The sequence below is a fragment of the Adiantum capillus-veneris genome, chromosome 17 (assembly GCF_014529385.1).
Source record: "Adiantum capillus-veneris isolate H3 chromosome 17, ASM1452938v2, whole genome shotgun sequence".
NCBI classification, from domain to species: domain Eukaryota; kingdom Viridiplantae; phylum Streptophyta; class Polypodiopsida; order Polypodiales; family Pteridaceae; genus Adiantum; species Adiantum capillus-veneris.
This window is the reverse complement of record NC_140947.1, coordinates 23755255-23827343: the sequence shown is the minus strand read 5'-3', so window position 1 is coordinate 23827343 and position 72089 is coordinate 23755255. Positions and strand designations below refer to the sequence as shown.

Sequence of the window (72089 nt, the reverse complement as noted above, 5' to 3'; positions counted from 1 at the left end):
TGAATGAATAATGGGTATTTTTTACCAATTATGATGATTAATTTGGCCAAATAGTTGATGTGTGTGTTGCAAAAGTGGCGTGATGATTGAGATAGATCACACAATTGGTACTTAATTGTGTAGATTTTAGTGTATTTTCATGCTAATGATGAATCAATTTGATGAACATGAAAAAAATGCACTAATGTGTGTGCCTACTCAATGGCATTGGATATTCAAATTAAGGATGAATAATTGGTAGCAATTATCAATTATGATGATTAATAGACCTAAAAAGATAATGTGTATGTAATTGATTGACTTGGGATGATTCAATTGGTACTCAATTGAAGGTGATTTATGTGCATTACCTTTGTAATCATTGTGCCAATTTGATTGATAAAAGTGAAAATTTCAATGATTTTGCATGTGCAAATACCATAATTTAAATGATTACTACCTAATGAGAGGGGTAAATAAATATGGGCATCAATGGTGCATGCATACCTTGTCCGATCAAAGAGTATAAGTCCAATTGGGTTTAAGTTGTAACAATGTCATATTGAAAATTGAGCCAATACGGATGTGTATCCATGAGGTTGTGTCCACTCGATGAATTTGCCATAAAAATTTGCATATATTGAGGCATTTTTCTAATTAAGTGTGTGCCAAAATCTCATAAAAATGAAGCTAATTTTCAATTGAAAATCAACATTCTGTGCTCGCGTTTGTTTCATTTCAATATGTATGCTCAACAAATTATCAATGAGGGGGTTTAGATGCCAAAAGAGTCTAATAAATGGATTTTTCATCACAAAGAGCATCTAATTGAATGTGAATCATTTCAATTTTATTTAAGCGAATATGGTCATTCACGTTTTTTTTAATATGTGTGACTCCAGTTGCATGTATGAATATTGTTGTTGTGAAAAGTTTTAAACTTTTATAGTAAATGACACCACAATTTGAGGCTTGATCTCACTTCTCTCTCAAATGGCCTTACATGCTCTTATCCATGCGAACAAACCCCAACGGAGAATGGCTTTATTCACACAGCTTGCAAGTAGATGGCGCACAGACACACCCAATTTAAGAAAAAGAAAAAAAGAAAAATCACCAAACTCGGCCATTTTCTCTCCCTAGCTTGGCGCATGCCATATATTTGTCGTGCTCTGTAGCGCCTTGGGCCCCCGATGCTACATATGTGCCCACTTCATGCGGCCTGCCAGGTTGGCTCACCATGGCCGCTTACCCTCCTATCCTCTCGATCGTAGGCCGCTGGCCCTAGCTGCATGTCTACCGGATTGATAAACTCACACACACACACACACACACACACACACACACCCCTTTGCCTCTACTTTCACACATTACTCGCCACTTGACTGGCTTGGTGCAACACAACACATACAGATCAACGTTGTTACGGATCTACTTTGCTGGCCACATCACACCAAGACTCACACACACACGTGCCAGTCCCCACACAGTGAACACGCACACACTCGCTCTATGCCACTCTTTTCGCTGCTCTAGTCCCACACCTCAACCTCAGGCTCACACTGGCCAGCCAGGCCTTACTACCCACGCTTGTCCCAGCCTCTTCCTGTCCTCTTGTCATAAACACACACACACGCTAACGACATGCTCGCCTGGATTGGCGCTCGCAACACATACACACTCCCTGCTCTTGACTTGCTGATCTCATCCACGACGACATTGAGGTCACCTACCCTGCTTGCCTGGCTTCACACCGTTGCCATAGCACTGATGTTGGCCGCATCACCCTCCTGCTCGGGCAGCCGCAGCGCGCTCATTTAGGCTCCTGCTCACTGAAGCCACGCAGAGCCCTCGAGGGTGCATCCTGTCTTCCCTCAGAACTCACACACGCACCCACCATTTCCTCCCACACTGTCTCCTCCACAGCCTGTCGCCAGCAAAAAAAGCAAAAAAACAAAAAAAGAACTCAAATTTTAAGCTTAGCACTTTTGACATTAAAGAGAGTTCCCACCCAACGTGACCCAAAAATTCTTGAAAAAACAAAGGCCCTGTTGAGCCAATCGAGAAATCAGAAGGCGAGTAAGGGGACTAGGAAATTAACAAAAAAATGGTGATTGATCAGTTCTTGTGTTGATAGGTCTCTTTTTAGGACTGAAGAAAAATGCGACTTTAAACGGATTTAAAAGGATTTAGTGATCAATATAATTCTCTCTCCCTTTCTCTCTCTCTCTTTTGCTTCATATGTAAAAGGATACTAGAAGGGAGCACGAACATATTTTCATTGAAGTCATTTGCAAATGTTGCACTAAATTGTGGGGCTTGTGATGATTCTTGACATTTTTTAAGGGTTTTTGATCTATGGTGATCGAGAATCAATTAGCCAACCGAGGGAGCTAGCATTTTACTTACACTCTCTTTTTCATTGCTATAAATGCCATATGAAAGCAAGAACGTGGGTACTAATTGCGTTCATTGTGATTATTTGGCCCATGCATTCGTCTAGTGCTTGGCTTGCTTGCAAAGGCTCATTGCCAAAATAAAAAATTCTTCTTCATTGCGTGGCTCCATCTTGAGCTACGTACATTGACAGTAAATTGATGCTTGGTTGAGAGCGTGCATTAAAAGGGCTTGGTACTGCTTGTTTCATTTTAGTGCTTGATATTAATGTAAAACTCCTACATCGCACTAAAATTTGGTCTTCTTGAATGATCATGGGAGTAAAATTTCGAGCTTGTGGTTGATAGTGCATTTTTACTAGTGTTGAAATTCCAAATGCCTAAAAGTAGAGTTTTGTTTTGAAGGGATGTGGCATGAGTGTGAATTCATTGATCCAAGAAGGGGTCATCATTGCAAAATATTGCAAAATTTGGCTAATTAGAGTCATTCCAAGTCTTTGGATTAAAAATTGTATACATGCTAGCTCATAGCTTGGTCTGAAGTGAAAATGTTTTCAATCGAGCTAGTGCAGACAATTTTTTGAGAGCTTTCAAGTAAAAATTTGGCTATTGAGAGCCACTCACTTTCATTTCATCAAGTTGCAGTCATCTCTAGCTCATAGGTTTCTCTTGAAATTGAAAATTTCATGTGAGCCCTCTTCCTTTTGGTTGAGCTAGTCACATCTCACTAATTGGATGAAATAGAGGACATCTCCCCACATGCAATCAATTTTGCCAATGTCCAACACATAAAGTCACTTAGTTCATTTTGCACCTAGCAACAAGAACCGCCAAACAAACAACAAAAATTTATAATAGAGAGGCTCATCTTAAGTCTCAAGGTGGATAGAAACATCCCCGACAAAGCTACCAATTTTCCACCTTTATCTACACAGCAATGCTTCAGAGACTCGATAGTCGATATGGGGCGGTACATAACAATCCCTCCATAGGTAGCAGGCACTTCTAGCAGGCGGATGGGGAAGAGTTCTTGGGGCAAATGGAATGGAGAGTGCCATGCATTGTTTGATAAGGTGAGCATAGAGAAAAGGAGAATAATTATGGCCCATGACTAAGACTCCGTTGAAAATCTCAGTGGACGAGGACGAGACACCGTTAGGACAAGTCCACATTCTAGGCCCACGAGATGGTGGGCAATACGTGCATACGTGGCCAATCTGCAAGGTGAAACGTAGGCAAAATGCGGTTTTAACAAATAGGACACGGCCACGTGCCGGGCAGTCATGTCAGGGCCGGCGGTTGTCACTTTCCGGGGCTCATGGCTTTGGTTCCACGCCCATCAAAACACTGATCTTTCTTCGCGGGGAGCACGGCTCAGGAGTCAGGGCTTTCTCTCGCATATGCACACGCCCACACTCTCTCTCTCTCTCTCTCTCTCTCTCTCTCTCGCACACACAGGCGGCGCGCGCGCAGACCACTTCGCTGCAGGTGCTTGGCTTCCATGGCGTGGCTGCGCCGCCTTGTCTCCCCATTGCTGCGGATCTGGAGCATCTCGATCGGCCGCCTCAGAGGCGAGCGACGCGGTAAATACTCTCTCTCTCTCTCTCTCTCTCTCTCTCTCTCTCTCGCACAATATATACACACATGCATGTCTGCTTCTAGATCGGCCGCAACATCGATCATCTCTCTCTCTCTCTCTCTCTCTCTCTCTCTCTCTCTCTCTCTCTCTGTGACGCTGGCGGCGTGGTGTGCAGGATGTGCAGGTGAAAGCAGAAGTCTAATGGGCGCGAAGCAGCTGTATCACCAGGTTCAATCATGCAAATACGAGGACGTGCATGTGATGTGGTCCATGCTGGCGCAGCAGCCGGATCGGCTGCGAAGCTAAGCTCCTTCCCTCCTAATTATATTTGGGAAGCCATAACCATAATAGTATTCGATACAGTAAATGTAAAATGGGCAATCCCCCTCCTTGATCACCACTATAGTACTTAGCACCTTAATTAGCAAAAGGAGGAGTGCGATTGGGAGTTTGCTTTGCTACAGTATAATGCTTGGTGTAAAGGTTTTTGGGTGATATCATAAGATCCAATCTTTAACAGTTTGAGCTATTATGCTCTTGCTTTTGAGCTTATTCCATAGTGTCACTATGCTTTGTGTAAACGTTTTTTTTTCTTTTGGGGGATAGTTAAGTTTCAATCTTACAAATTTGGCCTCATAAATCACAAGAAGATTTAGAAATTTTGTCATGCAATGTTTTTCATACAATGCACAACATCATGAGCTTCAGCTCAAGAGGCACCGCATACCTAGCTAGGTACGATTGGGGGTAGGGGACCGCTGGCCGTCCCACCGGGCCGGAGGTTCCCTGGATGTTGAGGTAAGTCACAATGTGGGAATTATTGTCTTCTGATACTTGTGGTTTTGAGCTTAACATCATAACCAACGTAGACAAGGAGCAAAACTACACAAGGCTTGGAGGGCTTCCCCATAGACCCTCTAAATTAGAGGGCCTTCTAAAGTAGGGGGGCACTCTTATGATGGTAAAGGAGGCATACCCAACCTGCAAGAAGGCATACCCAACCGGTAGCATTTTCAAATCTCAAGCTTGGAGCCAAAAGCAATACTTGTTATAGAAGGTCAAAAGTAAAGGTCCCATGCCCCCAATCGTACCTAGCTAGGTATGCGGTGCCTCCCTCACAGAAGCTCATGATGTTGACGTAAGTCACAATGTCAGAATCATTGTGAGAATTTGTCCAAAACTTCTTGTGGGGGAGCCCTCTTACCATAGGTTGGACCAAGGACCTTCAATAGAATTGAGTATTTTCTATGCTGACCAAATGGGGGCTGAACTTCTATTTACCAAGAAAATTACTTTAAAAAGCGTCCATTTGCCCAAAATTGGCAAATCTCATGTAATGGGCTAAGTTTTAAGCTTGAAAAGGGCGGCCAAGACTCCCATTTGCCCAATAGCCATTAGAAAAGATTTAAACCATCTCACATGCTTCCCACCATTGCATTTAGCCCGTTCCCTTGTTGCATATCCAATCCTTGCATAGATCATTCTTTGCTAATGAGTAAAGCTACAAAAACTTGATTCGCTATTGAAATTACCTCCATATTAATTAGATTTAAGGTTGAAGTATCATGTTTCTAGTTGATGTCTAGTGGTGTGGTAATAGACTGTGACAAGGCCAACCCTAGCATGGATTTTAAGGTTGTCTATTTAAATTTCTCAATGATTGTGTCTTTAATTTGGTTTAGATGCAACAATTGTTATGTGACTATAAATTGTAGTACCCGTCATTAAAACAACAATAAGAGAACGCCTTTGAAATGGTACAATTTTGTGTAGAATTTGGTGTCAAAATGGTCATGAAAGATATTTTCCTTTGTAACATCCAAACGCAATGCTTTGTAACATCCACACGCAATGCTTACCTATAGTTTCTCGAGGATTTAAAAATGTTAAAAATCTTAAGAAAATCTTTATGTAAGATGAGCACATGTACAACCTAATCTTGGTGAAACACCACATAGATCACCATGTTGGATTTACGTAAGTGAGGATCCATTAAAAGATAAATATACTTTTCTAACAAAAGTTTTAACTATTTCCTTTGTTTGAAGGCTCCTATGTTTTAGCTGACGACATGTTTGCATTGTAAGGGACAAGCCATATCATTAATATCACTTGGGCATGATGTTTGTTCATATGCATTTATGATTAAAACCATCGCATAAGGTTGTGGTTAGTTACATAGAGAAAAGAGAGAGGTTCTTGAAGAATCTATACTATTCCCTTTAACTTTCCTAGGGCAATCCATGGCGAAGTGCCCAAATTTGCTGCACTCAAACCATACCCCAAAGTATGTCTCGAAGTTAAGTGGAACCGTGACCAGCTCTGCTCCAACATTGATGATCATGCTCTTAGGTGGTGTCTTAGCAACGTTCCAGTCTATGTACACCTGATTGGAGTCCCTACCAAGTTGTCTTTTGTTAGGAACAAACAAAGGGCTGCCTAGTTGACTTGCCAGCATCTTAATATTATCCAACAACCAACTTGGTAGCCTCGTGAACTCAACCCAAACTGTATATAACCCTTGGATGACCGGGCAATGCAACACTCCAGGATGACAGAAATTGTAGAAATGTGTGAGAAAAACATGTAAAGGATAACAAAGAGTCAGGAGAAGGTGAAGGAAAAGAGGCTATGATCTGTAACAAAGAAGTAACCAAACAGCAGGGTAAGTCGGTGGAGAAGCAGTGCGTCACTATGCACATCCCTAATGGACTAAGAAGTGAGATTATCATGGCACCTAAGTTTATAACAATGACAACTAAGTCAGCGATGCAAGTCCCAGGCCTAAAGAGGGCAAAAAGGGTGAAGGCAGCTGCAAGGGGTTCCAACGCATCATAGAATAGTAATGTTTGGAAAGCGAGAAGCCTTGCCCAATCTCCCGCCCTGCCAAAAGGGTCGACATTTCTTGGTCCTCTTCACAATCCTTTTGTAGTTTGCAAGAGAAGAAAGGACCTGATCCGGATCCCTCGAGAAACTTCATGTTTTATGGGGGGAATGGAAAAGGTCCAATGGAGGAGGACATTAGGAAAGAGAGCCTCATAGGAGAGTCTCAAGATGAGGAGGAGTTCATTCCCCTTTCTTAGTAATGGAGGAGCTGATCATGATTGAGATATGGAATGTTAAGGGGATCAAGACCAAGAAGAAGAGCTCCCTCTTCTGGAAGGAAGTTAAAAAAGGGAAAGGAAGTTAACTTTTGGGTTGTGCAAGAACATCACCTTGATGCCGCAAGTAAAAGAAAACAAGCACTGGGAAAAAAACTTATTTTCTATGGAGAGGGTGGGGATGGGTACAATGGTGTAATGACGGTTGTGGACAGGGACCTGGAACCTAAGGTGGTGCTAAAGCATCCATCTGGGAGAGCTTTGGGAGTCAAGGTCAAGTGGGGGGACAAACATTTCACAATTGTCATCTATGGTCCCTGCACAACGAAGAAAAGAGCAAGGCTCTAGGATGGATTGAAGGAAGTACAGGTGGAAGGGGAATGGCTTATGGTGGGAGACTTCAATATGGTGGAGAAGAGAAAGGATAAAATAGGCTCCTTGAGCATACTTGCGGGTGCAGAGTGCCAAATGGCGAAGATTGTGTGAGAAGTGGGCTTTAATGGACTTGTGGGAGATGGGTCCATGGAATAGCACACCAGGATTCACGTATACCAACCTGTAGTATGCTAGCTCATCATCTCTTCTATATAGATGTTATTGTTCCCATCAAGTCGACTGGCTGCCGCCATTGCTTGATCTGAAGGTGGTAACGTCACAATGCCTATCGGATCACCTGTCATTAAGCATGAAGTTGCAACAAACCAAGATAGAAGGTCACTACCCTTAAGGCTCAAAGAAGCTATTGATAACAGGAGCTCATCTATTCAGAGACCCTCTCTTTAGAATCCTAGTAATAAAGGCTATAAGAAAACTCTCTAAAGATGTGGATTTGATAAGCCCTAAGGCCTGGGATATATTCACCAAGAATATACAAAAAGAAATCAAGACAGGAGGCCCCATGTCAGGACACCGGCAAGGCCGAACTAGACAAGGGCAGGGCCGGGCTAGGCAGTGTGGAAAGGGGGTCCAACTAGAGCAAAGGGCCAGGGGCTTTGCTATATAATGGATGGTTGGGTGGTAGACTCTCAGGCTCTAGCTTCCCTTGTCTTACAGTGGTATCAGAGCTAAGTTCCTATTTTGGGAAAGGGGAAGGCGTGGTGCTTTCTAGCCACACAAAGCCTTGCATGTCGTGGTCTAAGACTGTGGGTATCACCCCTTGCTAAGGAAAACGATGAGGAGGAATCACCGTGGGCAAGTGGGCTTGGCAAGGAGAGCCGCCGGGTGCAGGAGCACTTAAACGGCGGCGCTCGGGCTCAGTCGATGCACGCGGACCTGCTGGTCACTTGACACAGGGCCGAAGCCCGCCTTGCAACACATCGCCCACCCCTGACTTCCCAAGCCTCTGCGCGCTACCTGCTTACGGAGATGGTTTTTTGAAGCTTGAATTTCACACTTAAACGCCTAAGGCCAAGGGCCTTAGGACTTTAAGTTAAAGCTTAGGGGTGATACACACCCCCGCAAGGGATACACACCCCCGCCACGAGCAATAAACCCGAGCACATCCGAGTGGAATCGAGACAGGGCCAGCAAGTACATGGATTTCACAAATTCCCTGTGTGCTGACTGCAAAAATTCAGCATGCCGATAAAAGCTTTATAAGCGGATTCATTGGCGACAGTAGTTCTCAAGTTGATTGCGGTAGAAAGCAATACCACTCACACTCGATTTTGCTGCAACGTGTTCAAGACAAGTAACTTCACGATTGAAATTTTGGATTGTTTTCGATTTGGACAATCAACGTAATTAGCAAGGCTAATTGATCTTAAATAGCCTTGGCGGTGCATCCTACATGTACATGTATTTTTTCTTGCTATTCTTTCCACTACACTGTGTTGCCATGGATTCGGATATCAATATGAAATTCGATTTTGAGTAAAGTACGCTTGATCCTGCCAATGATGGCTCGTGGCCGGATCCTCTCAAGGAGAGTACCCGCGACGCTACGACAGGTGAGGATACTTACGAATTGCTTGATATTCAAGAATTTTGTGCACTTCAGACACGCATGACAGTCATGGATGAAAATTTTAAAGTTTTAAATGAAAATGTTACTAAACTATCCACATTAGTAATTCAATTAATGCATCAACAGTCCAAGAGTCCTACTGACACACATGCATGAGCACGTTGGTACACAAGGGCATGCCACTTCTAATCTAGGGCAAGGCCCACATCCTGATACATTGCATACTCTCACTGCAAAAGAGGTGGATGAATTATTGAAAAACACCAAACCATCAATTTTTAAGGGAGAAAATCGAGACCGCAATAAGGATGCAGTGAATATCTTTCTCAGCAAGTGGGATGGAACTTACACCTTACGACGTACTCCGGACGCAGTCAGAGCTCTGCAAACGAGCTTAACTCTGGAAGGCAAGGCCTACAAATGGTGGATGTCTCTCAAGTAGAATAACATCATACCACAGAGTTGGGCAGCTTTTGAAGCAAGGTTTAGAGAGGAATTTTTGCCTACAAATGAGGCCGATCGGAATTGGACAGCTTGGGACACATGTTCCATGCGTCAATACCCATCACTACTTGAATATATCTCTCACTATCGGGATGTTATCCTCAAGTTGGAAGGATTAGATACCTTTCAATAAGTACGGGAGTTCATACGAGATCTGACACCCGAGCTTAAGAAGTATGTCAAGACCCAAGACCCTAAAACACTTGAGGAAGCCATAGTGAAAGCACATATTCATGATGATCCAGAGAAAAAGAAAACACATAATAGTCACGTGCCTGCTAATATACATGGTAATACACGCACTCAGTATGGGCACAATAAAAGAAAATTTCTAGTTGTCAATTCAGATGCATCTAAAAAACCCAAGGGGTCCAGGGGTCCTCTCTCCTGAGGACTTTGATAAAGCCAAGAAAGAAAAATTATGTTTTCAATGTTTAGGAAGAGGTCATGGAAAAAAGGATTGTCCCAAGAGGAAATCTGCTGCTCAGGATAAGGAGAAAGCTATGCACACAGTGCAACTGCTGCCTCTTGAGTCTTCCTCACGATTCTCTACAGTGGAAGTAACACACACTGAGGTGGTGCATGAATGTTGTCTCACAGCTTCCATGTGGCAACCAACCTTTGGACCACATGAGTTAGTACGTATGCACGGATATCTGGAAGGGCATAAGGTGCGCATCTTGGTAGATTACGATGCTACTCACAATTTCATCAATTACGGATTGGTGAAAAACCTCAAATTGCCTCAAACTCCGAGTACCCACGGCTACAAGGTAGCAATGATAAATGGACATGCTACTGAAATCTGGGATACTCAATGTTGAGTTGTTCCATTGGAAGTACAAGGGTACCCCACATGTTTGGATTTTCAGGTTATGAACATGGAAAGGGCTGATGTGGTTCTTGGTAGGGACTGGTTGTATAGCCTAGGACCATCACTGAAGTGTAGCTATGAGCACAACAGCTTGATGTTTGAATCCCATGGCGCACATGTGTTGTTTTTAGGAGAAAAAGATATACCTTCATCACCACTATTTGTACCGCTGAGCTTATGCAGCTCGTTTCTGATAATGAAATAGATCAGGTTTTCTTGTGTTACTCACTGTCTCATTTTCTTTCTAACATTGAGTCTGTTGAACATTCCTCAACGCCGCATGCTTCTCTCTCCTCTATTCCACCAATTGCTAATTCTAAACAAGCAAACATTGCTAGTCAATTACAGAAATTATTAAAGGAATTTCAAGATGGATTTCCTAATGATTGGCCATCAAGATTACCGCTGACATGATCAGTACAACATAGCATTGACGTGGCTGCAGGCCGTAAACCTGTTAGTAAACCACCTTATCGTGTGGGTTATTCAGAAGCGGCTGAGGTGAAACGTCAGCTTGCTGACTGCCTTAGCAGAGGGTTTATACAACCCAGTTCTTCACCATGGGCATCGCCTATCCTCTTAGTGAAGAAAAAAGATGGCAGTATGTGCATGTGCGTAGACTACCGTGGCTTAAATGCGGTTACAGTTAAGAACAAATATCCATTGCCTAGAGTAGATGAGTTGTTTGATAAGCTCACTCATGCTCGCATTTTTGTGAAAATAGACTTGTGGTCAGGATATCACCAAGTCCGTATTCGACTTGCCAATATATCCAAAACTGCATTCCGAACATGGTTTGGACACTACGAGTTCAGTTTTAATTTTTTAGATGATGTGGAGTGTGGATGTTGATGTCATTGAAGAAAGTTTGTACACCAATTTTGAAGCTCATCTGCATCCACACTTGCATGCATATACTTCCTTGAAGTAGCGAGAAATCTACCATTGGGAATGCGAAATTTCCTAAATTACAACCTAAATGCATCTGAAGCGCATTTCAACCTAACGCAACACATGGTGTCCCCATAGCCCCTTGGTCTCCCGCCCACCACCCGCATCATCTCCAACTCGTTTTTGTTTGCGCTCGTGCCCCTCTCCCCTTTCTTTCATTTCTTTTCACAAAGTGAGGAATCTTAATTGATTCCCCTTAATGAGACATGGGTGCTCCTTTTCAATTTCATGAACAAAAGAAATTGCATCCTATTAATACAAAGATATAGGAATATTCAACTTAGTTTGGATACCTTCTTGAATGTTGGATTTATATGTTTCTCGAAGCATATCGTCGAGAAATTCAAACATTTATGTCTTCTACAAAATTTGCCAAATAATAAAATGCAACCAAAATCTTCGAAGCAGGTCTCATTAAAGCGAATATGGAGAGATGCTGTTTGGGAAACTAAAGGCAAAAGGAAGGGAGGAGAGGAAAAGTTAAATGTTTAAGTTCCCACAAAAAAAATTAAAAAAATTCATCTAGTATTTTGGAAGCTAAGTGGCAGCCACAAGCGACAGGGACGCTGGATTTGGATTACCAAAATACCCCTCTAATTAGTATGAGTATGAGTATGAAATATGTGCCTGTGATTTTGCAAGCATGTCAAATTATAGGGTATCTCATGGGATACCGTTGAAAACCTGAAGCAAAAGGAGATTGAAAGTGACATGTGGGGAGAGAGAGAGAGAAAGAGGGAGGCCACGTGTGAGTAGGTGCTTGCAAGGGAGTGATTTTTTTTGTACCGCCTGAGGAGAGAACATTGTGAGGTCGCTGTAGGTGTATAGACGCGAGAATTTTTGCGGCCAGATAGAATCACGATGCAAGGAAGGGTTGAGTGATAGTGCATTGAGAATTTTATCAACAAGTGTATTGTATTAGTAGGAAAGTGAATTCTTTTTGTTCCAAGTAGAGTAGGAATGACAAAGCTTGCATTGGACATAAGGTATATCTTTAGGACCACCAACGTAGTGGTAGGTGTAGATTATTTTTATGCTCTATGCTAGGATTAACTTTCTTGTCCGCCGGGGATTTATATTTAGTTGGTTTGTTATAAACACTATGATGGATACACAATCTTCTTTTGGCACCATATCCAAGGATGGAAGAAGAACATTGTTTGGATTCATAGAAGTGATTTTTTCCTCATTAGATTAGTGTTACATTAAACATTATCTTAATTAGAGATCACTTTTTGAAGTTGGGGGAGGCTCCAAACCCTTCCCACACCTCTTGTGCTTGAGAAACTCTTTTATCAATTAGGTTAAGAGCCTCCTACTAAAAAATGCAAAGCCACATCCATCCCGTGCTCAAGATCTTGCTTTTATGCGCCTTTTGAATGTTTTTTATTGCTTACTATGTAATTGAAGGAAGTCAATCTGAGGGGTTTCGATGCATCTTTATCATGTACTCCATAACCTTTTCCATGCCCATAACCTCAATTGGAAGAGATTTTGACTCAAGAGGTAAGATCATATATGGTATTCGTGTCTTAACTTGGAGAAAGTTTCTTTTGGACACTCTCAAACTATTTTCAAGTAGACTTTGAGATGCTCCCACCCCACACTTCAACTCCATAAAGAAGTACCAATGTCATCGATGTGTCAAAAAGGTACTTCTTGAGAACCCAACATTTGATATCCTCTGCATTAGACATGTTCTTAAATTCATAGTACGCTCTCTTCCAAGCTTCCAATGGTGCAAAGCATATTCATGCCACTTGTGATTGGATGGAACCTCAAGGCCAAGGTATATAAAGCTCTCAACAACGTGAAGTGTCTCATTGTTGTACAAAATTCATAGCTTCTCCTTACGGTTGGTTTTCACAAGCATAATTTTTGTTTTGAATTCATTCATAATCAGCCCACTATGCAAGCAACTATTCTCAAGGACAACCATAGGATTTCATGCATCCTCCATAGTGTGTAATAGAAGCAGTACATCATTTTCGTACAACAAAAGCATGATTACCACATTGAAAATAGTAACCTCTTCAATTTGCATAAATTCAAGTACCATTTGTTCCCATTGATCAATGCAGAGAAGACCAAAGATAAGTTGTGACGATGAAAATCCTTGTTTAATCCCAATAGTGCTTGCAAAAAATTCTAAAATTCCTCTTTCCACGTGCATTTGACTTATCACCTTCTCATAGATTCAAGAAACCACAAGCATAAACTCACTTGGCACTTGAAGTTTTTCTATCCTTCTCCACAAAGTATTGCTTGAAATCATATCAAAGGCTTTCTTGAAATCAACAAAGCAACAATACAATTGCATGACTTTCAATTGATTTTCGTCCATGAGAATATAACTAGAGTGCTTCGTTAGCTACATTGACACAATTTGACGACCATTTGATTTAAGAACATGAAAGAACATAAGTGAATTGAGAATGGGACTATATATATTAGTGAAATTGTTTGATGTTTATAATACAGATACTGATATAGAATGAGTAAAAGAATTAATGAAATTTAAAAGCCAAGGACAAATTTAAACATGTTGTTCTCTAATCTGTTTAGCTTGTTGTCAATACGACACAAATGCAATTAACGAGGCAATCTAGTTGTTGTTTGAGAGAAACAATAGATTATATCGGACAGATGGTTAGTAGTTTGCTTTCTCAGGAAAGAGAGAGAGAGAGAGAGAGAGAGAGAGAGAGAGAGAGAGTAGGAAAGAGAAAAAGAGAAAGTTTGTTACCGCTCATTAAAGCATGCTTCCATGGTTTTTAATTGGTATCCCCTCTAGTACGCTATGATCGCGACGCCCATTTTTTATCCGCGTACCTCGGATCATTTGAAATATATTTGCTTTAAGATGTTGTTTCCTTTTTATGTTTGGAAAAAAAAAGAAAACATGCAAGTCTCCTTGCATGGGGAAGTTTGCATAGTCCTTCCCAATTCTTATAATACGAGGGAATGTGCCTTCATTTCATAGCGTTCGCAGCAATCAAGAGTAAAATGGTTCTTACTTACTGTACACTCAAATATCTCATGTTTGTAAATGTACAAGAGTTTTGTCGAGGCTTCTTTATACATTGACTGCAATGAAACATCATAACATCATGAAGGTCTCATAAGTAGGATGCATGAAACATTTTTCCAACTTTGAATATTTTACAATTAAATAAAAATGAAAACAATTTGTGAGTATTTGTACCAATCCAAATACAATGCTATTTCACAACAAAGCTTTGGCATTTTCCATAACGATTGAAGTGTCAACAGAAAAACTCTAACTCTTTATCAGAGCTTGCTTGAAATCATGGAGTTGGATATATCTTGGAATTTTGGTTTTCTAGCTTTGAGTCTAGCACTACTCACTTGCAATAGCCATGGAGAAGTTGTGGGATACCGTGTAGGCGTTTGGGATGCATGAGGCCCATCGTATAGGTGATTTCATCTTTAATGATACCCTTGCTTTGTATTTTGAGGGCTTGCTAGCCCTGCCACATTTGTCATACATGTCGACTAAGGCAATGTCAAGCATAAAGATTTTTTTGACAGTTCTTGACTAACAGTACGACGTAAGTTCTTTTGCATATCTTAGCGTCTTCCAAATTTCCACATGGCTTTGAAATGCAAGCATAGGTAATTGCATATATAGAGACTCGTTTCACATTACCTGAAAAGTGTCTAGAGCTTCCTTGCCTCGCTCATGTACAGCACATCCAGCAATCAGTGAAATCCGAAAGAGCTATGCAAGTGAACGGTTGCGAGATGTATGTTTTGAGCTAGAGAACTCTTGATTACGCATATACCACATGCCTCCAAGATGCAAGCATATGTGATTGCATATAGAGAGATGTGCTCACTTCGCATCAGTTGAAAATAGTCTAGAGCTTCTTGGTCCTACCCCTGTTCGGTACATCTCGCTATCAATGCAATCTGAGAAAGGGATACATGTAAAGGATTGTGGGATGTATGTTTTGAGCTAGAGAGCTCTTGATTATGCATCTTCTTGTATTCTGAGCCATAGCCGGCTCTGCAAGTTGAAGCTTGGTGTTCCTCCCTTGCTCATCCTACTAGGTGGATCGCACTTGTGGGCCATTTTGATAGATGCACCCCAATCTCATCAGAACGAGAGCAGGTATTCTCTTTGTTTTCGATGACTACTCGATAAGCAGCAATCCATGGTGTTCTCCTTTTATGTAAAGGGTTGAAGGATGTCATAATAATCAATATCTAATTCTCCTAAATGATTTTCTCATATTAAACTGATCATTTACTGTGGGGAAGTGCCAGGGGAGAAAAGGCTAGAATATTGGTTAAGCTAGCAGACCGGCCTCAGTAGGGATCCAAAGGATGGAAAATAGGGATCCAAAGGGGGGGCCATCTGCAAAAGAGCCATGTGCAACAATGGGCTAAAAAGACCCTAAGGTTCAGCCCATTAAGACTTCCAAAATGCTAAGGTTCCAAAATTCAAAGGTTGTGTCCAAAGGTCAACCCTAGGGGAAATTGGATGCTTTGTGTGTACCAAAAAAATTCTTTGCAATCCCTACATGGGAGGGGGCGAGCCCTTCTTCTAGGGGATGAGAGAGAAAGTCAAACACACAAACACACACACACACACACACACAGGCTCCCTTTACACAAAGGGAATTAGGGACACATGTCAGCTCCCTAGCCCAGATGCCCACAAGGTGTGCCCAATTCCTATTGGATGGCCTTGGAGGTGGACCAAAGAAATTTAAGCTAGAGTAAATCTAGTGTAATTAATTCAAAAAACACTTAATAAAAGAATAAATGAGAATTAAGTCTCCTAGATGACTATTGGGCAGTCTCCCAAGGGGTCCAATGAGCCTTCAGGAGCCCAATGTCTTGCCTGATTCCTATTGGCCAGGAGGCAAAGGGGTCCAATGAGAGTTTAATTGAATTATTAATTAACCTAAATCTCTCACAAAAGGGGAAAGGGGGACACATGTCAAAAGGCTATCACTTATGCTGCTTAATGGTGATAGGCTAGCCCTGGGGAGGTCCAATGGGATGAGAGCAAGAGAAATTAGCAAGAGGGCTCTCCCAAGAGAGAGGGGGGGCTGATTTTTGCAAGGCATTATCACACACACACTCACACAATCTCATGTGTGAAGAAAGAGAAGACTATCTCTTCCCAAGCTTTAATGGAGAGCTCATCACCTACTCCAAGCTTGTGAGATAGAAGCCTACATCAACACACTCTTGGCATGTGGATGCAAATCCAACCAAGAGCCAAGATTCAATGCATGCTCATCTCCTCTACCAAGCTAATTACTAAGCTAAGCTATGCTAATATGAGTGATTATGTGAGGAGATGTACATCTTTCTCGTAAGATACTCCTTCTTCCTCTCAATCTACTCTCATACCCTGCTAGCTCTCACCATCTTCGAAGGTGTGTGAGGTCTTGGGTTTGAGAACGGGGATAATTCAAGTTGTGTTTGCTAAGTGTTTTGCTTAGTGCATGAAGCTTTCATCTTCATTGCACTAGCTAGTCTTGAAGGAACACAAAGAATTGTATTGTACAATGTCTCTCTTGATGGGAGAAACCATAATACAAAGCCTTTTGGAGGGGGGATCGGCTCCATGCAAATCTGGTCCTCAACTGTTGTCATCACCTTAATTTCTCTCTCTTTTGAAAGTATTGTCGATGCTATCTAACTAGGTGTTATGCTTTTTGTTGCTCTCTCCACCCAATCACTCTTGTAATTCTCATTAGGAATCTATTCTAATGAAATGCCGACTATGTTCATGCCCATTTCCGCTACACACAAGTTATTAGGCCATTAAATGTTACATTGGTATCAGAGCACAAGGTTTCTCTTTTCTTGGTCAAGAAGGGAGGTCCTCAAGCTAGCTATAAATGGTTGGTATTATTAATTGCCTGTGAGTAAGTAGAATAGGGATTTTTCAGCCTTGCAGTGCGCTTGCCTTCGTGCAGTTAACGGGGCATCACCGTCGAGAGCTATGGTCTTAATAGTGGAGTCCTACGGGGCTTGCCTACGGCTTAACCACTTTTGAGCTATTAGAAGCTTGACAGGAGCCGGTGTTGTTTTGGTGTCAAAAGACCCTCTCTTCTATTCCTTGCAATTAATGGTATTCGAGCCGCGGGTACAGTAGCTTGAGTGCTTTTTCTAAAGGGGTAAAGAGGAGTAGCAACTAGGGCTTGAAGTGCCAAAGTACACCTAAAAGTTGTTAGAACGGCTGACAATAGTAAAGAGAGTGAAATTAATGTTGATAACTTTGATTTTGCTCATGAGCAAGCATCCAATTTCCCCCTAAGCTTTAACCCTTTGGACACAACCTTTGAATTTTGGAACCTTAGCATTTTGGAAGTCTTAATGGGCTGAACCTTAGGGTCTTTTTATCCCATTTTTGCACATGGCTCTTTTGCAGATGGCCCCCCCCTTTGGATCCTTATTTTCCCTCCTTTGGATCCCTACTGTGGCCGGTCTGCTAGCTTAACCAATATTCTAGCCTTTTCTCCCTTGGCACTTCCCCAGATTAAATGATCAGTTTAATATGAGAAAATCATTTAGGAGAATTAGATATTGATTATTATGACATTACCTCTGTCTTGTGCAGACATGCTTGCGGCAGCCTCAGGCTCTCAAGCGTCAAATGGACTAGTCATCCATTGTGGAATGATGTCGTAGGGTAACATAGGGATATCTATTTCTCCTAAATGATTTTCTCATATTAAACTGATCATTTAATGTGGGGAAGTGCCAGGGGAGAAAAAGCTAGAATATTGGTTAAGCCAGCAGACCGGCCTCAGTAAGGATCCAAAGGAGGGAAAATAGGGATACAAAGGGGGGGCCATCTGCAAAAGATCCATGTGCAACAATGGGCTAAAAAGACCCTAAGGTTCAACCCATTAAGACTTCCAAAATGCTAAGCTTCCAAAATTCAAAGCTTGTGTCCAAAGGTCAACCCTAGGGGAAATTGGATGCTTTGTGTGTACCAAAAAAAGTCTTTGCAATCCCTACATGGGAGGGGGCGAGCCCTTCTTCTAGGGGATGAGAGAGAAAGCCACACACACACACACAAAGGCTCCCTTTACACAAAGGGAATTAGGGACACATGTCATCTCCCTAGCCCAGATGCCCACAAGGTGTGCCCAATTCCTATTGGATGGCCTTGGAGGTGGACCAAAGAAATTTAAGCTAGAGAAAATCTAGTTTAATTAATTCAAAAAACACTTAATAAAAGAATAAATGAGAATTAAGTCTCCTAGATGACCATTGGGCAGTCTCCCAAGGGGTCCAATGAGCCTTCAGGAGCCCAATGTCTTGCCTGATTCCTATTGGCCAGGAGGCAAAGGGGTCCAATGAGAGTTTAATTGAATTATTAATTAACCTAAAGCTCTCACAAAAGGGGAAATGGGGACACATGTCAAAAGGCTATCACTTATGTTGCTTAATGGTGATAGGCTAGCCCTGGGGAGGTCCAATGGGATGAGAGCAAGAGCAATTAGCAAGAGGGCTCGCCCAAGAGAGAGGGGGGGCTGATTTTTGCAAGGCATTATCACACACACACTCACACAATCTCATGTGTGAAGAAAGAGAAGACTATCTCTTCCCAAACTTTAATGGAGATCTCATCACCTACTCCAAGCTTGTGAGATAGAAGCCTACATCAACACACTCTTGGCATGTGGATGCAAATCCAACCAAGAGCCAAGCTTCAATGCATGCTCATCTCCTCTACCAAGCTAATTACTAAGCTAAGCTATGCTAATATGAGTGATTATGTGAGGAGATGTACATCTTTCTCGTAAGATACTCCTTCTTCCTCTCAATCTACTCTCATACCCTGCTAGCTCTCACCATCTTCGAAGGTGTGTGAGGTCTTGGGTTTGAGAACGGGGATAATTCAAGTTGTGTTTGCTAAGTGTTTTGCTTAGTGCATGAAGCTTTCATCTTCATTGCACTAGCTAGTCTTGAAGGAACACAAAGAATTGTATTGTACAATGTCTCTCTTGATGGGAGAAACCATAATACAAAGCCTTTTGGAGGGGGGACCGGCTCCATGCAAGTCCGGTCCTCAATTGTTGTCATTAGCTTAATTTCTCTCTCTTTTGAAAGTATTGTCGATGCTATCTAACTAGGTGTTATGCTTTTTGTTGCTCTCTCCATCCAAGCACTCTTGTAATTCTCATTAGGAATCTATTCTAATGAAATGCCCACTATGTTCATGCTCATTTCCGCTACACACAAGTTATTAGGCCATTAAATGTTACAAAGGAAATATGTTTTGAGCTTTTTGTGTTGAGCATATCCCGTGATCAATGTGTTCCAAGAGACCACATTCCAGACAGAAAGATGCTCAAGCATGTTCTATGCTTTCTCAAGAGCCCCACATCTCGTATATGTGATTGTTTCTCCTATGTAGTGCCACATGCTCTCAAGATGCAAGCATAGGTGATTACATCAGGAGAAATATCCTTGCTTCTCATGTTGGATACAGCCAGCCAAAGCTTCGTCATTGTCGAGCATATTTTGCAATCAATGCACTTGAGGAGACGATATTCCGGACATGAATGCAGTGCCACATGCATTCAAGACGAAATCATAGGTGATTGCATCTGGAGAGATGCCTTGGCTTTGCATTTGTTGAAAACATACCAAGGCTTTTGCCCATCTCAACATCTTCCAAATTTCCAGATACCACTGTTATACATGTACAAGCCTTCAAGGCAATTGAAATTAGAGAGAGCAAGCATTGAACAAGAGTATAGATCCGTAAAGAAGATTGTAGAAATGGAAGGTGAGAGAGAGAGAGAGAGAGCATTTATTATTTGTTTTGCACAAATCTTCTTACGTCAAGTGAGTGTAAGTGACTGAAACGATTTGATGAAAATATTATGCCAAAAAGTTGAGGAATTAAGAACGGAACTTTGAATGTAGCATGCAATGATTTCTTTACAATGAAATGGACAAATCTTCTATGGAGAAGAGGAGGAGGACTATATCGGTAAGATGCTCTTCAGAGGTGCACGTGGTTGACAGAAAAATAGCGCGAAACCAATTGTTTAGTTGACTGAAGGTGGCAGGGGACCACGTTAGAGTAATTTAATTCTATAGTCTCGAGTATAGTCTTGAGTAGGCCGAGCACGTCCGCAATCTGAACGAACAACATACAATGGTGTTTTGTAGAGCAACCAGCTAGCACGGCGATGTCGATGGTGATTTGTCAACCGAGTGTATTCCAAGTGATGTAATGTGGATGCCATGGGGTAGGTGGTTGAACTGGCCATGGAATGAACTCACTCCATTTATGCATGTAGTGTCTGAGCACCCGCTCTTGCAAATGTGGGTAAAGACAGTATTGCAACATGTACATTGCAGTCTGAAATTCTGACTGCTGCTCAATCAGATCAACTGGAATCGGCCTACCCATTCTAAACTGAAAAGAAAAAGCATTTCAATCCAAGAAGTTGATAAGTTGTCATGTTTTCCATAGTTTGAATGAAAAAAAATAAGACATTGTTGTAGCCAATGACCAACATTATGTGACAAAGACAGTGTGAACAAAAAAATGAAATGAAGATGGCAGAAGTTCAAAGCTATACCTTCTTGTTTTTTTCCAAAAAAATAATATTTTCTCAACCTTGGTGGATGTCCAGAACAAACGTTATAACCTACTGCAGTTGTTGTCTTGTGTTGTTTAATATAGAAATGTTCTAAGTTTCTAGATTTATGTATCTTGGTACTGGTTGCTAAAGTGGTAATTTCAAAATTGTCCTTGAAAGGACTGTGTGCCTACATGTCCGCTTGCATTCTCCTCGGAGGATTGCGCTTGTGCTGGCCAACGCGTTTATGGACGTTATTTGTAAGTCCGATATATCTCCTATCGTTTTTCGTGCAACGTATATTATAGACTATGTATTCTTGCCGCGACGCTGCTTTTTCTCCGGTGGAAGGCCGATGCTTGTCTCTGGTTGTTGATGAGTGTCTAAATCTGCAGTCCATGCAGATTGGTTAGGTAAATAAAAAAAATGACGGTGCTACGGATAAATGAATGGAAGTGCCTTGTGTTTACTATAGTGCCATGCTACCTTCTAGATTGTGATAGGTGGGTTAGTTGCATCGTGCATGTGGTTTGCCGAAGTAATGAAATTTGTCAAGATAGCGGCACAATTTTCTTGAGTAGCTTTTGAAAGTTCAGCCAAATCAATGTTGTAACCAAACCGCAGCTGCTCCATCATGTACAGTGTAACTCCTTCGGTTTTTGTGTCGAGTAGTTGTTGTGCTTCAACATTACGCAACATACTCTCATCATCCTCGTACTGGATGTCAAGCTCTTCAAGTATTTGCTTCATGAGACCTGCAGGATGTAGAAGCAAGCTGGTTAGCACGATAGATAGAAGGCATTATATTTTTCTTTTCTAATAGTACTTGTTGTCATTCTGTCTGTGCTTGGTGTGGCCATCGTTTGGTCTAGAGCTTTATATCTTGGGTCGCACTTATTCATGAAGTTGAGATGCTCTTGAAAAGTATGGAACCCCTCAATATACGCATGGGGTTTCTTGCCTGTTGAGTTTGCCAATCTCATCTGCTTAGTCGTGAGGTAAAATCTCTTAGGTTGTATTGCTGGTTGCGTCTCCTTTGCGTTGTTCGTGTATTGCTTGAAGAGCTGCACAATAAGATGAGTGATTGATTTTCATGTGTATACACAGGCAGATGCAAGATCAGAGAAGCGTGCAAAATGTACCGTGTTGTGATCCATTGTTTGATTCAGTTTCCTGCACGTAAAAAAATTTATTTTGATGACCTCCTGCAGTATTTCTGAAGCATAAGATCCGACAAACGTTTAAACACAAATGAATGAAACGTCTCAGCAGTGCAACATATTGAACATGAGAAGTCCACAGAAGAGAAGACAAGCAGTTAAACAAAAATTCATGCTTTATATAGAAGGAAGTTACAAGGAGATTTCATCTGTTTAATAGAAAGAGGAACTAATACTGAAGAGGGCGTAGGAAACATTCCCGGCTAGACGTTCAAAAATATAGATGGTGTGAACATCTCTGGCGTAGGTAGCTCTAGTAAACGTAGCCGGGTTCGCTCAGTGATGCGTGATAGCATCACGTATAGAAGTCTAGGGGAGAAAATTTCTTTTACAATGAGCAAGACGTTGGAGTTGATTGTTGCGCCTTGGGACTTGTGTCCAGTCATAGCTTTTAGGCGAGAGCTAGTGGGAATGTGGATTTATGGTACCAGTGCCCATTGAATGTCCGTCTGCTATGCTTTGACCGTCGAAGTGTAAGTTCCTGTTTGGATGTGTCGAGTGTGACTTTGATTGCTTTGACGCCTCCTTCTTCATCTTGGAGGATTTCGTCTACGCGACATAGTGATCCATTGGCTGCTCCAATTGTTAAGTCTATGTTCTCTGTTATTAGCGCCTTTTCTCCTTCTGCTATTCTGTCAATTGCGTGGAAGTCGGGATCTTCAAGCCATGCTTGGAGCTCAGGGACGTTGTGTGCATTTGTCTTGAGGCCGATTTGGATGATGTGACTATGCCGATGGAAGCGTTCCAAGAGAAGGTTATTATAATATCGAGCGTCACTCTTGTGTGTGCAAATGATTGTCATATTCCTATCCATGTGTTGCTCTATTTGATACTGCGTTATGATGCGGTCATCGAGCGCATCGTGGATCTCTTTCTTTGTGGGGAGCCTGACTCTTATTGTATTGAGGAACTCTATGAAAGAGATATCTTTTGCATGGCGCACTGAGCAAGACATAATGTACGTAGTAGCAGTGGACCAATAAGTGGAGCTTGTGATGTGGCATGAGTAGCAATGATCACTTTCATGCCTGCATACCGGCGGCAACTGTGCCAAATCACCGAACAAGAAGAGCTTTTTATCTTTGAATGGGTCTAGCAGTGTGCCGTTGGTGACATCCACAATTTGTCGTACTATGAGATCAAAGGTTTGCTTTGTCAACATAGAAATCTCGTCTATGATAATCGTGTCTGCTTCTTTGATACTGACGTATCTACCATCAGTTTCGGAGATTGACAGGGGATACTACTGTGTGCGCACTGGTATCTTGAATTGGTAATGGACAGTTGTTGCGATGCTGCTTAACCTCATGGCCGCTGCACCGGTCGACGCAGCGAGTGTGACAATTTTCCCTTGCATTATGAGTTGGCTTGTGATATATCTTATGAGGAAGCTTTTGCCACTGCCAGGAATGCCTGTGATCACATGCAGACCACCCTTTGCTGTTGTGAGCTTCTTGTAGATCTCTACTTGTTCAGATGTCAGTGACACGTTCTGGACGTTTTGAAGCTCGTTTAGAAGGGCAGAGATACGAGAAGTCGTGTCCTGTTGCTCGTAGTCTGTTTGCACATCTGGACATTGAAATGAGGCAGCCTTTGTTGAGGATGTCTTCTGTAGTATCATGTTGTGAAATTGGTGTGTTTGATCTGTCGTGAGCATATTTCGTTGTGTATACTCTATGATGTACATCTCAAGGTCCTCATCTGTCAGTATCAAATTTCTAAGTTTGCACTCAAGATAGTATGACCTGGACGTGTTCTCCGGTGAGAGCAGCTAGGATTCGTTTCTGAAGGTGATGCTCCTTAGCAGCACATTGTAAAAGAAAGCCTCCGAATGATGCCCTGGGTGGAAGTCTGTGAAACGGACCGGTCGGTGTTGCCGCTCCAGTGATTGGCCGTAGGTGTTCGCCTCTGAAATACTTTTTTTCCCTTTTTTTCCCTTCGTCACTGTGTAATTCTTGTGGAAGTCGTAGAACGTAAGATTCTCCAGACTTTGTGGTCGTGCGCAGTACAGATCAACAGGGTGCAGCACGACATCATTGTTGTGAGAAATGATTCGTTGTCGTAGTGCCGGGGGTGATGAGTCGACGTAGTGGACGGTGTCACTCTTTGAAATGATTGGGATTTGCAAACAATTTAATGCCACTTCTGTTGCTGAGATAGGCTTCGATAGTAAAGAGGCTGAGATCAGCTTCAATTTCACAGTGTCAAGGCCACCTAGGCCTAAGCGCTCTGCATCTTCTGAGCGGATGTTGAGATGGCCCATTGGTTCAGTTTTGAGTGCATACTTCAGGAGGTAGTAGGACAACGATGAATTGGTGACCCGCTGTATATTCATATGTGCACCCCATAGCAGAAGCAGTGTAGGGTGGTACGGTACGACATTTCTGTCTTCATGTCGGGGCCTGAAGTATTGCCATCTGTGATTTTTTTCGTTGAAGCCTGGGTTTGGATTTGGCTGTGCATGAAATGGAAAACCATGTTTACATACTCCATCTCTTTGATCGTGGTAACAACTTGTACGGCACTTGTGAAGTTGTTTCCTAAGCACGAGTTGTCGGAGGCGGCTCACTTATGGCAAAACCACAGTGCTAGTTTCTGGCGGGATGTATGCAGTTATCTCAGCAGATAGTTGCTCTTTGTCTTCTTCATGCATCCACAGTATGACATGAGCATGTAGTGATCCTCTATTTGGGACCTCATATCTAACCAAGTGGTGTTGCACACGGCCCAACACACCTTTCGCAAGTATATATTTGGACATAATCATTTGGAATTTAGTGTGGAAGGTGAGGGCGCATTCGACTGGGCAGTCTGTCCAAGTGAAGGAGGCGTTCAAATGACGTGCCATTAGCTCGATCATGTCAATCTCAGGCCATCTTGTGTCTGTGACCTCATCGACAGTGAAAGTCATGAAGAAATCAGGCATGCCCCATTCGTCCACCATTGCTATCAATTCCTTTAGGTTCTTGCGGTGCCACGAGTAGGAGCCTAGCATGCTGGAAGGGGTGCTGTACCGAAGCACATGTCTCACAGTATCCTCGTCAGTTGCTGTACGATTGGCCTTCTTGTAGTTGTCAATGTCCCTTTGCAACGCTCCTGTGTGTATTGTTAGCCAACATAAGAGCCTACTTTAGTTGGTACATTATGAGCAGGTATGGCTTGTACAGGGTGTAAACGGAGAACAGAGTCGATGCACGTATCTTTACATATATACTGAAGTTGATTTTACCATCGTATTGGCCTTTCCCGAAAGGGAACATGAATGGAAACGCTGCCATCTCTATTGTGATGTCGTTCATGGAGCTTGATGTGGCAGGCATGTCGTTGGGCTTGAAAGTCACTGTTCTCTTAAGCAATTGTTGATGGCCGCCGAGCTGCAGAGAAGCAAATTTGTAAGTATCGCTAGCGGTGAATGCTCTTCTCCTTGCTGATTCAACGATGTTTTCGATGATACCAAACATCAAACTCGTGTTAAGTTGCGCCATCAGTGCAAACGGTGCATTGTCTTGTTGGTGCTCAATGATCTTGCTTACACTATCTTGACTTAGTATGCAGAGGCAAAGCTTCTTATTCGATCGTTCAGCCATCAACATGTACTTCTGTAGTACGAAGTTGTTCTCAAGATTGAATGCAAGTATGTCTGCCACTTGTGATGTAGCTAGGTCTTGCTCTGTGAAGGTTGTTCTATGCTCTTTACTCCATGATAGTAGAGGGTTATCTAATATTGAATGTCTATCTAGTGTACCACGTGCAATTGTTGTCATTGTTGAGATGGCGTTGATAGATATGTCAATGGCGCTCAATAGCTATATGTGAAGCTGATTTCCGTTTAGTATTCTTCTTGTGTAGTCTAGAAGTAACGACACACAAATCTGCGACGTGCACTTGAGTTCTCACAAGCGGAGAACTGCACCCATTGTGTTTCTATTTGTGTAGCCCTAAGCTAGATACCAGTAGACTGCTAGCAAACATTGCAACCGATGTCTCGTCTGTAGCTCGAGTACAATGAAAAGAGGCACTTCTTTGGATGAAAACTACACCACAAACAAAGCATATTCTTAAAGGTCTGAATGTCGTTGCTATCTCTGAACTCCATCGGTGTACTAAATTGACGATATCAATCCATGATTGTGAGCATGGTAGAAATCTAGCCTTCTTCTTGATTGAAGTGCGATGTCTCGCTTTCGATCTGCTTAGGTGTATCCTACGCTTTCAGTGATGGTCCATTGAAGGCTTCAGTCGGACTCAATCTTAATGGTTCAATGCGATCAGAACCTTGTGATATTTAGTTACTAGTCATGGCTAAGCAACGGACAGTTCAAGCATTTGAAACAACTATGTACCTGGTGCTGGATTGCACTGTTGTGGGGTTTCGGACTGAGAAGAGGCAAGCGGTAGCTGATTTCTTGAATGTCCCTTGCAAAGAATAAGTATGAAGCATTAGAAAAGTAATAGCACAATGTTTAAGGTTCTGAGAGTAATCTCATTATTTGTATGTGTTCTTTATCTCTTATGTAGTTGAAGGTGGACACACACACATAGCTGCTGCAATTGCTAGTGAGACCCCTTTATCCTCAGCATGGACACCCCCTACCCGTGCATAATAACTCTCCCCTCTAGACGTTGCACAAGGTGGACATGGTCTCAAAACATCAAATTAGTTATCCATGCAAGATGCACTAGCAAGTAATGAAGATCTACAGGACAATTGGCAGCATTGTGAAACGAGGAATCACCAAGTAAACAATTAGAGCTGATAAGAGGGATTTGCTAGTAGTGTTGTGCGCTGTGACTAGCCTTGGTCTACTAACGCCATCTGTGTATCCATGGCCCTCAAGGTCCTCCAACTACTCCTATCGACAACATGCAGTAGATCGTATTGCACCAATGCTACTACCACACCCTGCATCATCGCCACAAACCTTGGAGCATTGAATTTTTGAGAGATAAATAGTGCAAAGGGGGACAACAATTTGCGCAAGATCTGATTGGAAAAGCGAGCAATGCATTATCACCCAGTTGAGCCCCTTAGAGCTCCTATGTATTCACAACGATAATCACCTACACTTGCATGTTCACGGCTACTCTAGAATAGGAGCTCAAGAAGTAGATTTCGAGAGTATTGCTCTTTGTCGAGTTGCAGGCCCGAACTCAAGAACGCAAGAAGCAAATTTCGAGAGTATTGCTCTTTGTCGAGTTGCAGGCCCGAACTAGCTCTGGGACACCTTGATTTGTAGAGCCTCTTTGTCATCCCAATCCCCTTACCCGCTTTTGAGCATCTTGACATTGTTTATGAAACGAAATCTAACTCTGTGGCACCTTGATGAGACGTGTGTTTTATTTCAGGCCCGGACTAGCTCTGTGACACCTTGATTTGTAGAGCCTCTTTGTCATCCCAATCCCCTTACCAGCTTTTGAGCATCTTGACATTGCTTACGAAACCAAATCTAGCTCTCCAGTGTGCTTACCGTGCAGAACCATGAACGGCTCTCAGCTGTCACAGAAGCTTGAAAAAGTATGGCACTATGCAAACTGGGTGCAAAAACTGCTAGACGGAAAACTCCAAAATGCACATGCCTCGGGGAAGAGGCATCAGGTATTGCCATAAGTCTGCAAGCTGTGAAGCAAACTCTCATTCCCTTTCTATGGCCTTCTACACAGTCACAGTCTTAATAACGAGCTCGACGCTGCAGTCGCCGAGCTAAACTCTCTTGTAAATCGTATCACACTTATTTTTTCCTCCCTTGCCAAGCTCCCCTCTGATGTTACATTCACTAATGAAGCTCCGATCACCAAAATAGGCTTAGAGCGAGGTGGCGAGGTTTTGCAATTTATCACAGGAGCCAGTTTTAGGGCACCACAGCTCTGTCTAGTGGGTATAGTGGGCCAAGGTGGGCTCGGCAAAGAGACGCTCTTGGCTCACATTTTAGAAGAGCTGCAACAATCGCAATGTGCATTCAATCATGTGGCACATGTGGAAGTTTTGAATGAAAGCCCTAATAGTATGGGGATCAGAGAGACGCAATCATCCCTGCTGTGGCAATTAGGAGGTCAAGACACATACTTCCAAAGTGTGTTGGCGGGGAAAGGAAAGTTGAAAGAAAGGTTGGAAACTCTACAAACATCAAGAGCATCTGTATGCATCGCCATCGACAATGTCTGGAGAGCACAAGACTTGGAAGATTTGCTTCCTGCAAGATTTGCAACTCTTCTACCATCACTCCATATTTGCATCATAATCACATCATGAGCGATGATTACAGTGGACATGCTGAGTTCTCACTGAGGGGAAATCCTCAGGTTCTGACATTCAATCACCATATCTGCAGAGCCACGTGCACTCAAAAAAGAGTCGATTCGCTAACATTGGCAAATTATGTCAAGATGCAGGAAACCCTCTGACTACATCGTATCAATAGAGGTATTTTCCATGTACGTGGCAACGAGATCAGCAAACATCTTGCATTTGATATATGATGATTGCCTCAGACAAACAATTTACCCATAGCTGCTGAGAAAATCAATCTCGCAAATACACAACAGTCCACTGGGAGTTCATGTTAAGGCCTATCAGAGTCACCCACGAGCATAAGTGAAGTGGTGTGACTTAACTTTCCACATTTGAGCAACAGAGACCAACATTAAATCTCAGAAAAGCAACACACATACATACTTTGGAACTTGCATACATATACGTTATTGTATGCACAAAGACTCACAAGCATCCAGCCATATCCAAACTTATCAAAAACGACGACGTCTCGTGATGAATCAGATGTATCCAATGCAAAATTGCTCGAGAGATTTTACAACAGACTTGTAGGCAGTCAATTTCGCTGCCAGATTTGCTTTTGATGCAGATCCTTACAACCTTACAAAATTATGACTAAAACCAAGAAAAGAGGCCTTATCATCCATGTCAACGTCTTGTGGAAGGGTATAGGCCTTCAAGGTGCAAGATACATCTGAAGACTTGCCTTCGCATCCGGTTGCGTAGACCTTCAAGATGGATGCATAGGTGATTGCATCTGTAGAGAGGACTGAAAACACAATAGAGCTGCCCATGAGGATGTAGGAGGAGTTTCTTGCTCATCAAATGCTAGTGCTGCATCGTTATTGCTTCCACTAGAGAGAGGTTCTTGGATTAAGGGAGGCGCTGTTTAGCACGCTGTGAGTACGAAAAGCGTTTGACACGGTGTGAGCTATATTAAACGATTAAATGAATCTTGGAATTTCAAAAGCTCTGCCAAGTGGCATGGGTGAACCCATCTGGAAGAAGACGTTTCCTTTGAAAAGCTCTTGATGCACATGAGAGTCGTTTTTGCTGGCAAGCAAAAAGGCATGGATTGCGGCTACACATCAGCTGAAAATAGTGTAGCTCCCTCTCCCCGCTGATGTTAAGCACATCCCACAATCATTGCGTTTGAAGAGGTGGAATTCCATACAAGAAGCTCCTCAAGCGCTTTCCGTGCGTTCTGAAGAGCATCATATTTGGCGTATACATCCTCCAAGGCGAAGTCAAGCACAACTTCTTTCTTGTATTGCTCATTGGCCTTGCTCTTGTTGCACACATCCCACAATGAGTGCATTCCCAAGATACAACATTCCGCGTAGAAAGCTGAAAACAGCCTAGAGCTTTCTGGCCCTGCTCCTGCGATGCGTATCCCACGATCAATGCATTGAACGAGATGCCATTCCCATTGTTGAATGCATTCGACAATGAAGAACATGGTCATGAATAACATGCCCATGTTGTATTGCATCTTAGAAAAATAATTCAAAGCTTCCTCACCTACCCTTGCTGCGTATATCTGGATATAAAAGCACTCCAAGGGACTTCGTCCGGAGAGAGGCCCTCGCTTCGCATCTGTTGAAAATAGACTAGATCTTTCTCCTATGGGGCGAATCCTGCAATCAATGCATTCCAAGAGTCCACACTTTGGATAGCCTCGCTTTGCATCTGTTCAAAAAATCTGAGGGCTTTTGCCCATCTCTGCATCTTCCAAAATGTGACATGCCTTCAAGATGCAAGCTTAGGTGATTGCAGCTAGAGAGACGTGCTCGTTTCATATACAAAGAAGTACTCGCTTCGCATCAGTTGAAAATACTCTAGAGCTTGCTTTCTTCGCCGATGGTCAGCGTATCCCACAACCAGTGCATTCCAAGAGTCAACATTCCTGTTAGGAAGCTGAAAACGGCCTGAATCTTTCGCATCAATTGAAAATATTCTAGAGCTCGCTCGCTTCCCTCATGTTCTGCACATCTCACAACCAGTGCCTTCCAAGAGTCAACACTCCGGATAGGAAGCTGAAAACAGCACAAGGCTTTCTCGCCCTACTCTTGTGGTGTATATCCCATGACTAGTGTCTTCCAAGCGACGCCATTCCCATCAGTCAATGCACCATATTTGGCATATACATATTCCGAGGCAAAGTCAAGCACAACTTCTTTCCTGTATTGCTCATTGGCCTTGCTCTTGTTGCACACATCCCACAATGAGTGCATTCCCAAGATTCAACATAAGAAAATAGACTAGATCTTTCTCCTGTGGGGCAAATCCTGCAATCAATGCATTCCAAGAGTGCACACGTTGGATAGCCTCACTTTGCATCTGTTCAAAAAAGCCGAGGGCTTTTGCCCATCTCTGCATCTTCCAAAATGCGACATGCCTTCAAGATGCAAGCTTAGGTGATTGCAGCTAGAGAGACATGCTCGTTTCATATACAAAGAAGTGCTCGCTTCGCATCAGCTGAAAATACTCTAGAGCTTGCTTGCTTTGCTGATGGTCACTGCATCCCACAACCAGTGCATTCCAAGAGTCAACATTCCTGTTAGGAAGCTGAAAACGGCCTGAAGCTTTCGCATCAATTGAAAATATTCTAGAGCTCGCTCGCTTCCCTCATGTTCTGCACATCCCGCAACCAGTGCCTTCCAAGGAAGCTGAAAACAGCACAAGGCTTTCTCGCCCTACTCTTGCGGTGTATATCCCATGACCAGTGTATTTCAAGCGACGCCATTTTCCCATCAGTCTGTTCTTTTCTATTGGCACGTGGGTGCGCGTCTTGTGACAGTGAGGGGGGATTTTTCCCATCTTAGCATCCTCCAAATTGCCACATGCCTTCAAGATGCAAGCAGAGGTGATTGCATCTACAGAGATGCGCTTGCAGAACACCATGGAGAAATCATCACTTTTTTGAAACGCAGCACATTTGACAAGAATATCGACCAAGATTGTGCCAAGCATGACATGTTTTTCATCAGACTCTGGCCAACAATAATAGGCTGATTCTATGTGCTCGTATCAACCTGTTGTGTAGAGAAACATGTCTTCAAGATGCATGCGTAGGTGATTGCATCCAAAGACGGGTCCTCGCTTCGCATCTACCAAAAACAGACTAGAGATTTTCCTTGTTGGGGGAATCCTGCAATCAGCGCATTCCAAGAGTCCACACTCCGGTTAGCCTTGCTTTGCATGTGTTCAAAACAGCCCAAGTATTTTGCCCATCTTTGCATCTTCAAAATTGCAACATGCCTTCAAGATGCAAGCATAGGTGATTGCATCTGGAGAGACGTGCTCGTTTCATATACAAAGATGTGCTCATTTTGCATCAACTGAAAATACTCCATAGCTTGCTAGCTTCCCTGATGTTCGATGCATGCCACAACCATTGCATTCCAAGAGTCAATACTCTTGATAGGAAGCTGAAAATAGCCTAAAGCTTCGCATCAGCTGCAAAATTCTAGAGCTTGCTCGCTTCCCTGATATTCGGCAAAAGAAGGCCGATTCGAATATGCCGATGAGGCAAATAGTGACATTGTCGACCTTCTACTGGTGGAATGAATAGGGAGGAGCTTGGCCTACAGACTCTACGCTACTGAAGAATGCTCTTGCCATGTCGACGAGGTAGGTTGCTTTCATGTGAACATGTATAAGGTGCCAGAACAATAGCTAGATGGGCGTTGCCACTTTGAACACCATAGATGGGTGTTGCCACTCCCAACACCATAGATCAGAGGATGAGTCGAAGGCTGTAGCGTCCGCATTTGATGGTTTCATTAAAGCTTGCGCGAGCAAGTACTTTTAACTTTTGGCTCCATTGCTTTCTGTTATATGACTTCATATGTGAGTAGAAGCTGCTAATTAACCTCCTAATAAGTTGCTTAAGTGTAGGGTAAATGCGAGCTATTTTGGAGCACAGAAGAAAAGCATGGAAAGAGAAGGGTAATCTGTGGACCCACATCCAGCAATGCTTGTTACCTCCTAATAAGTTTCTTTAGCGTAGCGTAAATGCGAGCTATTTTGGAGCACAGAAGAAAAGCATGGAAAGAGAAGGGTAATCTGTAGACCCACATCCAGCAATGCTTGTAACTTCCTGCAGTACTAGCTAGAAAGAAGTCACAGCCTCCTGTAGCAATTACTCCTGTGAGTATGTGTGTGCAGAAATTATAACGTGCTGCGATGAGTTTTGGTGATTCGACTATACAGATCAGACCAACTGATCCTCGATTGAAATCTGATATCTTCTGCTTCAGTAGCACTAGTAGAACATACCTCTACCATGGGTTGATCGCACAAACTATCTGAGCTTTGGGAGTGCTCATCACGTCGGCAAGCATCCGAAGTACTCTCCAGCTTCATGATATGCGAAATATTACTAGAGTTTGAAAGATCTTCGATACTCCTTTCCTGTTCTTTCCAATTTGCTGCTACGCGGGCATATTGCAGGGAAAAGAACTGGTGTGAATCTTGAGAATTAGGCATGGAACCTGCTGTATATCATTTCCATAAACATTGAAGGATGGTCGAGGGCACATGGTTGTTGAATTTGCATGAGCTATACTTGGAGCGGTACAATGTTGGTCATAACTAGTAGCGCCTGCAGAAACGAACTAAGTAAGGTAGTTGAAGCTGGACATACTGTTCAACTAGCCACTGGGTCTTGTTGCACACAAAGTTGCTATGATTGCTACGCGGGGAAGGTGCAGAGGCCTCACTCTGCAAAAGAAGATTGATTCCAATATGCGGATGAGGCAAACAGTGACATTGTCGACCTTCTACTGCTGGAATGAATAGGGAGGAGCTTGGCCTACAGTCTCTATGCTACTGAAGAATGCTCTCTCTCTCTCTCTCTCTCTCTCTCTCTCTCTCTCTCTCTCTCTCTCTCTCTCTCTCTCTCTCTCTCTCTCTCTCTCTCTCTCTCTCAAATAGTGGCCAGAGACAAACCTACAGACAAAGCTCCGAGCTGCTTCTGGAACTTGCGAATTTCTTGTGGAGAAGATCGAATTGCTGCTGAGAGACTTCTCTCTCTCTCTCTCTCTCTCTCTCTCTCTCTCTCTCTCTCTCTCTCTCTCTCTCTCTCTCTCTCAAACAGTGGCCAGAGACAAACCTACAGACAAAGCTCCGAGCTGCTTCTGGAACTTGCGAATTTCTTGTGGAGAAGATCGAATTGCTGCTGAGAGACTTCTCTCTCTCTCTCTCTCTCTCTCTCTCTCTCTCTCTCTCTCTCTCTCTCTCTCTCTCTCTCTCTCTCTCTCAAACAGTGGCCAGAGACAAAAAACCTGCAGACAAAGCTCCGAGCTGCTTCTGAAAACCTGCGAACTACTCATGGAGAAGACCGAATTGCTGCTAAGAGTTGGCAGTTGGTAGCTTTTGACGACGTAGTTCTTTTTAGAGCTTTTCATCGCAGTGGTGTTTTTTAATAAAGAGCATCCACGTGGGTTACTGAGAGGCCAGGGATCTAAAATTGCTTCCTACGCTAACGAAGTAATGAGTGACAAGATGGTTAATGGTACTCTCATATTGATATTGGTGGAACCCCGCTTGTCCTTTGTACACTTGCCATTCTTTTCAACCCAATCACTCAATTTTATCTCCATTATGCACCCAAAAAGTTTTCCATAAAAGACCCAATCATTATAGTCTGGAAATTATTTACACTCTTTACATCACCTCCTTTATACAAAGGCTTGACCACCCAATTAGTGCTCCAATCACAAGTCATACCATGTTGAAGTCAAAGGTTGAATGCATCACACATACAATCATGTGATAAATCTGTCATCCATTTAATCATGTAAGGATTGATACCCTGAAGATCTCTCGCTTTGCGAGTAGCCAACTTTTCAAGACCACCAAACACATCCTCAATACTATTAAAAGAGAGAGTATATATGGGAGTCTAGCTTTATCAAGGACTTTTGAGCATCTTGACACTCTTTCTCAAACCACTTTCTACGTGATCTACATTTTGTTAATACCATGGACATGATTTATGGCAAAGCATTCTTCAACACAAGAAAAAAAATCTTGAAAGGTTACCATTTAATTTTCAATCAATAAGCTTTGTTATCCATAACTTTTGCTCAACCATTTCAATATACATTGGTGCTCGTTTGAAATCTACACAAAGAGATAACTTTTTTTCAATTTGGATGAGATTTTGTCATAAAATCTAATATCTACCTATCCCAAATGATTTTCTCATATTTAATTGATCGTTTAATGTGGGGGAATGAATAGGAACAAGAGTTAGAATATAGATATGTGCTTTTAGAACTATCTCAGCATGGGACCAAAGGGAGACAAGGCTACATATCATGAAAGGTCCAAAAGGGAGATGGTCTACCAAAGAGAAATGAGCACGTAATGGAGCTTGAAAGACCTTAGTGTTAGCTTCATTAAAGACCTCCAAACTTTAGTGTTAAAAGTCCTTAGACCTAGGACCTATAGGTACTTTAGACCTTAGGCAAGCTAGGCATGTGCTTGAGGTGCTTGTCGTGCTTGATGATCAAGGTGCTTGAGGTGCTTGTCATGCTTGATAACCAAGGTGCTTGTGGTGTTTAAGTAAAAGATGATGCCTACAAAGGAGAGGGAAAGCCCTAAAGGTAGGGGCATGAGAAAAAACAGACACACATGCACTCAAGGCAGTCCCAAGACTCAAGAGGCATTAAGGACACATGTCAAGCCCCTACTCATATTGCCCTCATGGTGTGCCTAAATCCTATTGGATGGCCTTTAGGTAGGTCCAATGAGAATTTAGATGCATGTAAATTAATTAATTAAGCTCTCTCTCTCTCTCTCTCTCTCTCTCTCTCTCTCTCTCTCTCTCTCTCAAAGGGGAAAAGAAGGAAACTTGTCCAAACGCTGCCCCTATTGCTTGATTTGACCTTAGCTTGTGATTGGCCAACCTTGGTATGATCCAATGGGGTGGAAGCTAGTGCTAGGCGAGAGAGAGGTCAACCAAGGTATGCTAGGGATCTCCTTTTTTCTCATTCTCACTCTCACACTCACACATTCTCTCATGTGTTAAGCAAGAACTCCATATCCTTCTCCAAGCTTGAGAAGTAGAGAGCCTACACCAACACCTCTTGGTTAGGGAATGCAAATCCAACCAAGAGTCAAGCTTCAATGGAATGCTCATCTTCTCTGCCATCTATATTACTATGGTAAGCTAAGCTCAAATAGTAATCTATGGTGAGGAAAGTACTTCTTTCTCGTATGCTACATCTTCTTCCTCTTCCTCTTCCCTTTCCTCACTCCATGCTAGCTCTCTCCACCTTTGAAGGTTCTTGAGGTCTTGGGATTGAGACTAAGGACAAGTTAATGTTTTTCAAGTTAGTTACGGGAATAATATTGGTGCATGAAGCTTACCATTTGCATGGCATTAGCAAGGTATCAAGAAACACAAATATGTATTGTATCAAGTCTCTCTTCAAGGGAGAATCTATAATACAAAAGCATTTTTGAGAGGGTACCAGCTCCAAGTAAATCCAATCCTGAGTTGTTGCCAATTTCTCTAGTTCTTACTCTCTCTCTCTCTCTCTCTCTCTCTCTCTCTCTCTCTCTCTCTCTCTCTCTTGCAAGTATTGTTGTGCCAGGATAACTAGGTACAATGTTTATTTTGTTACCTTCAATCAAGTACTCTCCTTATATTCATTAAGAATGCTCTCAATAAATGCTCACTAAAACCACTTTAATTCCGTTATAGTCAATTTTATTAGCCATATATCCATTACATTGGTATCAGAGCTATTGGTTTTTTTTTTCTTGCCTAATAAGAGAGGTCCTTAAGTTATCCGTGAAAGGTTGGAGATGTTCATTGCAAGAGGGTAAGTGGGACAGGCATTTATTATCCTGGTTGGAATGAACTATGTTTGAGGTACACCGTTGGGAACTATAGACTTAATAATGGAGTCTTTGGGGGCTTGCCTTTGGCTTAACCGATGGTACTAAGATTAACCAATGGTATCTTATTAAGTTAAAATTATCCTTTTGAAGATGCTAGATGGATGCAAGGAATACAGCTTAAGGATAGTATGAGCCTTGTCAATGCTTACAATGCTACACTAGATTAAGCAAACTAAATACTTTTTAAATAAACGATGTTTTTGTCTTATAAGACTAGCTCTCTTTTTATTGTGCACAAATGTAAGTATTATGCATACTTGGAATAATTTTTGTGATGACGTCTCCCAAACACCAAGTAGAATTTTTCACTCTACTCTGGGAGTATGATATGGATTAAAGAGAAGACACGGAAACTAAGTCTTGCAAGCACCAAATGGATTAGTCATCCATTGTGAAATAATGTCATAGGATAAAAAGGGATGACTAAGACTTTATCTTCTCTACCTCATAGTCGAGGACCACTATGGTTTCAAGAGAGAGGTCATGTCATAAAATCTAATATCTACCTATCCCAAATGATTTTGTCATATTGAATTGATCATTTAATGTGGGGGAATTAGGAAAAGTTTGGACTCAAAAAAGGACTTTTTGGCGTTAGAGAGAGAATGCTGTTCGACCAATAGAGTTTGAGTCACCACAACGGTAGCTCCAATTTATTTGATTTTTATCTCAAATTTTTGTGGTTTCAAAAAAGAGTTTTTTTCTGTTAAAAAGATCTGAATAAGAAGATACGACGCGATTTGTGCAAATTATTCCCCTGCCATGGCCGACGAACGCCGAATGTGCCATAACTCACATTCAATGAGGCACACCTTTTGATGAACACTTTTCAAGCTACTACTTCTTGTGTAAACTAGTGAGCCTCTTTTCTTCTATCGTTTTTGTGTAGTGTCACTTCGCAGCTAATAGAAGTAGAGATGGAAGGAAGATGACCATGAAGACCATCCGCCTCTGTTAAATCTGTGGAACTATTCAACAGCTTTGACTTAGACCATGGTCGTTGGATATCTACCACAATCACCATTGGTAGTTGGGTTCTGCTTCATGGGTTCTTCTTCAAAAAAAAAGGAGAAAACGGATGTCAAATGAATTCATCAACAGCTACAAAGGATGTGTGAAAGATTTTTGCTTGTCTCAAACGGGAAAGACAGTGAAAGAGGTGCTCATTGAGCATGCATATATGCACTCTGAACTACGACTACAACAGTCACCTTTGGGGTTTCCTGCTCATAGACCAAACTGTGCGACTACTATATTGCTAAAAAGTCTTTAAAGATCCTTCAAGTTATTTTGTTGACTATTTCTTCTGACCATTCTCTTATCTTTTGTTTTTGCAGATATTTATCCTTCTAACAAAGAAGACAAGAAACCAGTTGAGTGCATAATTGGTATTTTTGATGCTTTTCATGCTTCGGTGGGAGAACTTATGTACAGAACTAGTGTGAGAAGAGCTCTCGCAAAGAGGGGAGTTTTCTTTCGACTAATTTTACAATTTCCCTTGCTCTGTCCATGGATTTGGCACTTTGAAACCTTTCCCTCTTCCCCAACAAGATTCCTTAAAGTGGCCAGTTCCAACTTGAGAAACCTCTGAGTGTTTTAGACTCAAGATTCATCAAGAAATTTTGAAGTGTTTGTTTGCGACCAAACATTGCAAGCATGCAAGTACGAGTCAGTCTATTTATGCCATTACATGTCTTTATAGATTTCTTCTATGATGAGGAGGTTAGAAAAACAGAAACCATGTTCATCTGCAAATCCCAAACTTGCCTTGATTTTTTGGATGATAATTGGGATGTCAGTGATTCCGAAGGCATTTTGTGCAAAGTTGACAAGCCCTCGGTTGCGTGCAAGTGTATGATAGCATCACAAAGTTTTATAGTTTCTTTCTACTACATGAGGTGGCATCGAGTGAATGGTCAGTTGGTAGCTATGGATCAAGATTTAAGTGACAATGCTTTTAATCCCTTGATGTCCATCGAGATATGGTTTTTAAATTATTTGCTTACAGTTATTGTGGTCAGATCAAATGTCACTTTAAGACAGGCTCAAGAGGATCTGTTAAATGAGTCCGATCTCAATTTGCCTTCAAAATTTGTTTTCAAGTGTAACATGCGAAAGGTACTAAGCTACATGTATTACTTTTATACGTTGATGTTTCTATCATGCTCATGTATCCCAATGTCTTATCGCTTACGTTGCATTGCAGGTACCTCATAGACAAGAAAATACGACTCTTTGTGCACAGATTACCAGTGGGGACAGACTTGAAATAGTGAACTAACTGTACACAATGACTCAAATACTATTCTCAAAGATTACTCGACAAAGGCAGCTCTCTACATTACCAAACACCATTGGATCCTCACTCTCCCATTTTTTTGAAAATTTGTACACAACATTTTGTAAACTTTGAACCATAATCAAAACAAAAGTCAAATTTTGATCCATTGCTTGTAATCAATTTTTCAAAAGTACATTTCATAATCTCTTTCTAATCTTGTGCGTGCGGTGATGTGGGGGCTGTTGGTTGAGGTTGAGGAGAGGGTGGTGGCTTGGGGGTTTGGGGGCTCTAGAGTTGCTTCATGAGTAGGAGAGGTGCTGGGTGGGGGGTTTGGGGCCTGTCGAGCTGCTTCATGAGCAGGAGAGGTGCTGGGTGGGAGGTTTGAGGGTTCTGGAGCTGTTTCTTGAGGACGAGAGCTGGTGGGAGCTTGGGTTGGGGAGGCATCTGGGGAGATATTGATATGTGCTTGTGTTGGTATGGCAGAAAAGGGGTATCTGTGGGCCTTGGTGCTGGTGGTGGGATAAAAGCATCACGTGCTCCGTCTGGACACATGGTCGCGCAATTGATCAAGTTTTTAATCATTCTGTTTCTAAACGAAGAAACATCAGCCTTTGAATAATCTGCCAAATTTCTTACCTGCATTAAGAACATCATGTTTATTAACATAGCTACTAACTTATTAAGATACAAATCTGTAAACGAGTGTCAAATGCTTACACTTCTACGACTTCCATCAAGCATGACCCCTAACAAAATTTTTGCATTGATTAAGACCCTCCATCCACAAGAGTAGGCATCGTCCTGCTTAGGGACTTTGCAACTAATAATCGTAAGATTATCATATATCTGCTCTTACGTTAAAGCTTCAAGAGCAAACACAAGCTTCCGAACAGATCTGCGCAAAATACAATTAAATTTCATAAACGACTTTTAACAAAATTCTATGCGATGTCGAACAAAATACAAAACCTCTTACCTACGTACTTCACCATGAAATCCATGGGATGAATTAGCAAGGTAGCACCGGTTTCGTTCAAGGTGTAAGAGAACAAGACTCCAATGAGCGCTGTTACAAATAAACATAAGCAAAACATATGTCATCACAACAAATTAGAGTTCAAGATAAAATAATTTTACTATTGAAAACATTGTGTACCCTTCATGATAAGCCAGAACAAAAAATTTTACCGTCTCCATGTTCACTTACTGGAACCAATCAACTACTTCTACTAAAGATGTATTCTCGGCCGTCAAAACGACCGAGAGGTTCGAGTTAAGGACGGCGACATCATTTTGCATATTCCAAGGCAAATTTGAAACTACAAAATTGTAAAGAAATTCATGTCATACAAAATTCAATATATTAAAAGAATTTATTGTGAAAAAAAGAATAGCACGCACCAAAGCAAGCAATTGATGATTGAGTCTATGAGTTTCCTCGTCTGGTTCTGTAAAATTGCAATCTCGTGGGGGTGATAGGGAAAATACAGAATGCGTCCCCGCACAGGAAGGCCAACATGGAAATAGAGAAACAACAATGACAAATCATCGGCTTTGGCGTCGCTGATGGCATCTGCCATTTGTTCCTCCATCATCTCAAGGCGTAACTTCTCCAATCTTTCACTATTGTCTTTTGTTGTGTCCCGCTCGGTGTTGAGACGAGTGCTGTATCGATGCATTTGTGTAGACACTTCATGAACTTTGACCTTGTCAATAGGTGGTATTCTAAGAATATTGTCCATCTTTCAGTCTGAAATACTGGTAGGCGATATTGTTTTGTCATACTTGAACCTGAGAAGGCGAAGTGTGTTGATGTCTCGCGGCATCAATGTTGCCCTATGGGCGTGGGCCGAGAGAATGTAGCTGTCCTGGAAAAGCTCTACAAAAAAATCCTCGACGGCCTCGTGCAAGCATCCCATTGCACTTCGAGACCACTGGAAATTCACGTTGTGTTGCTCGCAAATCTCGCGAAAAACTATCCGGAATGGCAGTTTAGGTATTGCCAATGAAATGTGCTTTTGGAGCTTACGAAGTTCGAGTAGAACGCTCCTATTCTGCTCGTATCTTCTTCTTCGCATTGTTGCCCGTAACTGCAGCATGGTCTTGCCCGAAATCACCTGCGATGTTGATGGTTTCACTGCAAACGAGCTAGCCTGGCCCTGCAGACCAAACTGGGCAGGATAAACCTTCCTTGCTGTTTGCTTTGTGCAGGCCATGACCTGAACGAGGAGAATGCGGGGAAATATGGAAATTTGGATGTGTGTGAAAATGCAGAGTGACTAGAGACACTTCGGAAAAAACGATGAGAAAAAAGGGGGGGGGGGGGTTATATTAGCAGAATAAGTATAATGAGAAGAGGCGGCTGCATTAATCATGACATTGCGAGGTATGACGGGAAGCGTGCGAGCATAATGATTATGCTCCACGCATTAGGAAAAAAATGGACTCTCCATGGGCCTTGTAAGAATCCCTAATTTAAAGGAAGCCTGCCAAGATTAAGGGGGACAAAGGCTTTGAATGGGGTTATTTTAGTAGGGTCTCCTCCACCTTTGACCCCTAAAAAGGTAGAGGGAAGGGGGCGGGGGGGAGGGGGGGGGGGAACCATTTAAAAAGTAGGGAAGGGGGAGGTAAACCATTTGAAAAGTAGGGGGGTAGGGGGTCTTCTCTCTCTAGCTTTTTGGCCAACTTGTAAGTGGCCTCTTAACTCTCCCATGCCACCTAAGCAAATCCGTGGGTCAAAGAGGTCAAAAAAATGACTTTTTTCAAAAACTTTCAAAAAAACTCTATTCCCTCCTAAAAAGTACCCCCAACATATAAACATAATAAAAAAAATTAAGTTAAATTACTCATAATTCAACATTTTTTGACTCCCTCCAAAACTTTTAGGAAATTCCTCCCAAAATTGAAAACTTTCCCTCCTAATCTAAGCTCCTCTCCTACACCCATCCCCCTTGCACCTGCAGCTACTTCTGCACCTACACACCCATCTCTCCATCCTTCAAGCTCCATCTCTCCATCCTACAATGCCTCTTGACGACGTGACCAATGTCCCAACAAGCTCTTCATGCGGTAGGTCTCCAGGGCTTTTCCTACGCCTACCTCAAGAGTATGTTCCGACAAAGAAAACATGCTTGGGTACATTACCTTCAGCCAACGAACGCCGCGCTCAAGGGGAGAATAATGTGGATCTCTGGACAGATGGATGCTTGTATCCAAAGGATCCTTCTCTCAATGTTCATCCGTCTTTTACAAACATTTCATCACTATTGCAATACGTTGGAAATGGAGAGCAAGGTTTGTTGGGCTACTGCAAGAGACTCAACAAACACGAGATTGCGCGGTCCGAAATCTACTTGCGTCATTGGTAGTTGCTCAATGGGAGTTTCCACAATCTTCAAGATCAGATGCAAATAGCTACTAGTGTGCTTGAGGAGGCAAAGAGCACCATCACAACCAAGGAAAATATAATTAAAAAGCTTGAGGATACTCTTTCACACATGAAGAGTACTGCCATGGGAGGTAGGGTGAGGAAACGAGAGTTGTCCAAAATTCAGACTCTTGCACCACGTGGAGGTGCAAGAAAACGAAGGGTGATAGCTATGAGGTAACATGTTCTGTCCCTCATGTTGTTTAAGTCTAATACGGATCATCATTGTTGTTTTGGGCAATAGGAACTTTGTCCAAGAAACGTGCGGTGGCGAGAATGCGTCAGCTAGGGCTACTTTACTTCGTTCTTGTTTCAACAAAGAGGATTTTATTGGCATGCTTGATGCTCCAGAGGCAAAAAACTTGAAAGACGCAATCACTAAGAGAGTTCTTAGTGATTTTTCTAATATTGTCACTGATCTAGATGTTCAGGATATTTGTGATGCTATTGGGATTAGTACCAAGGGCTATCAAGCAATACATCAAGTGTTAAAAGATGCATTAAGAAGTTGAGGAGTCACGGAAAACCTATTTCCACTTCCTCACAGAGTGCAGATTGCCAAGAAGGTGTCAAATGAAGATGTTGTTCACCGATTAGGGGACTACTTGTATATTGAAGACATGATGCCTCTTCAACCGCTCCATAGCAAATCACAAGGAAGGAAGGGCCGCGGGAAGGGAAGCGGTGCTGTTTCTAACAGTGTGTTGTGGACCGAAGGGTTTGTTTACACCAAATTCAACAATATCTTTGTGGACTTGATACGATTGCAGCAGTCCATGGTTGTTTTCTACAATTTGAGTGATGCAGGTTAGTTTAGAGTTGCCTACATGCTCTATGATGTGTCATAACATGCATTCTGAGTCTTTATATTGTTGGCAGTTCTTGAAGGCAAGCTTGTGTTCATGCTGAAGTTGGATGAGTGTGTAATTGTTAAAGGGAGAAAGTTGGAGAGAATGAGCATCACGCTTATGAATGAAGCCCTAGCTTATGCCAAGCAATCTTGCAGTTCGAGTGAAGCGACAAAGCCCTCTTTTGGTGTGCAATCAGAGAAGGATATATGGTGGCTTGGTGCAATTGAAGTTTCGAAAGAGACACATGAAGTCCTTGCATGGATTTTCAGTAGAATCCCATGGGTCACAGAGGTCATTAAAGCTCAAATAAACGGTGAGAAGCTCATGTTTCCAGGACGTGGGGAGTTTGATGTTGAATGGCATTTAGGTGGTGATCTAAAGACCATAAAGGTCGCGTCAGCTGTCCGCATGATCCAGGTTTAGTTATTAAATTCAATTGCTTTATTTGAGTTTCACTCAATTGGCCGCATAGTGTGAAAGGGCCCAAATCTCAAAAAAACCTATTTAAAGGTTGAACGCGCTCATTTTGTCATTTTCCCTACTAGGTGCTACCATGGCAAGAACAAAACAAACGGCTAGGATTGCATATCCAGAGGGGCCAGATGGCCAACGACTCAAAGGTATAGCAACAGAAGCTGGAACTTCACAACCTCAAGGTGAAGTCCACATAGAAGAAGCTGGAGCTTCAAATCAGCATGGCCAGTCCTCTACAGCAGCAAAAGAGAGACGGAAGCATCGCCTTGTTGTCTATTCATCGGACTCCAACGATTCTGATGGCAACAGGGATGATGAGAGCGACCAGGGCAAAGAAACAAACAGCCAAAAGCAACCGTCAGAAGACTCCGAAGAGACGCAAACGGATGAAGATGCCCCATGGGTCGGCGTCCAAATACAAACTTATCAGGCTCACATGTCGATTGGGGGTAAGACACTTCCTAAAGGGAGTGGACCTACACCATCACATTCGGTCAATAGTGAAGAGCACGAATCAGATGAAGAGTGGGTGGAATCAGATTATGAGGTGTTGGAAGTGCCTGTGCAGAAAAAAAAGAGAAAGAGCATTGTCTACAAGAAGAGGAAGCAAGCTGCCCCAACTCGTGCCAAAAATGCACCTCCACGTCGACCTCAAAAGGTACGAAAGCGCAGCCGTGCTTTTGCGGAGATTCGACACTATCAAAAGAGCACCGAGCTCTTGATTCGGAGGGCCCCTTTTGCAAGGCTATGTAGGGAGGTTTTGCAATTGTACAACACTCAATTTCGGATGGGCGTCGGGGCCATAGAGGCAGTCCAAGAGGCAGCAGAGCAATATTTAACTAGCATATTCGAGGATTCTAACCTCTGTGCCATCCATGCAAAGCGTGTAACCATTATGCCCAAGGATATGCAGCTTGCTCGCCGTTTGCACCATGAGGAGTAGCTTGTAATTAGGCATCAAACCTTTTTGTATTTACGGAACTCCAAGATTGGGAAGATTTTGAATACAAGCGTCTTTTGATTGTATGCCCCACTCTGTGCATTGTATTGGGAAGAATTTGAATATAAGTGTCTTTTATTGTATACCCCACTGCGCATTGTATTGTTTTAATTCTGTACCATGCAATGTAGCACTAGTTCAAGTTTTGTCTACCTTCTATTGTATGTATGTAGCCATTAGCTTGTTTTTACAGTGAAAAATTGCCTACGTTTAGCACCTTGGCTAAGTGGGGCATGCACTTCCTTATGTATCCATGCTATGTGACTCACTATTGCATGGCAAAAGCATCTACAAAGTGTTGAAAATGGCTTGGAATGCCCCCAAACTGGCTGCCACAAGGGCGCGCATTTGGGGCATCCAGAGGCCTATGGATGGACACAATGCGCTCCCTTGTGGCAACCTTTCCTAGTGCTTTCCAGACACTTTCCAGTGGTTTTCAGACAATTTTGACAAGCAATAAGTATGTTTTGTTTGCTTCAATGATTCAATTAGCATAGATGCTTCTGGAAATCATCCCCCCTTAGTCCATGTAAGTTCTATACTCCAAAAAGGGCTAGATATTGCCACATAGTTTACACTTGTGGTTTGTTAATACAACTTTAGGTATCTGGGGCAAGATGGGCTTAAGGTTACCTGGGTATCCATGTCTTTTTGTTTTGCAACTGGGTAATAAAGTCTTGTCACTCTGTTTTGTGCCTGGGTATGCTCTTAGATGTGTCCAATTTCATCTGCCACAAGGGCACGCATTTGCATACTTCATCTGCTGATGGAAGGCCCTAATGTGCGCCCTTGTGGCAGCATATTTTATGGACTTCCAAGCCCTTTACTAGGCACATTCATAACTTTGGAAGACTAGATATCACAAAGTATGCATTTTTTAAATTTTAATGCCTGCCAAACCCTTTAGTAGTCATAGCAGAAATTATGGTGCTTCTCATACACAATGGAATCCCAACATATAAGAAATTCAAAACCTTGCAAGAAAGAGAGTCATAGACAGCAAAAAGTTGTTTCATTAAAGAAATAATGCTTTACATGATATCCGGCTTTTGCTTTAGGATCTTTCTAATTACAATTTTCTGGCGCTTGGCCTTTTGGGGTGGCTCCCTGTTAAGTAAAGTGGTGGTGATTTCTTGGGTGTCATTAACCCCTACAGCTTGGTTCATGCCGACATGGGCAATAAGGCGCCCGCGAAAGTTTACACCGAAAGTGGATATTGCAAAATCTTTCTTTACAAGCACTACAAGGTTGGCCGTTTGGTCAAGTGTTGTTAAACACAACGCCTTGGAGAGTGGACGGAGAGCAAAAATGTTGTAGCGACCATTGGGAGAGTAGTCGGCATGGACAAACACCACGACACCAGTGGGAAGTGTGCCGAGGTAGTGAGCAAGTGCCGCTTGAGGTCCGAATGGTGTCCTCCTACCCCCTGACCGTTGCGCCCAGGCGTGAACCTCCAGAACATCCTGCAGAACACAGGTTTTTTGAGATATGGCACAGAATTATGATATAACATTAACAAAATCATTTGTAACAATCAAATGTAAGTGAGCATCTATACCTCTTGTCTACGATCCTCCTCATCGACATCCGGGTGCAAGTAAAGATCCACGCTTGACTTCCCCTTTGGATCAAGCAATACAGGTGTTGCAGCAGGTGGTGGTGAATCCACTCTTGCGCGTTTAGCCAAACACATGGCTTGCACGGCCACAAACTCCTCCTCAGAGACCTTGGCCTGCTCGGCCACTGCCACCTCGGCTTGTGAGATCGCCACTGTGTCCGCCAAAGTATTCCCCATGGGCAGTAGGAGATCATCGTCATGCGAGGTGGTGGTATCAACCTCAAACTTGCCATGGGCATCGAGGATGGCGAAACACTCATCCATGCGAAGCTCAAAGTATTTCTCCAGATCGTGCATAAACACAAACTCCTCCCCACCCACCACAACGGAGGAGAAGCGGGTAATCTCTACCTCAGGGATGGCATCTCGAGTGGTGGTTCCTTCTAGCGGTCACGAGGATGAACCGACTGATGGAGAGGCCTCCAAGAGGCCTTGAATCCCTACAGGGTAGGTCAAGGCAAGCGTCCTCTCCTCTGCGGATGAGTCAATGGCCGCGGGCTTGGGGTCCTTCACATCAGCCAATACCCCGCCGATCTGCAAGTGAGGTAGCACTACATCAGGTCCTGTTGGGCACTCGTGAAGGAGGAAGATCATTATGGCTTGAACAGAGAAAAAATTGTTTCCGATCCTTCCCTTACGCATTGCTCGCACATCATCAGCTTCAAGCCGCACATATTGTCCGGCGGGTTGTGCTATGGTGGCAAAGCGTGCAAGCCGCTGATGAAATGGCATGTTCCCTTGGTAGATGTGGTGGAGAAGGCCTTCAGAGACCCATTGCCCTGGCCGGTTTGGTAACTCAACAATGAATCGCCCCATGCACGTGGAAATGTATGAAGTAATGTGCTCAAGAGATTGAGAGTGGAGGGTCAAGGTGGTTTCCAAATCGGGTTGGGTTGTGAAAAATGCTTGAAGCTCAGGGCGATTTTCATGCCCAACCTCAGTAAGGAATGCATCTAAAGCACTAGTAGCAGCCATGTCTTCTCTTTGCGTGATTGGGTATGCTAGGTCTCTCTGCAATGCTGGGATGAAAATGGTGAAATGAGGAGGTGGTCCTCCTTATATAGACATATTCCATCTCGAAAAAAATAAAAAATATGCATTTAAAATATAAATTTGCACCACCTTAAAACTCAAGTACAAAATCAAGTACAACACCTTAAAACTTTTCAAAATCTTTAATAAAATATCCAATATATAAACGATTAAAGTTACAAGCCAATTCACTTAGACAAGATGATTTCGTCTGTAGCCCAATCTTTGTAAACAAGCATAGTGGCCTCCATCCGCCTCCCAATCTATACAACCAAAAAATGGGCAATCAAAATACAAAAACCCACAAAAAATAAGAAAAGGTAGCTAAGCAAGCACAAAGCAGACCTTGCGTTGTTCAAGTTTGAAACTTGCATTACCGACATCCTCGAATCCCATTATGACAAAGTGTTCCTGAAGATTGGCAAGAGTCCAATGCGGATTCACTGCAACCACCTCCACCTCGTTATTGGGCATGAGGACACGAATTTCAAAGGATTGAATCTCTTCGGCTGTCAGCTGCAAGGGTATCCATTTGCCACATTTGTGCATCCACCTCTCGTAGCTAAACCGTGCATACAAGGTGCACCTTGCTTTCAAATACCGAAGGCAAAGCTGTGTGGGGGACACATTGCACTTATAACGGTCACCATTATGCAAACCATCAACATAGCCCCAATTGACACTTAGAATGGTGTCCATTGCATCTATGTCAACTTCTTTGCAAACAAACATTGTTGGTGTTTCTACAATCGGCAGAGAGCCGAATGCATGCACAAACAAATGAATGGGACAATGCCAACTGAGACCCACCAATCTCATTGCCTTACCAAACTTTAGGGACCCTTGGAAATCTTGCAGCACCTTGCGCTTGAAAGAAAGAAAAGCCCAATGGTCTGGAGTTGGCCATTCTGCACTCTGCAATGAGGGTGTCTCCACGGCTTCTAACCTACCATAGCTTTGGCTTGACTTCGGCACCACATACTTGTGGGAGTACATGAATATTCACTGCTCGGTAAGTTTTTTCGATGAAACATTAGGAAACATAAGCTCCCCAATGTGAGAATGCACAACCATGAACGTGCCTGAGAGGCACTCAAGCGGCTGCTCCTCAACTAAGCTGGATGGAAAAACATCTTTACAAATACCCTTAGTTAAACATAATGATCACATAAATGTAAACATGACATATGCATGGGATAGCTAAACCATGAAAACTTACAATGAGGTGCAAATTGAGTTGATGCTCTCTTGAGGTGGAGCTCAGCTGCACTGTAGACGTGCTGCACGATGGCCACCATTCCGGACTTTGTTTCTTTGAATGCATTCAATAGCCGGCCCTTCCAATGACGTTCCAATACGCCTCGACACCGTACGCGATGAGGTCCAGCACGTGACGGTTGCATGTAGACCCATGCACCCTTCTTGAATACTTGTGGGATCCATACCCCCTCTAAGTCTTTTGTGTTGTGCAACACAATCTCCTCTATCTCTGGTTTGGGCCGTCTATGCGTGGATATGCTTGGGAAGTTGGGCTTAGGAAGGGATTTGAAAGAGTTGAGTACTGTGGAGAGAGAATGAGGAGCTGAGGGGAGGGTGAGGTGAGCTGCCTATGGTGGCTATGGTGGCTTTGACAGTGGAGATAGAGAAAGAGGGGAGGAGTGAGAGGTAGAGAGGATAGTGGAGTTGTGGGCTATGGAGTGTGGGACTCTAGAGGGTTGATGGAGGTATGAGAGAAGGGGGAGCTATGGAGAGAGAGGAAGAGAGTGGTGGAAAGCTTTTGGCCATGGCTGCCTTGACTGTAGAGAGAGAATGGGAGGAGGGAGAAGAGGGAAGTGTGGGAGAGAAAAGTAATGAGGGAGAGAGAGAAAAGTGGATTTTGGGGGGAAACTTTGACTTTTTTAAGTTAGTTTATGTTTTGGGATAGTTTTGGAGGCAAATGGGTCAACTTTGGAACTTTTAAAAAAAATTCAATTTTTAGGGTTTTTAAGCATGCACGTTTTTTTTTTGGGGGTCCCTCCCTCTTTTATGACACCTCTCTCCTCCTATTTACCCCCCCCCCCCCCCCCCCCCCCCCCCCCCCCCCCCCCCTAGCCTACCTCCCACCTCTCTCTAAGAACCAAGCATTGAAGAGGGAGACAATTAGGCTTCACCCCTACCATTCCTCCCCCTCTAGGTGATATCCCAAGAGCCTTCTCATTGGTTCTCCCTTAAGCCTTCACTAATCAAAAAGGCCCAAGGAGAGTCCATATTTTTCCTAATGGTGGCACATCGAGACTCAACGCGATATTGGTGGTGCCGAAATTAGTGGCACTGCCTATTCGTAGTGTGGCACGACGAGGAAAGAAGGGCCCCAACGGGTTGCCCTAGCAACAACGGTATGTCGCGGCACAACGCAAGGAGGCGGACCCTGATGGTTCCGAATTACAGTGTTCGCGTTGTGGCAAGACAAATTGTTGTCGCGTCAAAACGCGATAAGTAAGGTCCCAGTTAGTTTGACCACAAGTATCGCGCTGTGGCACGACAAAAAGGCGTTGCGTTACAACACGATACGGTACATTCCTGAGTACTCTAGATTGGCCGTATCGCGTTATGAGGCGACAACAAGCTAATGTGCCAAAACGCAATAGTGGTGCTTTTGTGGAGTGGCGGCACCAGTTTTGCGTTGTGGCGCGACCGTTCCACGACGGTTGACACGTGGCATAATCATCACGACGACTGCATGATGCACGGGTGGTGTGACAAAAAGGCATCACGTCATAACACAATATGGTGCGTTCTTGAGCACTCGGGATTGGCCGTATCGCGTTATGACGCAACAACAAGCTGTCGCGCCAAAATGCGATAGCGGTGCTTTTGTGGAGTGGCGGCACCAATTTCGCGTTTTGGCGCGACCGTTCCACGGCGGCTGACACATGGCGTAATCATCACGGCGACTGCATGATACACGGTAGCCCCATGATGCACGTCAATCAATGTCATCAATGTCCTCAAAAGTCTTATAAATATGACTTGCTTCCCCATTTGCCCTTTGTTTGGATGATGTGCTCTCTCGTCTATCTTTGCTTTTGAATTTCCGTTATGGACCCCTTCAATGTTGAAGTAGAGGAGGAAGTGCCTTGCTCTCATGATGCCCCCGAAGACAAACTATCTCATTTTCTATACCGCATTGGCCTTCAGCAGCGCGAGACAGAGATCAGGCCGATGTTCAATCCATATTTTTCTTTGCATGAGTGGATTGTCTCCGTGCAACATTACCTATCAGATTTTGAGCAGACCTACCAGCAGCAAACGTCCGGTGGCACTGTCGAGATACAAGGAGTTCGTTTTGTTCACATGAAGGATATCAATTCGGACTCCTCCAAGAAACACATATTTTCTAGGAGTTGCCTTAAGCTACCAGTGCACTTGCGAATAACAGACTACAAGTGTACACTTCATAACCGCAAGTGTCGAGTGGCTGAATATTATGCAGGTTTTATATTATATTTGCATTTAATTTTAGATGAGCATGTTGATGCTGCAGAGGCATCGCTAGAGGATCAGACTGGGGAGGGTCAAGAGCCCAAGTCTCGGGGAAGCCTTGCCTTGCAGGTTTCAGAGGGAGTCCAGCTTCAGGAGGGTGCTTTGCCTATTAGTGTTCTACCTACCATACCTATTGGTGATTTGCAATATGTCATGCTTAACGACATTATGGAGCTTTTTGACGTTCGAGAGGACTATTGCCTTGCCATTGTGGCACAAAATCTCAAAGAGGATGATGTTGTCATTGACCCTGAGCACGACAAGTATTCTGTTACAGATGCCCATGTAAATGACGATGAGTTCGTTGACCCCGCAAGTGCACTTTTGATGATTTACAATGATGTTTCTAGGTATGAGCGTACGCTTCCAGCAGAAAAGGAGTTCATGGAAGTGCAAAAAAAGCTAGGGATTGAAGAAATGGGTAAGGCCCATCACTTCTTCATCATCTTTGTCCTCAACCTCCAATGCGCCCACTGGAGGTCAGGGCGGCATCAACCTATGGAATGAGGACTTACTTGAGGAAGATGGAAACCAGAAGGTAATCTTTTTTTATTCGCCTTACCTTTTTGGTTTCTACTTATCTCATTTCATAACTTTAATTTGTTTCAGTTGGTGGTCTATGATGATACCTTCATTCCTCGCCCTCGTGGACGAGGCATGGGAGATTTAGGGAAGAATTTCTCTCTCGGCCAATACTTAAAGAATCTTAAGTATCCGAGTTTTTTGGTCTTCCATTTGTCCTTCTCCAATGACAACACGGAGCTGCCCTTGATGACGTTGAAGAAACTTTCAAGATATTTAGGAGGGGCCGTCATTAGGTGGAACGCAGATAAAATAATGCTTTTAGAAAAAAAGGCCGCATTGTATATGTTTGGCCAAGGGCCAGGAATGTATGGTTTGCGTAGTCACTATTTTTTGACCCAAGCAGCATATGGTTTGGCATGCGGAATCACTGACCCTGTGCAATTACTAGAGTATGACAAGCATGCTATGTTTTGCAATAAACAACCAATTGCACATTTGCCTACTGAAGAAATGTCTCTTGTGGCTGTGGAGGTGGAGACAAATGTATTGTCGACAAACGAACCTACAAGACTAGGTTGCAAAAGACCAAGGCAAGAAGAAGGCGATAACACACATCAGGCAAAAAGGCCAGAATATTTTGTAACTTTTCTTGACGAAGATGCGAAGAATAGAGAAGCTCCAATGTATATTGTCGATGCCAAAAAATAGTACATTTTCTATCAAAACAATGAGTACATTCACTTTTGTGACTGGTTGTCTTCTCTTGGCACAAAAAATTATATTGTGTTACAATGTGCTATCTTTAGGAAGTCTCAAACAACTTGGGTCGGAGTTGTCCAAGTTTTTCCAATGCATTCTTTTTGAAGTCGCCACTCTACATGTCATGATGCCGCAGAAGATGCCTCCCATATTTCCTTCTTCCGTCGTTTGCTTGCTAATCTCATTGCTTGGCCAATTTGACTATCTTTGACACATTCCTTTTGGTGTGTTCTATGCATAAGTTTTCGATAAGTCCATTGATGTAGTTCCTCCAAACTGTTGGCTTTGTTTGCACCACCTCTGTGACGAGTGTGGCTGAAATAGCCAGTACGAGCTTGGTAGTGAGTTTTCTCCATACCTTGTGTAGACCATATAGCCAAGCTACCATACTGCCTAGAAAACCAAGGCATGTGGTTGCATATGATATGCTACAAAAAATACCAGCCTATTGTTTATATGTAAATATATAATCACAATTTTATCAAATAAAGTAATATACCATGTAATGAGTTATGTGTTGATTTGTCCATGCAACTATGAAAGACCTGTGGAGACCTGTGGAAGGTCTCCAGAGCGTCTTGAAACAATGCATAGTCAGTATCTCTCCAAGTGTTGAGCTCACAAAACTTGAATATGGAATCCAAACTTTTCCACACTTTTGCTTTGCGCGTCCTTGCTGCACCATTGTCTGCGTGGTCAACCACTGCATTGTGCAATGTCAACCTGTCCTGAGCACTTTGTCTTTTGCGTTGCCTGCCACTTGTTGGCATCGACAAGAAGAGACGGGCTTTCACACCGCCAATAGACAACTTCTTTGGCACATCTCGACCATTCTTAGACCTCTTCTCGTCCTGCTCTATTTTCACATGTCCTCCATGCAAGCCCATATCTGAGAAAAATGTTTCCAATGATAATATAGCCCTTTGTTTTGCTGATGCTGGCCGAGTGGTCCAAGCAAAACAAATGTACAGAAACACAAGTTTCTCAATGATTCTGCAGAGTGCATGCATCGGGCAAATATGTACTCTGGATAGTGGAATATCCAACATTGGGTGGAAGTTAAGGTCCTGCAAGTGCCTGTCCGGTGCTCTCCTCCAATTTCTTTTGTCAAGACCAATGACTCCTCCCATGCAATACAAACAAGGGCTTTTACTTGTTGCTCCTTTTGAGATGTTGTACATACACTTTAGGGTTTTGAGATCTCCAACCATATGCCACTCTATTGTGTATGAACCCATGCCTAATACATCGAGTGTCTTTCCATTTCTCTGTTCGCTTATGACTTCAGGAATACTTGTTTGATGGAAACCCAGTTAAGAATATCGAAATTCTCTGCAGGCACCTGAAATGGGAAAACCAAACCAATCAAATGAAACATGTCTAACCATTTTTTAAAGCAAAAACTTGTTGATATCAAACCTTGAATGTGGCTAATAAGAAAATATTGTTTTCGGATTGCACGCTAAAGTGTCGTCTGAAGCAATGCTTTCATCTAATGCTCTATTCATAAGTGTTATTGTGACATGCTCAACCTTTGTCTCTTTCACTAGCTCGTACTCATCCAGTTTAAGCACAAACTTCAAAACTCCATTGCATTCCTCTTGAGAAACCTCAAACAATTGAACAATATATGTTTGCAAAGCTACTAAATCATAAAATATATTATTGTATTTGTCATAGACCACTTCCTCTGTTGATGGCAATCTGTACATTGCTTCAATGTGAAAAGGAGTGCCCAATGTCAGAAGCACTTCCTGGTTGACCTCCAGTCTTGTCTTTCGAATGGAGAAAGGATTTGGCAGCAACGTGTGCTTGAGATTGAACTTCTTACCAGAAAATTAAGTAAATGGACTATTTCCAAGTTTTAAAATGCTACACATATCCAATATACCTAAAAATTGCAGACATTTGATTTGACAGGTGAAGACAATTGATTCAAACACCAGACATACCTAAAAATTGCAGAATAACCTATGTTCGATATTCCGGCTTCATCCAGAATTGACTGAAAATCACGTGTTTGGAGTTGATTCTATTTCAAAAGAGTGTCAAGTTGCTTAGCAACAATCGTGCAGTAGCACTTATAGTCTAAAAGTCCGGCGATATCTTTGCGTTTTAGTATGAGACCATAAGGAATTGAAGAAGTTGGTGTGTTGCTGTCAATATTTGACTGAGGATGTAGCAACGATCTAAGCATAAATATGAAAAGTAAGATATAAAACTACAAATGTAAAGATGAATTAAACCTGCTTGAATGATAATCTTACTTGATTGCTTTAACCCTCTTCTTCAAACCCCTAGAACCAACCTTCAGCTGTTCAATGTCTCGTAAGAGTCGTTCTCTTAACCGAGGACCCAAGACAATATTTTTTTCTCTGAGATCCTACGTGAGCTGCGTGATGCTTTCGTCCTTGCCTTTCAGTTGTTTGCTGAGCGCACTCTATCAATTCGGAGCCGTCGTATGTTATCATTGTCTGAGCACTTTTTGAGAGTTTTAATAAACGTACCCCCTAAATCTGATATCCAAGTTTTTCTGAAAGTGAATATCAAAAATGAAATTAGGGACTTTTTATTATCTCTCTCTAAGCTGACCTGGCATTTCTTACAAGGCCCATTTTTTAGTCCAAAATTTTTCTATTGAAGGAATAGGAACAAAAGTTAAAATATAGATATGTGCTTTTAGACTTATCTCAGCACGGGACCAAAGGGAGATAAGGCTACATCTCATGAAGGGTCCAAAAGGGAGATGGTCTACCAAAGAACAATGAGCAGGTAATGGAGCTTAAAAGACCTTAGAGTCAGCTTCATTAAAGGCCTCCAAATGTTAGTGTTAAAAGTCCTTAGACCCAGGACCTTTAGGTACTTTAGACCTAGGCAATCTAGGCATGTGTGCTTGAGGTGCTTGTCATGCTTGATGACCAAGGTGCTTGTGGTGTTAAAAAAAAAGATGATCCCTACAAAGGAGGTGAAAATCCCTAAAGGTAGGGACATGTGAGAGAATACACACACACACACACACTCAAGGCAATCCCAAGACTCAATAGGCATTAAGGACACATGTCAAACCCCTACCCATACTGCCCTCATGGTGTGCCTAAAGCCTATTTTATGGCCTTTAGGGAGGTCCAATGAGAATTTAGATACATGTAATTAATTAATTAAGCTCTCTCTCTCTCTCAAAGGGGGAAAGAAGGACACTTGGCAAATGCTACCCCTATTGCTTGATTTGACCTTAGCTTGTGATTGGCCAGCCTTGGCATGAGCCAATGGGATGCAAGCTAGTTCTAGGAGAGTAAGGGGTCGATCAAGGCATGCTAGGGATCTCATTTTTTCTCATTATCACTCTCACACTCACACATTCTCTCATGTATTGAGCAAGAACTCCATCTCCTTCTCCAAGCTTGATAAGTAGAGAGCCTACACCAACACCTCTTGGCTATGGAATGCAAATCCAACCAAGAGTCAAGCTTCAATGGCATTCTCATCATCTCTACCATCTATATTACTGTACTAAGCTAATCTTAAAGAGTAATCTATGGTGAGGAAAGTACTTATTTCTTGTATGCTACATCTTCTTCCTCTTCCCTTCCCTCACTCGCTGCTAGCTCTCTCCACCTTTGAAGGTGTTTGAGGTCTTGGGATTAAGGCCAAGGACAAGTTAATGTTTTTTCAAGTTAGTTACCGGTATAATATTGGTGCATGAAGCTTAACATCTTCATGGAATAAACAAGGTCTCAAGGAACACAAAGTATGTATTGTACCAAGTCTCACTTCAAGGGAGAATCTATAATACAGAAGCCTTTTGGAGGGGGGACCGGCTCCAAGTAAATCCGGTCCTCAACTATCGCCAAGTTCTCTAATTCTCTCTCTCTCTCTCTCTCTCTCTCTCTCTCTCTCTCTCTTGGAAGTATTGTTCATGACAAGCTAACTAGTTATAATGTTTATTTTTCTTCCTTCAATCAAGTACTCTCCTTATGTTCATTAAGAATCCTCTAAAGCAATGCCCACTACTACTGGTAATTTAATTCCACTACAATCAATGTTATTAGCCATATTCCATTACAGATTTTCATTCTTAGCTGGTTCTCTAAATGTAAAGTCGATACATAAAGTCCGATGGTTTTATTCCAAGGTCCATTGGCTTTGGAGAGTTCCATATAGTCAATCACACTATCCTCAATGTGTTCTCTACATATAAATCCATTGGCTCCACTCCATGAAGATAAACCTTTTGCAATGAGCATACCCGTACTATTGCGCATGTGTAAAAGTATAATTTCATAGTGATCTGGCTCTTTCTCATCCATTGAAGTATGATCGTACAAGTGAACTTCCTTCAAATCCATTGAAATGTATGGCATATAAAATGATTGTGTAGATCATGTTGCCATGTTTTGTGTGGGTTGTCATATCCCGAAGACAATAACATCACCTTTGCCTTTAAAGTAGGCAATGTACTTCTCTAATTAAAAAATAGCTAATCTCTATCCATGCAAGCATAAAACGGGGAATCATGATGAGAAATGTAGCAAACTGGCTACAAAAATGGGTGCTCTTTTTGGTGTCATAATTTTGAGCTATACATAACGTTGTCTTTATCATCTTTTGCAATTGATACAAAATCTTTCAACCCTTTCTTAATAATACATGCTACCCCTCCTTGCCCTCTTCATTGCTTGAGATTCTTTGACCACTTTAGTGAATGTAAATTGTATTGTGTGGGCATTCATATCCCCAAAGACAATAACATTGCCTTTGATTAAAAATTAAGCAATGTACTTCTCTAAACCAATAAATGACTGAACTCTATCCATGCAATCATAAAATGGGGAATCGTGATGAGGAATGTAGCAAGCAGCTACAAACATAAGTGCTTCTTTTGGTGTCATAATTTTCAGTCATACATAACGTTTGTGCTTACCATCTTTTACAATTGATACAAAATCCTCCAACCCTTTCTTAATCATACATGATACCCCTCCTTTCCCTCTTTCTTGCTGAGATTATTTGACCACATCAACGAATGTACATTGTTGTATTCCTCTGATCCAACCCATCAATCTTTTGTGCATCATGCTCTTAAGTTTAAACAAGAAGGACAACATTGACTTTTCTAGTTAGTTCATCTATGCCAATCCCCGCATTCCACGGGTATCCATTGCAAAAAATCATACTTTCAATTGTAACTTGGTCTTATAGGTCACACATTCTTATTTTCTTGAGGGGCTTGTTTCCTCATTGGGCATGCATTCTTCATGAGACATGTCCTTGCTCTTCATATTGCTATCCTCATATTTCCTTGTGATACACATTTTTTGCATAATAGGATGATCTTCACATATAATTTTTTTATTATCTCTCAAATAAATCCAAATGTTATCAAGGGTAATCTTTTGCTAGCTCTCATCCAACATGGTGCATACGATTGGCCGTTCTTCCTAGAGAGGAGCTCCTTGCTTACTCACTCTATGTGCCCCACAAGCCATAAATCCTGAAATTCCAAAGAGTGTTTTGGAAATATATTCAATAACAATGGAAAGAGAAGGAGGTGCCTTTGACTTCTCTTTGGAAATTCCACAAATAACAATGTTCTTGGAACATTGCTCCCATTCCTTCAACTCCTCTACATCCACACTCAATATTTTTTGTTTGGGCCATAACTTGCATGTGAGATGAAATGGAAACCACATTGCTACCACATACATCAACCTAAGACTTGTTTGTGCTTACATTTTTGTCTTTCATAAATCACAACTCATGGTGCAAATTTCTCCTCTTCATCAATACATGGTCATACACCACTTTGCTCATGTGCTCTTTCAAAGCATCATTCAAATCCACAAGAGAGTATTTACATTCTTTGACTTCCTCTTCAAGTTGCATCAAAAATGTTGTTTGCATCTCAAGTGTCCTCTTGAGATGCTCATTCTCAACAACAAGAACCCGTAGAGGGCCATTCTTCAAATGCCGTAAGACTTCACCTTGCTTGTTTATGGTCTCTTACAAATGATACTAAGTATACCATAATCATGGTTTTTGATGTTCATTAGTGGAGTGGTTGTGCTTCTATCTTCATCCTTAGGAGATTTTGGATCATTTTTTGCAATGGTTTTTGAACTTTTTGAAGAGGAAGAACCCTCGTGAGTGCTGAAACGCGTTGTATGAAAAACAAGGGACAAGAGTTAACTTTCTCAAACGTGTTCACTTTAGAAATGTTGTTGCAAAAAATCCTTCCATTACTCTTTTGAAAAAAAAATCAATGTATAGAGGTCATCGTGCCCTTTGATTGAGGATATAGATCACCCAAATCAAAGTTAAAATGAAGAAGTTAAGACCAAAATAGTGAACAACTATCGATCTACTAAGTTATGAACTGCTCCGCTAGAGAGAGAGAGAGAGAGAGAGAGAGAGAGAGAGAGAGAGAGAGAGAGAGAGAGAGAGAGAGAGAGAGAGAGAGAGAGAGAGAGAGAGAGAGACCCTACCTAGACTACACACTCAGTCACACACACACACATAGTCACTTCATCTTGCGATGATTGTTGCATCCAAATACACACACACTTACACTAGAGCTATTGGTATAGCTGATATTTGTATTGTCTTGTCGATGATAACCTTGTGTGTTTATCTTGAAATTCCCTCAATGAGATATTTTGGCTTGTGCTATACATATATGTACTAATGAATATAATGTCTTGGGGGTGTTTACCTTGAGTCTTTACCTGGTATTTTCCTCATTGGTTGTTAGAGTAGGTGATTACCTTAATCTTCACCTTGCACTGGTCTCCATGGTTGAATCTATCTCATCCAAGGGATTCACTATTAAGAGATTCAAGTATGTGCACTATATTGCTGATGATGATCTGGCTACATGGGTGATTACTATAAGTTTGAACCTTACACAATGTATCATCGATTGATGATTCTTCTACTAGCTTTGAGTATGGTGAAGCTAATGGATTTTTATAGTGGATGATTATTCCCCTGATGCACTCATGTACCCCTAAGAGTATTGGCCCTGTGGGATAAAACCCTTTAGTACATCTCCCCTAATTTACATTGTTACAAAATAATGGATCTTATTTTACTTCCTTCGTTGATGTGAATCGAGCCATTTCTGAAGTTGTCACCTTGGTCTATGGGCTTTGTCCTCATCTTCTGTGATCCCCCTGCCCCCCCTCTCCATTTCGATGGTGACTGCCTTCATTGCTTATGGCGGGTTTGTCCTACCACGTGTTGTGTCTTCTATACGAGGTATGGTAATCTTGAATGAAGCTTTATGGATTGAGTTGATTACTCTATCATTGAAAACACACACACGCACCATATCCATTGTAGGGTTGATTTTCATCTGTCTCTCTTCTCATAACCCTGCACACAGAGCACACATATAAATGTGTTTTGACTATGCTTTTGCACTAACAAACCTTCTAACATGTGTGACATTTAGGAGATTGCTTTAATTTGGATATATTTGCTCATGGAATCCTCCCTTATACTTGGTTTTAGGTATGAACAAAAAGGATATCCTCTGTTTTGGGATACCCAGTAGGCACATTGGGTTAATGTTGTGATTTACTTTCCTTCATGAGATATGTTGTTGAGCTCAAACACTTCCTTTGTGGGTGATTACTGTAGATGATGGTACTTGGCTTGGATTCATGATCCCTTGTGCTTGATTGATTGCTTGTGACAAGGCCCCTCAACTATTAAAGTTGAGGGATTTCAGTCCCTCACTTAGACTTGGTTATGTTTTTGCATATGCTTTTTGCTTTGTGAATCCTATTGTCATTTCCTCATGCAACAAATTAAAGCTCAAGGCATGGAATATTCTAAATTCTTTGCGATAATTTGTGCTACTGGTCACTGGTTTCTATTGTATAGTTACATGATGATTTATTGATTTACTGATATGGTAGAATTGTTTAAGGATGGAATCATTCTCAGTACTTGGAGCTTGGGGATTTCTTTTGACTGTGGCGATTTGTTGTAAAAATATAGCATTAGAGTTCTTTAAAAACTATGATTGTTGATCACTCTCTAAATTTACACTGTGATTATAAAAACCTTTAAACTTAGAGCTCATTTTTTTGGGATTGGTTTTTGGGGACTGACAGTGCTGATACCTTTTGGGTACTGATTTTTGGTTATTTATGGCTAATCTAGACTATGCTAATCTAACTCTCCTTGCAATTTGAAGTTGGTAACAGCTTGGTGCTTTACTATTGAGACTTTCTCTCTATATACAAACTTTGGGTTGGATTTTGTGCTTGCTTTAGATAACATTGTTGCATTATGACTTTGTACATGTTATTGCACTCTGATTCTAACCTTCTATGTGATTGCACTTGGATTTACACTACTGGCATGAAGTTTATGAAGAATTCCATTAGAGTGTTAGTCTTTTGCTTCAGTTCTTGCTAGGAATCCGATGGATAATTATAGTAACCGATGGTATGGTTATCAAGTTTGTTGGTGGTTTGGATTTTGCTGGTGGTTGCCGTAATGCCTGCACTTATGGTTTGTACATTGCTTATGGAATTTTGAGAGGATTCAAGACCTCAGAATACTCATTGGACAGGCTTACGTGGTTCTGATTGTGCTCATACTAGCTGAATATAGTATTTTCTCCTTATGTGTTAAGCTTCAATGGAACTTTTTTGCTAAATTCATAGCTACCGTAACTTTGGTTGATGGTGGTTTTTGATCGACAATGTAATGTATACCTCATTTCCCTCTCTTGTTGTCTTGCAATTTGCTCTTGGCATGTTAATTGGTTGATTTTTGGATGGCTGGCTTGTTTAATAGGATGCAACATGCATTTTTACATAAAATAAAGGGGGTGTCTCTATATGGCTCCAACTGTGTGCCAATGTTCTCTATTTGAGAGAACATTGACACACAGTTGCAGTTCTCGTCATCTTTCCACCTGCAGACAAATGGGCAATGTGAGATTGCAAATTCAGTCGTTCTGGATTTATTGGAGTTTTACATTTCTGATCAGAAGACTCAATAGGAGAAGTTTTTGCCCTTGGTGGAATTTGCCTACAATAACACGAACCGCTCTTTGACCAGCAAGGCGCCATTTGAGATTATTGAAGGTGCTACGAAGGTTCCACCCTTCCTAAGCACGAAAGATAAGATTTTTGAAGCCGACCAGTACACGAGGGACTTGGACACTACTTTTGCCAAGGTCCGGGAGGCTTTAGCAAAATCTCAAGAAAGACACAAGAAGGCAGCAGATCGACACAGTCGCGGAACATCGCAAGCATGGTCTGATTTACGGGTTGGGTTCCTGCAGCTTCAAAGTAGTCATCCATGGCTTCCGTCCACACTTCCACATCTCTCTCCACATTTGCCCCCTCGTCCTTAAATATCGGAGGTTGGGCTTGCTTAAGGAGGATCTTTTTCTCTTGCGCTGCCGAGTACAGAGTAACATGCGGTGCCTACATGGGTTATACGAAATTCTTGATACCATTACTTGATTTCAAAACAGACACGAAACCTAAATAAAGTTCAAGAAACCATTTTATCAAGAGACAGAGATCAGAGAAAAAAAGCACTTTATTGATGAAAATTTATTACAATCGAAACCCCTCAAGGTTTAGGATAACTGAACACCAGGTTGATCCTATCTGGTTAGGCACTTCTTACTGACTTTTCACTTTTCTTGACTCTTGCTATTTGGAGTGGTTAATGGTCTTATCACTTTCCCTAAGGGCTTGTAGTTTACATACTCTTAGCTGATTGACACTACCCAAATGATTGGACTTTGTTTTTTATCTCTAGTAACAAGAATGCTACTTCTTAATCTATCCTTTTGATGACTCTGCCTTTTTGGTGAGGCTTCAGGGCCTCAAATGTTTTTCCTAACTGTTCTTTTATGGCATAGAATTATATGGAGGTTCTTTGATAATATTTTGATACTGATTTCTTCTTATGGATCATAAAAATGTTGGTTTTTAACCTAGCAATTTTTATTCTAATAGGATTTGTCTTCATTAGTGTTTCAACTACTAGATAGAAATGGGTTGCTTGCATAGATTTCTTCTTTTGGTTTTGATAATTTGACTTTCTCCTAATATGGCCGGCTCATCTGATGGTTTGCTACAACCTTCTTAGGAAAAATATTTTTGAGGGAACTTTTATTGGCAGGTGCTGGTGGTACTTTTGCTTGAATTTCATCAAGATAATGTGGTTTCTCAAATCATGTTCTTGGACTAGATAACAATGGAATTTTCTATTTGCTAGCTTTTATTGGCATTTGATTCCACTAGTGCTAGTACTAATATTGCTATTTTCACTCTAGCTATTCTTGACCTGATATATAACAGTGGAACTAGCTGACTTGCTTATGTTGATTAATTTTTCACTTACCTCTAATCACCACTCAAATTTTAAAGGGATGTGCACTACTCTCGCTTTTGCTAGTCTTTTGAAATTGGCTTAATCTGTATTGGGTTGGCTAGATCTACTTGGTGTGTTTAGGATATGACAAAATTTGGCTTTGTAAGAACCAGTATATGGTGAGGTTCTTGAAAACCAATTGATGAGCTTGCTATTCACTGGCTGGATATGCATTGGCTAACCTTTCACTGCTTTTATCTCTACAACTGGATGCTAGGATATAAGTGCTTCATGTTTACATGCTTTCTTTATTTGGCAGCTCTCCTAAGTCGGTGTCTTTTGGAGTACTTTCACCAATAGGGTAGTTTTTGTCCCATCTGTATGAAGGGCTCGACTCTGGTCCTTATAATATGGTTTTAGTTATGAAACATATCTTCTCAAATAACTTTGAAGTTTAGAATACAAGTTTTTGTTAAGCGTATGGTTGGTCTGGCAGGTTGGAACTCTTTGATACAGTAAAATGACACTTTAAAAAAAAAAATCTTTATTAAAAAAAAAGAAGTGGGAATTACTTGGAATTTTTTAATACTTCTTAAGTACTAATTAGGACAGTAGCTAGTCTAATAATTCTTAAGTTTGACATGGATAACAACTGATAGGTTCTTTGACACCTCCCATACGTAGCCAAGTCTAACAAAATCTATTGTCTTGACTATATGGATGCAAGTGAGAATTCTATCTTGGCTTAAAAAGGTTTAGAGTTGTTGTAGTCTGACCTTGGAGATGAAGGCTTATTTCATCCTCAAAAACTAGTTTAGTCCTATTGTATAGCATAATGGGAATGATGTTTTATTTTGATAATATTGTACAAAAATGATTTGAATGCATAGTTGTCTCTGTGCAAAATACTTTCGATGTCTAAATCCAGTTGTCTTTTGAAAAATATGTTCTTCTATAAGTATTATCTTAATACGACAACACACACACACACAAAACACAAAAAAAGACAAGATCTAATGCAAAAGAGAGAGAGTGAGATTACTAGTATGATAAAAGTGATACAAAGGGAGAGTACAAAGGCAAGAGAGAGCCTTGTGGTGGCACGTAGCACTTTACATTTAAGAATCTTCATGTCCAAAAGCTCATATCCATAATTTTAGCCATGTCCATGAAGTTGCAAGTTACTTTTGAACCTTTGTAACTTCCTCCAAATGAGGTGTATGCCACCATGTAATGACCTAGGGGTATTGCACTATGACTATGTGACACTTTTACAAGGGTGGGACACATTGGGTTCATCCTTCTACAAAGGAAAATTGGATAAATTCTAATGACTAGATTATTGTCCTCTTTTAATCAAAACTTCTAATTTGGGTTTTAGTAAGGTTTACATCTAGGGTGAATACATACCAAACGTATAACATTCTAGGTTCTCTTGGATACAATAATCAATGGGTCTATTTCCCTTCTATTGATGGTCACTACCACAACAAATATATCTATACAAATACCCAATTGAGATGAAAAGAAGTAAAAAAATTGAGAGTTTTTGGCTTATTTAGGGTAGGTCTTACAATGGAGTAATACTCGAATTCCATGTGTAAACCATTCAAGGATTTTACATATAAAGTAGATGAGGCTATAATAGTCACATTTTTCAGATATTTCTTTTCTTGTAGCTATAGGACACAAATGTTTTGTCGGAACATTTCTGAACAAGTCTTCTTCTAAGTACTTTGCAAATTGCATAACACATATGGCATACTCATTGGAGAAGGTCTTAGCCATTGATTATGGATAGTATCTAATCTCTTCAAAAATATTGCATAGCTATGAAAATGGCGATGGAGCTCCTTTCCTTATACCTCATAGCTAAATGTAATGAAGAAGAGTTCCTTCATTCTTCCTCTCTCTTGTTAACTAATTGTTTTTGATTGATTGAAGTGATTAAGTGCTAATTATTGTGTATATAGATTAAGTTAATTAGTGTTAATCTTTCCTTGAGATTCTACGTTCTTCCTTGTGTGTTTGTGTGTGTGTGTGTGTGTGTGTACGCGCGTGCTCGCATGCGTGCGTGCGTGCGTGCGTGTGTGTGTGTAAATGCATGAGATTATGGATGTAATGCATGCAATGAAGCTTCTTTCTATTTGTGTATAGAATTAGTCAATTCATTACAAAACTTTTCTTTGATTATCCATTTAAGAAAACCTAATCAGTGTGTTGCTAGAGAATTAGTAGTGTGTAAACTAATTGGCATGCATCATTGATTAGTTGTTATTTATGTGTGTGTGGTTGATTAGAATAGGTTTTGTAAGTTAAGCTCTTGATTTTGATAGAGAGTATACTTGGCATAGATTAATAAGTCTCTCACTTAATTTATTTTTCATTGACTCCATTCTCCCATTTCTATCTCTAATGACTCACACACACCCTACATATAGGGGTGGGTGTTGTCTCCATGCCCTAGCCAGGTCCACTCAATTTTGGATTGACATTTATTGTTGCGTCAACCAAAAACCACAATCCACAATACCTTAACACATTGATCGATGCTAATTTCCATTGACATTATAATTTGATTATAAATTGCACAACGTTCATACTAGTGGCAAGCTTGCACACATAGGAAAATCATAATCCTCATGTAATGTGCACACAACTTCTAAATTAGTGCACTTACCTTCAATGTATAACTATGTCCTTCCACACTCCATTGGAAGAGTCCATTGGTGTCTGTGTGTGCTCCACAATGGCCTTCTTGAGAGCTTGACCTACTATATTCACACATCAAAATCCACATGATTAGCATGGTTATTTTGTAGTCTAACATCATAACACTATTAACTAGCATTGCAATGCCTTGGATTCATCAATTTGTAGATCACAATTCATGCACCATTGGTCAGTAATTAGGATCATAATTAGGTAGTAATTCTTGTAATAAGTGGCTTTCCTATCACTAATAAATCATGAAATTTGTGCAAATTTACATTGAAAAAGCAATGATCAACCTCTAATTAAGCAAACATTCATATGTACCACATAATTGATTAGTGAATCAACACTTAATTAAATCCTTTAAATTAGCAAAAACTAGAATCGTAATTAGTGTTATTAGTATAAATTAGCTCAAAATTGGTATGCATAGGAGATGTTGAAGCATCATACAGACAAAATTATCAACACAATAAAGCATTCAATTTTCATCGCACCTACACAAATCTACTTATGATGAGCAAAAATTAGACCAATTGGTCTATCCTATCTACTCTCCTAGCTTAGGCTACCATCCATGGCAATGGTGCCAAATATTTCTTGGCATCCATTGTAGCACCTCTACATCCAGCAATGATTGTCAATTTGAAGCTGAAAGCAACCGAGCTAGGACATTGAGGCATCACACACACCCCTGTATGTAGGGTGTGTGACAGTCATTGGATAGAAATGGGAAATAATGGAGTCAATTAGAAGGAATGAAATGATAGACTAATCTCTAACGGAGCCAAGATCTTAATCTATGAGACCTAATCTAAGAAATTGTAGACACATAGGTAGCAGCTAATCAATGATACATATTGGTTAATTTACACACCACTAATTCACTGGAAAACACACTAATTAGATTCACTTAAATGGGCAATTGTTGCATAACTTCTTAATGAATCAACTAACGTTACGCACAACATAAAGGGAAGATTCATTATGCATCACACACATATTAGGAAGAAAAGAAAAGCTTGAGAAAATATTAACAATAATTACCTTATTTATACATACAATAATTAGCACTTAATCACTTTAATAAGACAAAACCAATTTAGTTAACACAAGAGAGGATGAATAAAGGGAGAAATTTAACTTTTTATTAGATGAATTCACTTTCCAAATGACCTAATTTTCACTTGTATACTTAAAGTTGCATAAAATGGTGTCTGTCTACCCAAGACATAAAAATGAACACATCGATAAATTTGGAACTCATAAGGAGCCCCACATGCGTATACACAATAAATATAGAAAATATGCTCATGAAGAAATCAGCAATAGCTAATGGTGTTGGATCCATCAAACAATAGAAGAAGACTGAGTTCTAATACCATTGAAATCACCAATTGCGATGAATGACTCATCAAAACACATTAAACTGCTACTGAAAGGCATGAAAAGAGTTGAAAAGATCACACTAAGCTGTACATTGTAGGGAACACGAGAGTGATGAAATTCTACTCTAGAGATTATTGACCCTCAATTCCAAGCATCGTGGGCGATATTTCTTTGAGTCTATACCTTGCAATTTTTGTCAATGGTGATTTTGGGCTTACCATGCATTCATCTAGGTATATATATGGTAATTGCAGCACAATGTACATTGATGCTTTATGAACAATCATGCAACATGTTGTGCTGTCACATTGGCTTTGCAAGGCATAAACATACAAAACTTACTAATTTTGAAGGTGTAGTAGAAAAGGTGAATTGGATGATGATTAAGTCTTGCTACCACAAGAAAACCTCCTCTTGAGATTGGGTAGCCATTGGATTCTGGATCTACCATGAAAGATCTTTGTATTGTACTCCATGCAACAACCACAAATTGTACGAGCCTTGGACAACAACACTTGCAAAAAAGTGTGCATTAAGAGGGAGGAGAGGTGGAAGAGGGGAGTGGGCGAGAGATTACAACATGAAAAATTCTATAGAGAGAGATCATGTATCACTTAAAAAATGCTAGAGCGAGGAGAGGAAATGCACTAGAGAGATAAATTTCCAACACTGGCAATTTGTAATAGACTCAATTGAGTGATAATAGAACAGGGTGGGGGTTCCCTTTATAGGTGATTTCTTAGTTTTCCCTACTTACCTCCTAACACCCCACAAAGTTGAGAAATGTCAAAGGTGCTGTTGAAATGGGTGAATTGGGTGATGGTTTCATCTGCAACCACAAGAAAATCTCTAGTTGGGAATGGGTAGCTAATGGAGCTTGGATCTATCATGATAGGTTTCCTCAAAACATTCTCCTATCACGTACCTCCTAGCAAACGAGCATACATAGCCAATCTACAAGTCAACCTATAGCAGAGGATGGGAAAGAAGAGGAGAGAGAAATCACTAGGGAGAGAATGTGAGATCTCAAGGAAAAACATAGGAGGAGAGCAGAAAGTTGGTGATAAAAACACTAAAGAGACGGTGCGTCTCAAACATGGAAACACTAGAGAGAAAACCCTAGAGAGAGAGTGTTTGCCCCAATTGTTGGCTACTCTATAATGCAATGATATATCAAAAAATACAAGGGGTTGCTACCTATATTTGTGAGAATAAAAATACCCCCACCTCTTGTAGTAAAACCCCACAATCCAAAAATATGGTCAAATACCGAATAAATGTGTTAAAGGAAAACTATAGAACACTAGAGATTGAGCCCATAAAACCTTAGGAACAAGGGTGCCACCTCATGCTAGCCTGTCTTGTGGGAAATACCATGCAATGCACCATCAAGAAAGTATGTCTACCTCACGTATGGCTAGGCATAGCCACAAAACAACCCTCATTTCCTAATCTGGTCAAGAAAGATATTGGAGCACCCCCCCTCTCAGCTCCCAGATGGGAAACCAATCCAAGGGATCTAATCACATGAGAGGATAATGTTGCTTGTGGTAGAGGTCTAGTGAAGATTTCAGCAAGGTTGTTGAATGTCAAAACATACTTTATCCATCCTTGGTCATTTCACAAACATAGTGGTAATGTAGCTCTATATGCCTTGTCCAGGCATGAAAAATTGTGCTCTTTGCAATGGTTATACAACTTTGGTTGTCCAAACAGAGTGTTTTTAGTTGTTGTGGCAAGCCAATCTCAAAATGTAGCCTCCATAATCACATTGACTCACGTGTAGTGCTACAAACATCCTTATACTCCACCTCTGTGGATAATAAGGCAATTCTAGGCCATTTCTTATTGCTCCATGAAATTTCTCCTAACCAAAAGAAAATGTTTTCTATATAGGTGACCATCATCCATTTGGATCTCTACTCCAATATCAAGCACTCGCTATCCTTGAAGAATGATCTTGGAGTCCGTACCTCTTGGTGCATAAAAAATGCCAAACAATTTTGACTGCCTTAATAAATACCACAAAGTGCAAAGAGCTTGATCCATATGTGACTTGGTGAGTATGTACATAAGTTAGCTGATAATTCCACTAGAAAATTGACATCAAGCCGAGTATTGAGCACCCAAATAAGAGAACCAACTAGCTTTGATAAGTTGTAGCATCTGCTACCTATGAGGGGTCATGCTGTGACAAATTTTGGTTGGGATCCATAGGAGAGGAGAGATATGTTTACATTCAATCATACCAAATGATTTTGAAAACTCTTGGACCATCACTATTGTTGAAAGAGAAAGATACCCCCTTTGTCTGTGATATTGAAACGTCCCCAACCACAACTCTACAAGTTGTGATGGAACCCTTGACAAGTCACTAGGCCTAATGAACACAAGGTCTTTAAGTATGTAAAATCCAGAGAATAAGTTCTTACCATTGGCAATGGCTTGAACTCATAGCCCTAGAAACAGACATAGTCCTGTTTGGCAGATGGAAGCGGTATAAAACCCTTAAAATCTAAAACTTTTTTTTTGGCCCTAAGCCTCCGCATAGGGCTAAGGATTCTTCTTTCAACGCTTTTTCCCCTCTACTAAAGTGAGGGCACAGCCGTTGAAAGGTTCCTCTTCCAATGGGAAAGCAGTATACGTGTACTATGGTGGGGAAAGATAGTTACCTGACTAAGCAAGTCCACCCATCCTTGATCAACAACCTTAGTTGATCCCCACTTTCCACCCTACACTCACACATATAGCTTATTTTTCCTAATTACTACCATGTTCTTTTTACATTTAAAAAATGGTTTATTCTTATTTCCATCACATTGTTTATTTAAGCAGTCGTTAAAACATCATTTTAGACATTCTTTTCCAAACAACATCTTTGTCTTAAGACTCGTACTATCACATCAAACCTCTGACTAGCACTTTACTTGTCTCAAGATCACCTATACATTGGGTGCCCATACACCCTTTATTTAATCCAAAACTCAAGTCTTAGGTGCCCATACACCTTACCCAGTTACCCATACAACTTGGTGACTCCCCTAGGATAACAACAATATCCTAACATTAAAGAAACAATGACATGAGTGGAGTAGAGACTCCATACTCATGGAGGTAGCCGACTGCTCTGAAACCACATAGCTTTCATTACTCTCCACCTGAGAGAACAATATCAAAATGTTAGGGGTGATCTTGAGACCAACTGTCCTACGGATGGTGAACCAGTTCTTTTCTTACTCACCCAATCTAACCAAAGCATTTCCTTCCTATTCCTTTTCAAATAGATGCTCGGTGTTTCTTGGAAGGTTTGTTCTTCCATTCTTAGCCAGTTTACTCATTCCTATTGATTCTAACCATTACCTAAGGTATGCAATGTTAAATTATTCAAACCTTTATAAAAATTAACTGAACCTTAATAACTTAAACCCACCTGTGACTAGTCGGGAGGTGCCATCTGTTGTATCTCAGGAGGAGGCATGGCCACATCTAAAGGAATGATGTTAGGACCAGCCTCATGGTCATGCGTACCTCTGTCCCTCTTGGGCAAAGACTCCTCTTCTGCCCCTACTGTTGGTGCGTGTCTTTTTTGGTGCCATCATAATATTCTTTAAAAAGGTTTTTAGACATTAGATTATGGTAACAGTTTTTTTTTCCTTTGAGAAACCCTAGGAATGATCCAACAACATACTCCAATCCTTGAGTATTTTTCATTCTGATTGTCCAGTTACTTACCTATTTTCCTATTCCTTTTCTAGGACCCAACTTAATTGTTTTAACCATAATAGCTCCTTAGCTATAAAATAGGCTATCATATTTTTATCTAAGGATTCCAAGAGTATTTCCAAGCTCTAGTAATTATTCCTTAATTATATTATCTATTTTCCTAATTTTCCTAATAAATTTGATCAGAAAATTCATTGTAAATCATCCATTTACTTGGATAAGATAATTTCTTGTAATTGAGCTATTTATCAAAGCTCTTTAATGATGTATTATAACTCTAAAAATTATCCCAAAGCTATCTACCCTAATTTATTAATTTTCCCCTTTAATTTATCCTTGAAAACAGGGTTTTTTTACTAAGATAATTAGCTAGATTATATTTTTGTGGCTAAGCTAATTATCATAGCTTCTTAATGATATATTCTAACTCTAAAATTTATTTTAAAGCTATTTAATCTAATTTATTAATTTCCCTCTTTAATTTACTCTCAAAAATAGAGGTTTTGACTAAGATAATTAGCTAGATTAATTTTTTGTGGCTAAGCTAATTATCACAGCTTAATCCAATTTACTAATGTCCCCCTTTAATTTACCTTCAAAAATAGGATTTTTTAACTAAGATAATTAGCTAAATTAATTTTCTATGGCTACACTAATTATCACAGATTTTTAATAATTTATTTTAACTTTGATAATTATTTCAAAGCTATATAATCCAATTTACTAAGTTGTCCCTTTAATTTAACCTCTAAAATAAGGATTTTTGACTAAGATAATTAGCTAAATTACCTTTTTGTGGATAAGCTAATTTTCATAGCTTCCTAATGATGTATTATAACTCCACAAAGTATCTCAAAGCTTTATAATCTAATTTAGTAATTTCCCTCTTTAATTTGGTTTTTTGACTAAGATAATTAGCTAAACTACTTTTTTGTGGCTAAGCTAATTATCATAGATTTCTTATAATATATTCTAACTCTAATTATTATCTTAAAGCTATCTAATCTAATTTACTAACTTCCCCCTTTAAGTTACCTTCAAAAGCAGGTTTTTTTGACTAAGATAATTAGCTATTAATTTTCTATGGCTAAGCTAATTATCATGGCTTGTTAATGATGTATCCTAACTTTGAAATTATCTTGTAGTTATTTAACTTAATTAACTATTATTCCCACTTAAGTTTCAACAAAAATCAGAAATTATTAACTCTAATAATTAGTAAAATGATTAATTGGTTTTTCACATAATTACTACAGCTTAATAACAATGTAATTAAGCTCTAAAAATTATTATAAGATTGATGAAGCTAAATACGAAGATTTATGCCTAATTTAGGTCATAAATCAAGCTATTTAAATTATAATAATAGTTAATTAGTACTAACTACTATTAAATCTCAAAGAATTAAGAGTACTTAGTTTAATTAGATATTATAAGAGTATTCATAACATTAAGAAGCCTAATCATTTCTAATTTACAATTAGGAGAGAGAAAATTAAACCTAGCTTAATTGCTAATTAATTCACTAATCCTAATTACTTGGACTAATCCTCTTTAAGAGTTTTGCGCTCTTAAGAGTTCTATGAAGCTTCTCTCAAGAAAATGAGAGGGATTCCGACCGAATGAGTAAAATGAGAGCTTCAGGGCCTTTTTATAGCTTTCTGATGCCCGGGACTAGTGTGTACAAGGCCTTTGGCCATTCCAAATCAGCCCTACAAAGTAGGAGGCACCCCCCAAGCTGCTCACTGGACTTTGGTGGACTTTTGAACACTCTTGGCCACCCCCTGTTCAGCTTGAAGCCCAAGTCTGCTACTTTAGATGGGTTCTATACCAATTTTGATTGGATAGCTAATGATTAATCTCTAGGCCATGTGATTTCTTATCCATAAGGCCATGTGATATAATTACTGGTTATTGTTTCCAATTTTTGTATGGGTTAAATTAACAATGAAAACTTCCAGAGAGTCTATCTGGGTCAATTTGTGTTTGAACTGAATTCTGAAAGTTTCTAGCTATAGTATTGCCCTGCTTAAGATTCCAAAAATCCCAATCTTTATTAATTTTGGAATAGTACTTTC

At 41.2% G+C, this 72089-nt stretch overlaps 2 protein-coding genes across 2 annotated transcripts; one reads left to right on the top strand and one right to left on the bottom strand.

Annotated features, from left to right (window-relative positions):
• Positions 1–3733: 3733 nt before the first annotated feature.
• Positions 3734–4506, top strand: LOC147436924 (uncharacterized). Its single transcript, XM_086485802.1, has 2 exons — positions 3734–3958; positions 4130–4506. Exons 1-2 carry the CDS (start codon positions 3877–3879, stop codon positions 4258–4260), a joined length of 213 nt encoding a protein of 70 aa, XP_086341928.1. The 5' UTR covers positions 3734–3876; the 3' UTR covers positions 4261–4506.
• Positions 4507–22551: 18045 nt separating this feature from the next.
• On the bottom strand, positions 22552–23861 carry LOC147436923 (uncharacterized). The gene is made up of 3 exons (XM_086486493.1): positions 23846–23861; positions 23465–23729; positions 22552–23371 (listed from the first exon to the last, which is right to left on the bottom strand). The coding sequence occupies exons 1-3, from the start codon at positions 23859–23861 to the stop codon at positions 22552–22554; spliced, it is 1101 nt and encodes a 366-aa protein (XP_086342619.1).
• Positions 23862–72089: the final 48228 nt, after the last annotated feature.

Coding starts and splice junctions, on each gene's coding strand:
- LOC147436924 (XM_086485802.1), top strand. CDS start 3,877: ATGGCGTGGCTGCGCCGCCTTGTCTCCCCATTGCTGCGGATCTGGAGC. Junction 3,959..4,129: donor CCTCAGAGGCGAGCGACGCG/GTAAATACTCTC, acceptor CGTGGTGTGCAG/GATGTGCAGGTGAAAGCAGA.
- LOC147436923 (XM_086486493.1), bottom strand. Junction 23,372..23,464: donor ACCGGTGCAGCGGCCATGAG/GTTAAGCAGCAT, acceptor AACTGATGGTAG/ATACGTCAGTATCAAAGAAG.